This window comes from Gossypium hirsutum, chromosome A02, assembly GCF_007990345.1.
Source record: "Gossypium hirsutum isolate 1008001.06 chromosome A02, Gossypium_hirsutum_v2.1, whole genome shotgun sequence".
Classification (NCBI taxonomy): domain Eukaryota; kingdom Viridiplantae; phylum Streptophyta; class Magnoliopsida; order Malvales; family Malvaceae; genus Gossypium; species Gossypium hirsutum.
Genome location: NC_053425.1, coordinates 75,566,310 through 75,638,398, shown reverse-complemented (window position 1 = coordinate 75,638,398; position 72,089 = coordinate 75,566,310). Strand labels below are relative to the sequence as shown.

At 36.3% G+C, this 72,089-nt stretch overlaps 1 pseudogene; it reads left to right on the top strand.

The window, feature by feature from the left end:
- Positions 1 to 13,013: 13,013 nt before the first annotated feature.
- Positions 13,014 to 70,764, top strand: LOC121211373 (photosystem I P700 chlorophyll a apoprotein A2-like; annotated as a pseudogene).
- The last annotated feature ends 1,325 nt before the right edge of the window (positions 70,765 to 72,089 follow it).

Genomic DNA, 72,089 nt, shown 5'->3' with positions numbered 1-72,089 from the left:
TTACCGGAAATCGAACACGAGGTGTTACCGGCTTACTTAATTTATTTCCCCTATATTTTTTTTTGTTCCAGGCAAGCTGGCTACTGTATCATGCTCGTTTTAAAAATCATATTTTGAGTTCTAAAACTCTAAATACAATTCCGTAAATTTTCCCTGAAACTAGACTCATATATCTATATGGTGGAATTTTTTTAGAATTTTTGGTTGGGCCAATTAGTACATTTTATTTGTTAAAGTTTCCCCTGTTTCAAGGTTCGACTACACTGACCTCTGTACCTTACGATTTAAATATATCCCTGTAAAGGGCTTCAATTCCTATGAAGTTTGTCTCTAATGAAACTAGACTCGATAAAGAATCTTTATATATAAGGAACGACCTCTAATTATCTCGATAAAATTTACGGTGAATTTTCTAAGTCATAACAGGGGATCCAAAAATCGCTCTGACACTGTTTCACAATAATTTAATTATCTCCTAACATAAAGTTCATATGGCCGTTTCGTTTCTTCCATATGAAAATAGACTCATCAAGCTTCGATTACCTAATTTATTCATTATTTAATTCCATTTATACTATTTTTAGTGATTTTTCAATCTCACAACACTGCTGCTGTCATTATCTGTTACTAAAGCAGACTATGCCTATTTCGTGATTTTTCCTTGATCTAACTAATAATTCATCATACATGTCACAATTTATGACCATGACTAGCCATGCCAAAGACTAATCATCACCTAGCATCTCCCCACTACACTATTACCAAATCATGAATTTAACACCGAAAATAAATTAGCCATGACATATGGCGTAATAATCGAGTAGACCTCAACCAATACTCAACCCCAACCGAATTACCAAGACTTGTGACCAAGCATCATAGAACCAAATCCAAACGAACATTTATGCCATTTTCGCATGGCTAAAAGTTTACATACCAAATTTCAAACAAAACATAATAGCCTATACATGCCGAAATGTTCTCCTAGACCAACTAAGAAGAAAGTACCAAAAGTTGCTAGCCGGTGTGATGACTTCGATGACGGTCCCGAGCACGGCAAAAAGACGAGTCCAAGAAACCTAAAATAGGTGACAAGCAAACACCGAATGAGTATATAACTCAGTAAGCCATAAGCATTCCACAACCATCCATTAATAAAATTATCACAACAGGAAACAATGAAATGAGGCTAAGTACTCCATCCATACCGAACTATACCATAGTTCCTTAAACCTTACGGTTCAATCTCATACCAAGTCCTACATTGACCTTTCATACATCATTTTATTTTCGTTACAATCATACAATTAAACGACCTTTCACCTATTCCACGATGAACCTTATGTACGTGACTTCAACTATAATCATCACATAGGTTCAAAACTTACCAAGCTCAACTCCAAATATAAACATAGAGCCTATTAGCCATGAACTCAAGGTACTTACCTTTTCCGCTGTCCAAAATCGACTCGGTAAAGTCGCACCCTTAATGTAAATAATTTATAGAAAATATATAGTGGGTTCGCACACATAGTGCTTAATAATCAACCGCGCACACTTAGTGCCATGTACTTTAAACTCGCACACTTAGTGCCATGCATTTCAAGTTCGCACACCTAGTGCCAATCTCACAACCGTGAACACTTATTGCCTGCACACTTAGTGCTGAAAACCAGCCACTCTATATGCTTCACTTCCTTTTTACATTCGATAATTTGATCTCTACATACATATACACTTGTATACATTTCATCTCATTAAACACAATTGCATAGGTATTACGATCATTTAAATCAATACCAAAGATATGCTTAATGACTTACCTTGTGTTAGGTAAAATAGTTCCAAGTCGGGTACAAGATGACCTTCGATTTTCCCTTGTTGGACGCCACTCCTTTAGGATCTTGAGCTTAAACAAATAAATTAACTCATTTAACCGCTTTGCTACATATATTGGTATCCACATTTTAATGATTTTATGACATACGAAACGACATGGTAAAATTTTCATCTTGCTACCTTATGTTCTTAGCTATTCGGCTAATAACCTTATGCAATTACCATACTATCAATAATCTAATCACACATGCATATGCATACTTGGACATTCGGTAATCACCTTTGCTAAGTTTAAACTCAACATCACATAAGCTCCCAAGTGATGGCCGAATATGTATATCTATACTATCACCTATAATTCATCTAAGTCAAGATAAAATCATCAACATGCCTAACTATAGCCGAATGTGCAACATTAATCTATCATTTCCATTTCATTTAACACTTAACATTTACCACATATCGATTCACCAAACTCTTCATCTATTCATGCTCTCATATTCGGTCACCCATACCTATACTAACCATATAACTAATTAATCCTAGGGTTAAACACAAGTACAATATTTAAGCACCATGGCCGAACCTTCATGAAGTTGCTAAGACCCATCATTTCTACTCCTCACACACTCTCACATCCAATCCTCTTTATTAAACACTCAAGCTCAATCATCTTCATGCCTCATCACCACAACATCAAAACACCAACCAAGAAAGACAACACCCATGGCCGAATATCATCTCCATCAATAGCAAAAATTTAAACCATGGGCTAGGTAGAACTTAAACTAACAACTAAAAACATGCATGAATTTCAAAAAAAATAACGTCAAACATACCTCAACCTAGGTACAAGCATGGCCAAACTTCTTCACCTTTCTTTCCCTCACTCATGGCAATTGTAACAAGGAAAAGGATGAACACTCCTTCTTCCTCCCTTATTTTATTCATCTTTTTCCTTTTTAATTCCTTTCTTTAATTTATTTTATCTCCAATAACCCAATTTCTTATTATAATATCTAATTCAAACAAATATATTGCCCATCATCAATCTATCTTGGCCGGCCACTATAAGGGAATTGGGCAATTTGACATGCAAGTCCACCCTTGTGTTGACATGCACTAATAAGCCCTTCAAAATTAGCCTATCATATTTCACCATGTCTCATGTTGATCCCTATTTAATAATTCCTCATGCAATTGGCAAAATTAGGGAATGAAACTTCCACATATGCATGTACACACATAATAAGCATAGAATATAACAATTAATTATTTTTATGACTCGGTTTTGTGGTCCCGAAACCACTTTCCGACTAGGGTCACATTAGGGCTGTCACATGTACTTGTGAACATTAGGTATTTTTACCTATTATGTCGTTTTACTCGTTTTCACGTTAAATCGCTTAGCAAAAGTTGTTTAACACAATTTAAAGCTTCATATTCTACCATAAAACATCAAAATAAACACATTTCACCTATGGGTATTTTTCCAAATATAAACCCTAGGTTAAATTATTGCTAGAATAAGCTTAATCAAGTTACCGAGACTCAAAAAACGTAAAGAACATTAAAAACGGGGTTAGAATCACTTACTATGGAGCTTGGAAGCTTGAAACAAACCCTAGCTATGGAGAACCCTTGACATTTGGCCTAAGGAAGAAGATGAGCACATTTTTTCCATCTTTTTCCCTTTTTAATTCTTTTATTGGACACTTTACTAAAATGCCCTTCATTAAAATTTTTAGTTATTTCTACCTATGTATATCCATTTTTGTCCATGAAAATATAATGGTCTAATTACCATTTAAGGACCTCTACTTCAATTATGCACTTCAATTTAATCCCTTAGCATTTAGAACTCATATTTATCAACTTTTGCAATTAAGCTCTAATATGCAAATCGGACATGCAATCACTGAAATTTCTTATCGGTATTCTAACACAAGCATCTAATCACTTGATAAATCATAAAATTAATCGCAATAAACTTTTCTATCTCGGATTCGTGGTTTTACAACCATTATTCTATTTAGGCCCTATTTCAGGATGTTACGTTTCTCCCCCCTTTAGGGATTTTCGTCCCAAAAATCTTACCTGTGAAGAGATTTGGGTACTTTTTTTGCATATCCTCTTCGGGCTCCCATGTAGCCTCGTCTACCCCATGTCTATTCCATAATACTTTCACAAGTTCAATACTTTTGTTCCTTAATTGCTTTACCTCTCGAGCTAGACTCTTTACCGGTTCTTCATCGTAAGTCATGTCTGGCTGAATCTCAACCTCTGTCTGAGAAATCACATGTGACGGATCTGAACGATAATGACGTAGCATAGACACATGAAATACATCATGAATCTTCTCTAACTCAATCGGCAAAGATAATCGATATTCTAATGGTCCGACTCTCTCAATCACTTCAAACAGTCCAATAAAATATGGACTTAGTTTGCTTTTCTTGCCAAATCTGAGAACTTTCTTCCACTGGGATACTTTCAAAAATACTTTGTCACCAACTTGATACTCAATCTCTTTTCTCTTTAAATCTGCATACGACTTCTGTTTGTCTGAAGCTGCTTTCAAGCAATCTCTTATGACTTTTACTTTCTCTTCTATTTTTTTAACTAGATCAATCCCGTAAATCTGATTTTCCTTAAGCTCTGTCCAATACAAAGGTGTGCGACATTTACGTCCATACAAAGATTCATAAGGTGCCATCTTCAAACTCGATTGATAACTATTATTGTAGGCAAACTCTACTAATGATAAGTACTTTTCCCAACTGCCTTGAAATTCTAGTACACAGCATCTAAGCATATCTTCAAGTACCTAAATAACTCTCTCTGACTGACCGTCGGTCTGAGCATGGAAAGCTGTACTAAAACTCAACTTTGTGCCTAAAGCTTCCTGCAACTTTTTCCAAAATCGTGAAGTAAATCTCGGATCTCTGTATGAAATGATCGATAATGGTACCCCATGTAGTTTGACTATCTCTGAAATATACAACTCAGCCAACTTGTCAAGTGAATAATCCATACGAACTGGGATAAAATGAGCTGACTTCATTAACTTATCAATCACAACCCATACTGCATCTTTCTTTCTCGGTGTCAACGACAATCCTGTCACAAAATCCATAGTAACTCGATCCCATTTCCACTCAAAGACTAGCACAGGCTGCAATAAACCTCAAGGTACCTGATGTTCGGCCTTTACCTTCTGACAGATTAAGCATCTAGAAACAAACTATGAAATATCCCTTTTTATTCCTACCCACCAGTATATTTTCTTCAAATCTACTTGGATGAATAGACAAAGAACTAACTATGTGCTTCCTGTAAGATCTTTTGAATAAGCTCATCATTCTTCGGTACACATGCCTATCTCTGAACATCAAACCATAATCAGAACTGATTTGAAAGTCTGACTCTATATCTGACTCACACTGAGCTTTTTTGGCTAGCAACTCACTGTCATTTTTCTGAGCTTCACAAATTTCTTCAAGAAACATCGGTTTAGCTCTCAACTTAGCTAAGATAAAACCATCATCTGATAACGCTAGACTAGCGTTCAAAGCTCTTAATGCAAACAAAGATTTCCTACTCAAAGCATCAGCAACAACGTTTGCCTTACCTGGGTGATAATCGATCACTAGCTCATAATCTTTAATCAACTCTAGCCATCTTCTTTGCCTCAAGTTCAGATCTTTTTAAGTCATCAAATATTTTAAACTTTTGTGATCAGTGAATATTCGGCACTTCTCACGTACAAATGATGTCTCCAAATCTGCAGCGCAAAAACAATGGCAGCTAGCTCTAAATCATGTGCCAGATAGTTTTTCTCATGTGGCTTTAGCTGTCTAGAGGCATAAGCAATTACCTTTCCTTCCTGCATAAATACACAAATAAGTCCATTCAAGGACGCATCACTGTAAATCACAAACTCCTTACCTGGTTCTGGTTTTACTAAAACAGGAGCTTCAGTCAACAATGCCTTTAACTTGTCAAAACTCGGTTGACACTTCTCAGTCCATTTGAACTTGACATCCTTTCATAGCAATCTTGTCAGTGGGGTAGTTATCATGGAAAATCCCTCTACAAATCGTCTATGATATTCGACAAGACTAAGAAAACTTCTAACTTCTGATACATTTCTAGGAGGATTCCAATCAACAATGGCTGAAATCTTGCTCGGATCAACCCTGTTACCTTCAACTGAGACAATATGTCCAAGAAAACCAAATTTTCATAACCAGAACTCACTTTTCCTGAACTTGACATACAATTGATTATCTCTCAGAATCTTTAAAACCATTCTCAAATGCTCTGCATGCTCAGTCTTATCATGAGAATAAATCAAGATATCATCAATGAACACAACTACAAACTTATCCAAGTACGGTCTGAAAATTCGGTTCATTAAGTCCATGAAAATGGCAGGAGCATTAGTTAAGCCAAATGGCATCACAAGGAACTCATAATGACCATACCTAGTTCGAAAAGTAGTCTTCGGGACATCTAACTCTTTAACTCGCAACTGATAATATCCAGATCTCAAATCTATCTTGGAGAACATAGTGACTCCCTTCAATTGATAAAAAAATCATCAATTCTAGGCAATGGATACTTGTTCTTTACTGTTACCTTGTTAAGCTACTGATAATCTATGTACAATCTCATCGATCCATCTTTCTTTTTCAAAAATAGCACTGGTACACCCTTTGGTGAACTACTGGGTCTTGCAAAGCCTCTACCTGTTAATTCTTGCAACTGAGCTTTCAATTCTTTCAATTCCAATGGGGCCATTCTATAAGGAGCAATAGAAATGGGTGTGGTACCTGGAATCAACTCAATACCAAACTCAACTTCTCTAATATGAGGCAAACCTAGTAGTTCTTCAAGAAACACATTGGGAAACTCACATACCACAGGCACTAATTCAATTTTCAATTCTTGATCTTTAGTGTTCAACGCAAAAGCAAGATAAGCTTCATACCCTTTTTTGAAACATTTCTGAGCAGACATAATGAAATCATGGCAAATGAACTATCTGACTCTTCTAAATTAACCCGAAGAATTTCATCACTTTCACATTTCAACTCAATGAATTTCTTTCCACAATTCACTATCACATCATGTGTAGTCAACCAATCCATACCAAGAATTACATCAAATTCATCAAACGGCAATAGCATGAGATCGGTCGGGAAACAATGACCTCTAATCATTAAAGGGAAATTTTTACATACTTTATCTACTAATACATGCTTACCTAATGGATTCGATACTTTAATCACAAATTTTTTAGATTCTATAGGCATACTCATACTAGGCATCAATTTCATGCAAACATATGAATGGGTCGAACCCGGATCAATCAAAGCAATAACTCCAACATCATGGATAGAAAATGTACTCGTAATCAAATCGGGGGAGGATGCCTCTTTTCAAGAATGGATAACATAGGTCCTCGCAAGTGCTCTAACATCTAGCCTCACAGCTGAATCTCCAGATGCACCTCTATTACTTGCCCTAGCTCTCGGATTTCTCAGTGGTCTGCCTCTGACAGGAGAGTTGCCTGATCTTACACTCAGTATTGCTTCTCTTTTAATCATCTCGGGACACTCCTGAATAAAATGGTCTGGTACACTGCATCGGAAACAACTTGTCTCAGTTGGTCGACATTGAGCTGGGTGACGTCGACCATGTCGGGGACACTCTGGTCTATTAGGCTGAACACTACCAACACTTGTAACCGAAGTGGTCTGAGCTTTTGGACTCATAAATCTTCTGCCTCTGTTTCGGCTAGAATATCCAGCTAAAAAATTAGATCTAGTGGAGAACTCTCTAGGCCTCTTGGATATAGACTGAAATGACTTGCTCATTGGTCTTTTCTTCGTGTCTTGCGTCTCAATTTCAACATTGCCCTTTCTTTTTAATAGCTCCTCTGCCTTACAGGCTCTCTCAACTAGGACAACAAACTCTTTTATTTCTAGGACACCAATCGACAATCGGATATCATCATTAAGCCCATCCTCAAATTTTTTGCACATAATAGCCTCTGTAGACACACACTCTCGAGCATAATTGCTGAGTCTAACAAACTCCCGCTCATATTCAGTCACTGTCATATTACCCTATTTCAACTCTAGAAACTCTTTTCTTTTCTGGTCAACAAACCTCTAACTGAAGTACTTTTTATGAAATTCCTCTTGAAAGAAATCCCAAGTGACTCTCTCTTTCGGTATAATTGATACAAATGTCTTCCACCAATGGTAGGCTGAATCTCTAAGAAGTGATACAACACATTTCATACATTCCTCAGGTATGCATGATAACTCATCAAAGACTCTGATAGTATTCTCGAGCCAAAATTTTGCCTTTTGCAGCTCGAGACTCTTCGGCTCCTTATTTTCTAATTTTATCAACTGGTGGCTTTTCTCTTATAACCGTACCTATGACTGGGGGAGCTACATGGGTGGTCTGAGGATCATGAGGGGGTAGAGGTCTAACAGTCAGATTCGTACGAACGAACTCAGCAAACCATCCATTCATAGCTTGGAAGAAGGCTTCTCGAGCCCCTCCTCCCTGACTAACTGTAACAGGCCTTTCACTACTATCTGGTGGCATTGTCCCTTCTGCAGAAGCGGGCGTATTACTCTCTACATCATCTGCACCAGCTTGTTCAGGATCTATAACTATAAAAGAAAACATTTTAAAATCGTCAGGAGTCGTCACACTATCAACATATAAGTATGGCATGTATAGCTAACCTCTTACTCATACGAAATATTCTTAGAATCGACTAAACCTTTGCTCTGATACCAATAAATGTAACACCCCTTACTCAAGACCGTCGTCGAAGTCGAGCACGAGGCGTTACGGGACTTAGCTTACTAATTCGAGGCATAAAAATTTGCTGTTAAAATTAATTTAGTTTCATTCATTCAATATATCCCTAAAAAGGGTCCTTGAGACCCTAAAACATGAAATTGAAATGGTTCAAGAATAAACTGAAATCAATAAAAAATTTTCGATCACTTAAACAAATCAAAACAATTTATTTCATCTTTCATAAATAAACTGTCCATCTGTGTCATAGTCACTAAATAAATCATAACTCGAGTTGCGAAACTCAAAATTCAAATCTGTAAATTTCCTGTGAAACTAGACTCATGTATATTCATACTAAAATTGTTTCAGAATTTTTTGTTTAGCCAATTAATACAGTTTATTAGTTAAATTTTCCCCTGTTTTAATCTTCAACTACTCTGACCTCTATTCACTACGAATTAATTTTCTCCCTGTACAGAATTCAAATAATGATTTCATTTATTTATCTTAAAATTCGAGTCAATAAGGAATCTATACATATAAAGTATAACTCATAATTATCTTTTTTACAATTTTTAGTGAATTTAGAAAATAAAAAAAAAGGATTAAGAAATCACTCTAACCCTATCTCACCAAAATTTAAATATCTCATAAAATACAACTCATTTATTTACTATGTTTCTTTCATATGAAAATAGACTCAATACGCTTTAATTCTATATCTCATTCACTATCTAAATAAATTTCTACTATTTTTAGTGAATTTTCAAATTCTCGTCATTACTGCTATCTGAAACTGTTTTAAAGCTAATTTCACCTTTTTCATGATTTCCATGGAATAACCAGCATTTAGGCATACATAACACCAAACATGTCCTTGATTAGTCATTCCAATATCTAATCATTATCAAGCATTTGCATGCCATTCATTAGCCATATCATAAGATCATACACACAAAATGGCTACGATGATATATATGCCATACTCAAAATGAAACGTCTAGCTATATCAAAAAATCCTTATGATAGTATGCCCGGACCTCCAACATACTTTATGATCCTCGGGTTAGCTTGAAAAAACTATAAAAAGAAGGAAAATAAAGGGGGTAAGCATTAATCAAAGTAAGTTTGCATGCAAATAGATAACAACATTCATAAGAATTATCTTACTACTTGGCGTGATACTACGTAATGCAACTTCATTAATTGTCACAGACATATTTTAAACTTCTTCGCTAACTCACTTACTTAAATACTTACTTACTTAATCAAATTTATTAATACATTTTATTTATCTTTTTCCTTATCAAGCATACATGTACATTATATACTTTCCTTTGCTCTTTAGCATGAACTTGTCTTACCTTTTTAGTATAACTCGTCTTACCTTACCTTACCTTGATATTCTCTTTAAATTTTCCTGTTGAATGACTTGGAATACTAAGGATACACGAGTACCTTACCATTGCCATGACTTGTCATGGCCTTACGTGGAATCCTTTTGAAACTTACCATTGCCATGTCTCGACATGGTCTTACATGGGACCTTTGCCTTATAGTAACTTATCAATGTCATGTCCTGACATGGTCTTACATGATATCCTTGCCTTAGAAACCTTACCAATTGCCATGCCTTGGCATGGTCTTACATGGTATCCTTAAACCCTAATGTCATGACATTTGTATCCTACACATTCCTAAGGTCAATTCATGCTTGAGTCTTCTTCGAATAATTTCTTAAAATAAATATACACATGCTGGAATTAACAAAATTGACATAAAATAATAGAATATTGCATTTATTTACCGCAAACTTATCTTGAAAGAAAATACGATCAACTATATTGATTTAGTCCACTACCTTTTTCTTTCCCCGATCTAACTCCGAATTTCGTTCTTCTTGATCTATAATAACAAATTTAGCTTATTTAATAGTCAAATTTATTAAAATAGTCCTTGACTCAAACTTTAGAAAAATTACACTTTTACCCCTAAACTTTTACATATTTACACTTTTCCCCAAGCCTCAGAAATTAAACTTCATCCTATTTTCTTATGTTTTATGAATGCTGATCATTTTTCTCTTCTATGGCAACATTAAATTCTCACTCTAACATGTACTTATGAACATTAGGTATTTTTACCGATTATGTCATTTTACTCGTTTTCACGTAAAATCGCTTAGCAAAAAGTTGTTTAACACAATTTCAAGATTCATATTCTTCCATGAAACATCAAAATAAACACATTTCACCTATGGGTATTTTTCCAAATATAGACCCTAGGTTAAATTATTGCTAAAATAGGCTTAATCAAGTTACCGGGACTCCAAAAACGTAAAGAACATTAAAAACGAGGCTTGGAATCACTTACTATGAGCTTGGAAGGTTGAAACAAACCCTCGCTATGGAGAACCCTTGACATTCGACCTAAGGAAGAAGATGAGCACATTTTTTCCATCTTTTTCCCTTTTTAATTCTTTTATTTGACACTTTACTAAAATGCCCTTCATTAAATTTTTTATTTATTTCTACCTATGTATATCCATTTTTGTCCATGAAAATATAATGGTCTAATTACCATTTAAGGACCTCTACTTCAATTATGCACTTCAATTTAATCCCTTAGCATTTAGAACTCATATTTATCAACTTTTGCAATTAAGCACTAATATGCAAATTAGACATGAAATCACTAAAATTTCTTATCGGTATTCTAACACATGCATCTAATCACTCAATAAATCATAAAATTAATCAAAATAAACTTTTCTATCTCAAATTCGTTGTTTCGCAGCCACTGTTTTGTTTATGCCCTATTTCGAGATGTTACAAAGACCCTGTCTAGGATAGTGGCATCGATGTTTGATTACATGTAAGACCACGTCTGGAACAGTGGATGTATATGTTCTCTAAGCTATCCGCGTATCCTTACATTTTCGAATGGTTCAAAGGGCATTCCGAGAAAATGAATAACTTTGTGAAATAATATCAGATTCAGAATGAAAGGTAAGTATTTGAATATGAGATTTGTGTAAGCATTGGTATACAAAGTATAAATGATTTGATGATACTTATTTGCTTTGAATGATATATTTATTTGTATATAGCTTACTAAGCTTTTAAAAGCTTACTTTGTGTGTGTTTGCATTGTTTTATAGATATCGAAGCTACTGTGAGCTCGGGGATTGTCGAGGATCGTCTCCACACTATCAAACCTTATTTTGGTACTTTTGAACATGTATATATTGAGGTATGGCATGTATAGGTTAGAAGTGTTTAAATTATGTTTTGTGATGTATATATATAGTCATGTGATATGGCTTGGTATGGATATGATAATGATATAGTTTTTGGTATATGAAATGTGAGGCAATATGATATATTTGATGTGTTTATGTATGGATACAATAAATGGTAAATGATGAGAATTTTGGTAAGTTTTAAATATGAGATTGAATAATGTATTGATCATATGCTTAGGTATGATTTTATTTTAATTTTTGTTATGAATTGATTGATGAATTGAGAATTGAAGTGATTGATAATGTATAGCATGAATTATGTATGGTTTGGTATAAATATTGGCTGAAATGGTTTTGCATATATGTTTGGTTTGGTGTTTGTAGGTTGACCCAAATTGGGGTGGCAAATTGGCTATTCAAATGACCTATTTTTGTCCATACAAGTAGAGACACGGGCGTGTGTCTCAGCCATGTGCAACACACGGCTCTGTGGCATGGTCGTGTGTCCTCTGAGGTACCATACAATTTGTAAGTCAGGCTCAAACACGGCCAAGGCACACGGGAGTGTGGATAGCCGTGTGGCCCAAGTCAGTTTCGACCACAGCCAAGGCACATGGGCGTGTCTTGTGGCCGTGTGAGTAAGTCAGTATGTATGCCTATTTTGACACGGCCTAGACACACGAGCGTGCCTAATTTCGTGTAAGACACACATCCTGTACACACGGGCATGTGACCTGTACTTCTCTGAAAATTGTTCAAGTTTTGGGAAAATTTTGTATGTTTTTGGTTTAGTCCCGACTCTTTTCTAACGCATGCTTTAGGTCTTGAAGACCTTTACAAGGGACTCTATATTGATGTTGATCTCTGATGCTTTGATGTTTATGAAATGAAAGTTAAATGTTTTGATTCGCCTGGTAATGCCTTTAACCCTAGCCTGGCGATGGATACGGGTTAGGGTGTTATATTTTATTGGTATCAGAGCTTTGGTTTAGTTGATTCTAGGACTACCATAGCGTATGTGATTCTAGCTATACATGCCATATTTAAGAACTGTGATAGTGTGATGAACCCTGACATTGAAATATGTTTTTATTAGCAAATGGATCCCGATCGAGCTATAGTGGACGATGTCGAAAGCAATGCGCCTACTCCAGCACAAGAGACGGTGCCATCCGATTCTAGACCAGCTACGAGTAGCCTTCTATCAAATGATGAACGATTGGTTTAGCCAATATATTAGAACCAATCTGGCTGTTCAACAATCTCCACCCCCGATCAATTCTCCGCAAGCTACTACTATACCATCAGTGAATCCGGTTTAGTTAAATAAGCCTCCGGTAGATAAGATTAGAAAGTATGGGGCCGAAGAGTTTGGAGCTACAACAAACAATGATGTTGAAAAGGTCGAGTTCTAGTTAGAGAACATGATAAGAGTGTTTGATGAATTGTCTTTGAATCGGGAAGAATGTATTAAATGTGTCGTTTCACTTCTAGAGATACAATGTATCATTGGTGGAAAACTTCGATACCAGTATTTCTGAGTGAGCGAGGCACCTGGGATTTCTTCCAAGCCGAATTTCGAAAGAAATACATCAGTCAAAGATTCATTGACCAAAAACGTAAAGAGTTTCTCGAGCTTAAACAAGGCCGAGTGTTTGTTATAGAATACGAGTGGAAATTTGTAAGGCTGAGTTAGTATGCTCGAGAATGTGTATCTATGGAAGCAATAATGTGCAAAAGATTTGAAGATGGATTAAACGAGGATATCCGTTTGTTAGTAGGGATTCTAGAGATTAAAAAATTTGTTGTGCTTGTTAAACAAGCATGTAAAGCTGAAGATCTCGAGAAAGAGAAAAGACAAGTCCATTATGAAGCTAGAGAATTGTGAAAGAGATCATCTGGCAAATCATTTCAGTCTGTATTAAAGAAATTTAGAGATGATAATAGCTGTTCAAAGGCTAATGTGGGGCATTCGAATAGAGATCGTGCTAGATCGCAGTCAAACTTCAAAGCTCCAGCTACATCCGTTGCCAGTGTCGGAAATGCTAAATTTGATCGCCCTGAGTGCAAGCATTATGGTAAAAGTTATCCCGGTAATTGTAGACTGTATGATCGGGCCTGTTTCAGATGTGGATCGTTAGACCATTTTATCCGTGATTGCCCAAAATCTGTCGAGCAAGAAAGTGTGCAAAATTTGAGTCCTAGTGCCAATGCTTCTCGTGGTAGACCTCCTAGAAATATGGGAAATGTAAGTGGCAGTCAGAGAGGGACAAAAGACACAACTGTTAGATCCGAGGCTCGTGCACCTGCCAGAGCCTATGCCATCAGAGCTCGTGAGGAAGCTTCGTAACTAGATGTGATTACGGGTACATTTACTCTTTATGATACTTCTGTGATTGCTTTGAAAGATCCTAGATCGACACATTCATATATATGCATGAACTTAGTGAAAAGTAAGACTTTGCCTGTAGAGTGTACTGAATTTGTAATTAGAGTTTCGAACCCCTAGGTAGATGTGTTTTTGTTGATAAAGTCTGCAAGAATTATCCGTTAATGTTTCGAGACAATTGTTTTCCGGCTGATCTGATGCTGTTGCCCTTTGATGAATTTGATATAATCCTGGGTATAGATTGGTTAACTTTGCATGATGTTGTTGTGAACTGCCAATGAAAAACTATTGATTTGAGATGCAAAAACAATGAAATAATCAGAATTGAATCTAGTGATTTGAATGGATTGCCTGCTGTGATATCTTCGACGAAAGCTTTGAGTATGGTGAGAAAGGGTTGTGAAGCTTATTTTGCATATGTGATTGATTCGAAAGTGTCAGAAAAGAAAGTTGAATCAGTGCTGGTTGTATGCGAGTTTCTTGATGTGTTTCCTGAAGAACTTTCGGGATTACCTCCAGTTAGAGAAGTAGAATTTGGCATTGAACTGGTACCTGTTACTACTCTGATTTTGATAGCTTCGTATAGAATGGCTCTGATCGAACTAAAAGAATTAAAGTCTTAGTTTCAAGAATTGACTGATAGAGGATTTGCTAGACTAAGTTTCTCACCTTGGGGTGCTCCGGTTCTATTCGTGAAAAAGAAAGACGGAACGATAAGAATGTGTATAGATTATCGTCAGTTGAACAAAGTGACTATCAAGAATAAGTATCCTCTGCCCCATATTGATGATTTGTTTGATCAGTTGAAAGGAGCTGCTGTGTTTTTGAAAATAGATTTGAGATCAGGCTATTATCAGTTGCAATTGAAAGACTCAGACATTACGAAAACTGCTTTCAAAACGAGGTACGGTCACTATGAATTTTTAGTTATGCCTTTCGAATTGACTAACGCACCTTCTATTTTTATGGATTTGATGAATAGAATTTTCAGACCGTATCTAAATCAATTTGTTGTTGTATTCATTGATGACATATTGATTTATTCACGTGATGAATCTGAACATACCGAGGAATTGAGATTAGTGCACAGATTTTACGAGATAAACAGTTATATGCAAAGTTCAGTAAATGTGAATTCTGGTTGTGAGAAGTTGGTTTTTTGGGTCATACTATATCAGCATCTGGTATCTAAGTTGATCCGAGCAAGATTTCAACTACTCTGGATTGGAAACCTCCGAGGAATGTCTTGAAGTCTGTAGTTTTCTGGGACTTGTCGGTTATTATAGAAGGTTCATAAAAGGCTTTTCTATGATTGCGACCCCGTTAACGAAGTTACTTCAGAAAAATGTGAAGTTTGAATGGTCTGAAAAGTGTCAAAGCAGCTTTGATCAGTTGAAAACTTTGTTGACTGAAGCTCCGGTATTGGTACAACCCGATCTATAGTGACGCTTCGTTGATTGGTTTGGGATGTGTTTTGATGCAAGAAGGTAAAGTCATTGCTTATGCTTCGAGAAAATTGAAGCCACATGAAAAGAACTATTCGACACACGATCTTGAGTTAGCTGTGATTGTATTTGCTTTAAAGATTTGGCGCCACTATCTGTTTGGTGAGAAATGTCAAGTGTATTTTGATCATAAGAGTTTGAAATATTTGATGACTCAGAAAGATTTGAATCTGCAACAGAGAAGGTGGTTAGAACTGCTAAAAGACTACGACCTTGTGATTAATTATCATCTGGGTAAGGCAAATGTTGTTGTAGATGCGTTAAGTCGAAAATCTTTATTTGCTCTGTAATGACCCGAATTTTTACAGTTATCAAAAAAGTGCATTTTTGGGTCTCCGTTTCTGAAAAATAGATTTGTAAATATTTATTAAAAATATTTACGAAGTTAAGAGAGTGATTAATTAAAGTTTAATGAAGCAAATTAGCTTTAATAAAGGATAATTAGATAAAAAGATTAAATTGAATGAAGTGTGAAAGTTTAATTATAGGATAAAGAAATTGAAAGGACTAAATAAGTAAATAAGCCAAAGGAGTGCCAAGTGTATGGCAAAAATAAAATACATGTGTAATAAGTATTATACATACATTTGTAATACATGTATGTATTTACTTATTATTTAAGTAAATAATTAATGTATTTATTATTATTAAATTGATATTATATGATGAATAGATTAAATAAAGACAAGTGTATGGTAATGATTTGGTACAAATGTATTAATAAAAAAATACATACATTTATAATATATGTATTTGATATTAAATGGCTATTTATTATTTAGTGAAAGATATTTATGAAATAAATAATTATATTATAATATATTTATATGATAAATAAATATAAAATAACAAGTGTATGGTGGGGATGAAATACAAATGTAATAATATATGTGTGCCCAAGTGTAAAATAAATATTTGATATTAAGTAGATATTTAATAAAGTCATTATTATTATTATTATTATATATATATAAAGTAAAACAAAAAGAAAGGGAAAGAAGAAAGGAAGCAAACAATGAGACGAAACAGGGGAAAGAAAGGAATGAAAGAAAAATAAAAGGAAAATTGGGGTTTTTGAAGCCTTAAGTTTTACTAGGTAAATCAATTTGATGTTTATGAAATTCTAGAGAAGAGTACTACATGAATTATATCAAAAGTTAGGGAGTTAATGAATTTTTATGTGTTGATTAAGTTGAACAAAAAGATGAATAAAGGGCTAAATTGATAGAAATTCAAGTTAGAAATGAAATAAGGATTGAATTGTAAAGTGATTCATAAGTTTTATGCTTTAAGGACTAAATTGAAAGAATTTCGAAATTATGGTTTTATGATGAAAAATAGATAATTATGTCTAAATTTGGTTAAAAATTGAGTAGAAATAAAGTATGAATTAAGATAGAAAAGTAAGTGAATTTAGTTAGGATTAAATTGAAATTAAAGTAGAAAATCAACATTTTGCATTAAGACTGTTTGGGACAGCAGCAGTAGTTTAAGTTTAAAAAATCACCAAAAATTGTATAAATTTAATTATAGGATTAATAAAACATGGAATTAAATCTTATTGAGTCTAATTTCATATAGAAGAAACGGTTTAAGCAATTGAATTGTAAATTATAAGATATAATGAGTTTTGTGAGACAATGTCAGAATGAATTCCGGTTCCCCTGTTCTGACTTTGAAAAATCACCAAAAATTGAATAAAAATAATTAGAGGCTTAAAGTTATATTTTTAGAATTCATAATGAGTATATTTTAAGTAGAAATCAACGGGAATATTATCCGAGCTCTGTATTGTGAGATAATTAATTTTTAGTGAAGAAGGGTCGAAACTGTCAGACAGCAGAATAGGGGTGAATTTAAAGAATAAACTGTACCTAATGGATAAACTAAAAATTCTTAAAATTTTATGGTAATAATATATATGAGTCTAGTTTCAGGGAAAATTAACGGATCTTAATTTGGAGTTCCTTAGCTCGAGTTATAAATAATTTAGTCACTATGACACAGATGGACAGCTTGAATATTCATAAAAGTAAATAATAAAAATTATAGATAATGTTACTTACAAGTGTGTTATATACACTAAGGATGTGGAATGGAGAGGAGGAGGAGGAAAAATATGTATGAATATTCATCTAGCATGGCTAATTTGCATGTTTTAGGCTCAGGGACTAAATTGAATAAAAGTAAAACTTTATGGGTAATTTTGTAAAAATGTCAAAATGACCAAATTGCATGAAATGGATTATTTTATTATTTAAATTACAAAATTGAATGAAATTATTAATTTAGTTCAAGATCGAGGGAAAACATGTTTTAGGGATTAAATTGAAAAGTGTTGAAATTATGGAAAATTCTGATATTTTTTATAGAATTCATGGATTGTTATCAATATGTATGAGAATAATATCTAGAAATAAGGATTAAATTGCAAGAATTTTATTTTTCTGACCCTAAGGATGAAATCGTCATTAATTAAAAGTTTAAGGGCAAAATGGTAATTTTTCCTAGAGCATTAATTAAATGCATTAGAATATGAAATGAATGAAAATGATGATCAAATTTATTTATAAAGATCCAGACGACTCAAAAATGAGACTTGATCGTGAAAAATAAAAGATATCAGATTAATAAAATTATAAACACAAATAAGCAATGAGGTAAGTTTGTGTAACTTGAATTGTATTTTAAATACTTGAAATATTTGGTTATGTGATGAAAATATGATTTGAATGTTCAATTCATGATAATTGATGAAATATTGCTAATACTCGATATAAATTGAAAATAAAGCCCGGTTGAATGAAAGGAAAATTCGATGGATCTCTGAAAAGGAATTGACGGTAAAAAGGATCTAGCCCGGACGGGTGATCCTATTCTAATACAGCCCTCCCGAAGAATACGTGTAAAATGGATTTAGCCCCGACGGGTAATCCGAATTAGGGTCTGAATTTAGCCTGGACTAGTAATTCTAATCCAAGCTCATTAGAGTAATTGTCATTGCAGGGGATTTAGCCTGGACTGGTAATCCCACTGTAAGGATGAGATTTGCGGGAGTGTGCTCTCTGATATGAAATGTGTAAGACCATGGTTGAAAGATACCATGGCAACCTGATATGAAATGTGTAAGACCATGGTTGAAAGATACCATGGCAACCTGATATGAAATGTGTAAGACCATGGTTGAAAAATACCATGGCAACGTGATATGAAATGAATAAGACCATGGTTGAAAGATACCATGGCAACGTGACATGAAAAGAATAAGACCATGGTTGAAAGATACCATGGCAACATGAAAGAAAATGAATGAGTAAGACCATAGTTGAAAGACACTATGGCATTATGTCAAAGATAAATAAGACCGTGGATGGGAGACGCTATGACATCTATTGAAGAATTGGTATTCAGGTAATACTTATCAGATGACGAATGGTTATATGAAATGGTTGTGTGAAATGTTTACAAGAACTGGTCATATGGAAATATATGTACAAAATAGTTGTATGAAATAATTATAAAGATAAATAAATGAAATAAGTATAAGTACATGGAATATAATTTATGTCAAGTTTGATATAAACTATTACCGGAATAAATATACATAAAATATATGGAAATGATAGAGCATGAAATATTGATATAATGAAATGAATGATATATGCTTATGAAGAAACGGTAAGAGCATGATATGTTTCATGACATGTACATATATGATTATCTTTGATATGTTGATACAAGAAAATTATGTAAGTTGAGACTATTATTAAACTCAAGTGCGATATGTAGAGAAAATAAGTATATCAATGTTGAATGTAGATGAAATGTGTGCAAGTATACTAACAATGATGTTGTTTGACGCTTAGACAAGTGCCAAACTATTGATTGAATGGTAACATGTTTAATTATAAGGAGCATTGAAATAGTAAGTACTTAGATGAAAATAAAATTTAAGATTTTTCAAATTTTTTTATAATCCCGATTTAATTCCGGTTGGTTTCTAATGTGTGTTTAGGGCTTCGAGGGCCCAATAGAGAGGCGTTATGTTTATTTCTAAAATATGAATAATAAATGACTTAGAATTATCTGAAAATGTTCAGTAAACTCTGGTAATGCCTCGTACCCTATTCCGGTAATGGATACGGGTAGGGGGTGTTACATGCTCTGAGTACGATGAATGCTCATTTGGTTCTATCCGATGATGGTTCAGTTTTATCTTAATTGAAAGCAAGACCTTTGTTCTTATAGCAGATTATCGAAGCTTAGAAGATTGATAATGAAATTTTAGCTAAATGAACTCAGTGTGATGTAGAGTCTGATTTAGAATTCAGACTTGATAAAGATGATTGTTTGAGATTTCGAGATAGAATTTGTGTCCCGAGAAATCTAGAGATAATTCAGATGATTTTGAGTGAAGCTCATAACAGTCGGTTATCTGTGCATCTGGGTAGTACGAAAATGTAGAATGATCTGAAACCGTATTACTGGTGGTCTGAAATGAAAAGAGATATTTTTGACTTTGTTTCAAAATGTTTGATTTGTCAGCAAGTTAAAGCTGAACATTAGGTGTCATCTGGTTTGTTACAACCGATTATGGTTTCGAAATGGAAATGGGATAAAGTGATAATGGATTTTGTTTTGGGTTTACCCTATCTCTGAGAAAGAAAGATGCTATCTGGGTTGTAGTTGATCGATTGACGAAATCAGCTCATTTCTTCTGGTTCGATTCGATTACTCGCTTGATACATTAGCTGAGTTATACATTTCTAATATCGTGAGATTGCATTGTGTGCCTTTGTCTATAGTGTCAGACAGAGACTCGAGATTCACATCACGATTCTGGAAGAAATTACAAGATGCTTTGGGTACTAAATTGCACTTCAGTACTATTTTTCACCCGCAAACGGATGGTCAATCTGAGCGGATTATTCAGATACTCGAGGATATGTTGAGATGTTACATTCTTGAGTTTGAAGGTACGTGGGAACAATATTTGCCCTTGATTGAATTCACTTATAATAATAGTTTTCAGTCGAGCATTAAAATGACACCGTACAAAGCTTTATATGGTCCCAAATGTCGTACACCTTTGTATTGGACGGAACTCAGTGAAAATAAGATTCACGGGGTTGATTTGATAAAAGAAACTGAGTAGAAAGTGAAAGTCCAGAAATCTGTTTCATGTAGCTTGGCAGGGAAATTTTGAGGCATGGGTACAGGATCCTTTACATTTAAGGCCGATTGCTCATGCAATTTGGGATCCTCATTTTGGTCAACCGGGGGTGGAAGCTTTTACTAGAGGGGGCACTCCTGGTCCAATGAATATCGCTTACTCTGGTTTATCAGTAGTGGTATACAATCGGGTTACGTACTAATGAAGATCTTTATACTGGAGCCCTTTTTCTATTACTTCTTTCTACTCTATCCTTAATAGCGGGTTGGTTACACCTACAACCAAAATGGAAACCGAGCATTTCGTGGTTTAAAAATGTCGAATCTCATCTCAATCATCATTTGTCAGGACTATTTGGAGTAAGTTCCTTGGCTTGGACAAGGCACTTAGTCCATGTCACTATTCCTGGATCCGGGGGGGAATATGTTCGATGGAATAATTTCTTAGATGTATTACCCCATCCCTAAGGGTTAGGCCCATTTTTTTTAGGTCAGTGGAATCTTTATGCTCAAAACCCCGATTCAAGTAGTCATTTATTTGGTACCTTCCAAGGATCAGGAACTGCTATTCTAACCCTTTTCGGGGGATTCCATCCACAAATGCAAAGTTTATGGTTGACTGATATTGCACACCATCATTTAGCTATTGCAATTCTTTTCCTAATAGCGGGCCACATGTATAGAACTAACTTCGGAATTGGTCACAGTATAAAAGATCTTTTAGAAGCACATATTCCTCCAGGAGGACGATTGGGGAGGAGGCATAAGGGTCTTTATGACACAATCAATAATTCGATTCATTTTCAATTAGGCCTTGCTCTAGCTTCTTTAGGGGTTATTACGTCCTTGGTAGCTCAACACATGTACTCTTTACCTGCTTATGCATTCATAGCACAAGACTTTACTACTCAAGCTGCGTTATATACCTATCACCAATACATCGCAGGATTCATCATGACAAGAGCTTTTGCCCACAGAGCTATATTTTTTATTAGAGATTGCAATCTGGAACAGAATGAGGATAATGTATTGGCAAGAATGTTAGACCATAAAGAAGCTATCATATCCCATTTAAGTTGGGCCAGCCTCTTTCTGGGATTCCATACTTTGGGACTTTATGTCCATAATGATGTCATGCTTGCTTTTGGGACTCCGGAGAAACAAATCTTGATCAAACCCATATTTTCCCAATGGATCCAATCTGCTCATGGTAAAACTTCATACGGGTTCGATGTGCTTTTATCTTCAACAAATGGCCCAGCATTCAATGCGGGTCGAAGCATATGGTTGCCTGGCTGGTTAAATGCTGTTAATGAAAATAGTAATTCACTATTCTTAACAATAGGTCCTGGAGACTTCTTGGTTCATCATGCTGATCATCAGAAATCTTATGTGGATTTGAGAAGAAAAGATATTGAATTTGAAATAGGTGACAAAGTTTTTTTGAAAGTATCCCCATGGAAGAATGTTCTTCCCTTCAGTAGAAAAGGCAAATTGAGTCCAAGACTCATTGGGCCGTATGAGCTTATCGAGCGTATTGAGCTAGTAGCATATAGATTATTTTTGCCACCAGAGTTAGAAAAGATTCATGATGTGTTTCACATATCGATGCTTCGACAATACAGATTTGATCCTTCACATGTGATTCCTCCATCTGAGATTGAAATTCAGTCTGATATGACTTACAAAGAAAAGCCGATCCATATCTTAGCCTGCGAGGTTAAAGAACTGCGAAATAAGAAGATTCCGTTAGTAAAAGTGATATGGCATCGACACTGTATTGAAGAGGCCACTAAGAGCCTGAAGATGCTATGAGACGACAATATCTGAATCTGTTTAACGGTAAGATTTTCGGGGATGAAAATCCCTAAAGGGGAGAATTGTAATAGTCTAATTTTGACCCTATTCAGAACAGTGGTTTCGGGACCACATATCCGAGTAAAAAAATAGTTAAATATTATTTTTCATGCTTATGATGTGTGAATTAGCATATGTGAAAGTTTCATCTGAAAATTCGATTGTTTGTGTGCTTAATTTGATAAAAGGACCTAATTGCGTAAAATGTAACAGTTGCCTGCTACTTGTTAAAAGTGCTTATTTGATTTGGCTTTATAAATGAGAGGTCATTATTATGTTATTTGACCATTAAAAGCATGAGTGGACATATATGGCCATATTATATTGGTTTATTTATGTTTTAATGAAAGGGCAAAATGGTAAAACAATTATTAAATGAATTATAACTAAAATAAAGTTATGAAATTATGGTCATTTTGTTCATCCATGACCTGAAAACACAAACGAAAGAAAAGAAAAAGGCTTGCTAGGGATTGACAATATTAAGCTTTGATTTAGGTACGTTTTTGTTTCGATTTTTGATAATTTCTACGTTTTTGTAATCGTTGCTTCGTATACTATCAAACCCATGCCTCAATTTCTAATTTTGATCATGATTTTGAAATGTGCCATTGATGAAATTATGAGTTTTGTGAAGTTAGATGTTGATAAATGAAAGTTTGATGTTGGGTTTACATGTTTTATCTTTGGATTTTTGATGAAATTTAGTAATCTGGGCTAAATTGTAAAAATATTATTTTGAGGGACTAAAATTTGAAATAAATGAAATGTCTGGACTTGTATGAGTGCTATGAGAATTCGGCTAAGCTTGTGTATAAGCAAATTATGTGTATTTTGTGATTTTGTGAATTAGGGACTAAAGTGTCAAAATGTGAAAATATGAGGGCTAGTTTACAAAAATGCATTAATTGTGTGTATATCGATTATTTTGAATGATTGTGTTATTGAATAAGTTAAATTTGAATTGATTTAGATCGAGAACTAAAGAATATGGAATTAGATCAGGGAAAGTCAAAAGTCGTCGAGTAACCGATTCAGTTTATCCGAATTCGTACGAGGTAAGTCGATATACAAATAAGCTTGTTTAAATTGAATTATTATTATTCATGTGATATTGAATTGTGATGAATGAATGTCCGAGCTAAATATATGCTATCTGAGAAATATCGACAAAGTTCTGACTTCTGAAGAGCCCTATAAAAACCTCAGGAATAGTTAGGATACATATGTCATGACATAGGATTTCGTTATGGAATTTTGTGTAAGACCACGTCTGGGACGTTGGTATCGACTTTTGTTTACATGTAAGACCATGTCTGGGACATCAGCTCGTATCTGATTTCGTGTAAGACCTTGTCTGGGAAAGAGGCATCGATGTTTGATTACATGTAAGACCACATCTGGGATGTTGGCATTGTATATGTTCTCTGAGCTATCCTCGTATCCTTACGTTTCCGAATGGTTCAAACGGGCATTCCGAGAAAATGAATAACTTTGTGAAATCATATCAGATTCAGGTATATTTACTTTGTATAGCCTATTTGAGAAAGAAATGTAAGTATTTGAATATGAGATTTGTGTAAGCATTTGTATACAAAGTATAAATGATTTGATGATACATATTTGCTTTGAATGATATTTTATTTGTATATAGCTTACTAAGCTTTTAAAAGCTAACTTTGTATGTGTTTGCATTGTTTTATAGATATCGAAGCTACTGTGAGCTTGGGGATTGTCGAGGATTGTCGAGGATTGTCTCCACACTATCGAACCTTATTTTGGTACTTTTGAACATGTATATATTGAGGTATGGCATGTATAGGTTAGAAGTGTTTAAATTATGTTTTGAGATGTATATATATAGTCGTGTGATGTGGCTTGGTATGGATATGATTATGATATGGTTTTTGGTATATGAAATGTGAGGCAATATGATATATTTGGTATGTCTATGTATGGATACAAGAAATGGTAAATGATGAGAATTTTGGTAAGTTTTAAATATGAGATTGAATAATGTATTGATCATATGTTTAGGTATGATTTTAGTTTAAGTTTTGTTATGAATTGATTGATGAATTGAGAATTGAAATGACTGATAATGTATACCATGAATTATGTATGGTTTGGTATAGATATTGGCTAAAATGGTTGTGCATATATGTTTGGTTTGGTGTTTGTAGGTTGACCCAAATTGGAGTGGCAAATTGGCTATTCAAATGGCCTATTTTGTCTACATGGCTAGAGACACGGGCGTGTGTCTTAGCCGTGTATGAAACATTGCTATGTGGCATGGTTGTGTGTCCTCTGGGGACTTACAATTTGTAAGTCAGGCTGGGCAAGGCCAAGGCACACGGGCATATGGCTAGCCGTGTGGCCCAAGTTAGTTTCGACCACGGCCACGGCACACGAGCGTGTCTTGTAGCCGTGTGAGCATTTCTTGTAGCTGTGTGAGTAAGTCAATATGTATGCCCTATTTTGACACGGCCTAGACAAACGGGCGTGTCTGATGCCGTGTAAGGCACACGGCCTGTACACACGGGCGTGTGACCTGTACTTCTTTGAAAAAATTTTAAGATTTGAGAAAATTTTGTATGTATTCAATTTAGTCTAGACTCTTTTCTGTCGCATGTTTTAGGTTTTGAAGACCTTTATAAGGGACTCTATATTGATATTGATCTCTGATGCTTTGATGTTTATGAAATGGAAGTTAAATGTTCCGATTAGTCCGGAATTACCTTTAACCCTAGTTCGACGATAGATACGGGATAGGGGGTTACATAAAATGTGAAATAAATGAAATGTATGGACTTGTATGAGCATAAGGAAGATTCAGCCTAAGCATAGTGTATTCAAATTTTGCATGTTTTGTGTTTTGTGCAATTTGGACTAAATTGTAAGAAGTGTAAAATATGAAAGGTAAAATAGTAATTTTCCTATTTATGTGTTTTTGGACAAAATTGAGTGAAATTATGTTTGAATGAGTTTAATTTTAATATGTTTAGATCAAGAACCAAAGAAATCGGATTTGGATCGGGGGAAAACCAAAGTTGTCGATTAGTCGTCCCATTCTGATTATTGTTGTCCGAGGTAAGTTTATAGGCAAATAGATGTTATGTTATTTCATTAAATACGAACTATATATGTTGAAATGAATAATGTGATATTATATATGTGGAAGCTGAATAAGTATAATCTTAAAAGCTATGTGTACGAGTTCGATTCGATCGAGTTACGACGTCCGAAAGCCCCGTACGAACCTTAGGAATAGCTAGGATACATATGTCATGACATAGGATTTTCGATATGTGTTTTCGTGTAAGACCACGTCTGGGACATTGGCATCAATATGTGATTATGTGTAAGACCATGTTGGGGACATTGGCATCGTATTTGATTCGTGTAAGACCCTATCTGGGATAGCGGCATCAATATGTGATTGCATGTAAGACCACGTATGGGACGTTGGCATTGTACGATATGCGTGATTATCCGAGTATCCTATTCAATTCCAAATGGTTCAACGGCAATAATTAGTTAAGACCGAATGAAAAATTGAGTTAAAAGGTTCAGATACGTATTCATACTAAGTTATGAAATTATGGTAAGTTATGAATTGATGACATAAATGGTACTTGTTAATGTGAACTACATGTATGCATATGTGAAAGTATACATTCGGTTTAATGGTGTATTCATGATGCAAATGAAAGTATATGTGTATATGAAAATTATAATTGGTCAAATGCTTAATATATTTGACCTTGTAAATGTGATTTATTTGTATTCATCTATGAATGAGTATATTCGGACAAGGGTATATATGTGATTTTAGAAGTTAAAAATAATTATGATATTAACTACATGTGTATTTGATCCATTTAGATTTGAAGTATAGTTATATGATTGATAAATGCATTTTTGTACGTTTGAAAATGTATATGAATATGATACAATGATTCGATTTTGTTATAATGAATTATAAATGTTACTGAGTTATTTATTTGCTTATGACTTACTAAGCTATGATAGCTTACTGTGGGTGTATGTTTGACTCTGATTTATAGATTTTGGATTCAAGTTACGAGCTCGAGGATCGTCAGCAAAGTCTATCATACTATCGACTGTTTTTGGTATTTTATAAGTTTGAACTTGAACCTATGGCATGTTTAGGCTATATTATATTTGGTTAAGTTTGAAGTTGTGTATATATTAAGCCATACAAAAATGGCTAATATGTTATGTGAGTATATGAAACTTTAGTCAAGTTTATATGTGTTATATGCATTGAAAATGGTTGGTGATTTTGGTTGTGTGTTTGGTTGATTCGATTATGGTTTATGCATAGATAAAAGTATAGATGAACTTGGTTGATATGTTTTGTTAGGGTGTTATTATGTGAGTTGGTATTAAAGAATATTTGGTTATATCCAAACATGATTGGAGTTTATTTTGATATGCATATTATATGGTATGTTTTGTCTTTATGAATGGTTTATTGATTTGGTTTAGTAATGGAGAAAAATGATAATGATTTATATATATATTTGAATGTGTATTAGTTATTTTGATTCAGTTTGTAATGGCAATGTATGTGCATATATTGTGCTTGAGTGGTTGGCTAATTAAGCACGATTCATAAAGACAAATAATGAGTACGTTATATGACTGTTTTGATTAATATGCTTGGTTTGAGGTACGGTAATAAAAGACTAAAATGGTAGGTTTTATATTGAGTTGAAAATGTGCCATATTTGAGGTTCGGCAAGTGTGCTTAAATCATGTCATTATGTGTGTATATTTATGTTAATATTATAATTGTAGTATTGAATATTAGTGGATTAAGTTAGACTATGAAAATTTGATTAATGAATGTGGTTTTTGTGTCGGTGTCAAATGGCATATTACTTGAATGTTTTGGTCAGTTTATTTGAGTAGTTTAATTGGTTAAGTTGATGATATATTCAGCATATGCTAAGTAGAATATTATATATATGTATCTATGTTATGCAATTGTTGTAGTTAGGTAAACAAATGTTATAATTGTACGTTATTTTTTGATAGATGAAATAGACATAATGGTACATGTTATTTATATGCAATGAAATGATGTATGTTTGCATGTTTTAAAGTATGTACATTTAGTTTATAAGTTTATAAGTTATTTTATATTTAAATTATTTGAATGCCATAAATGTTAAGTATACATATATGATTGGTATATGAAATGAAATATACTTGGTTATGAGTTAAGCATTCGATTTCCATGCTTCCTTTGTTGTATTGATTGAATATAAATTTGGAAATTGTATGAATTATAGAATCGAAGCATGTTAGATTGGTTTAAAATTTTACTAGATGATTAACATTGAAATGAAAGTCTGGTCTGAGTTGTATTATGATCAGTAATGCCTCGTAACCCCATTCAGGTGATGGATACGGGTTAAGGGTGTTACATTTGATTGGAATCAAAGCTACGATTTAGTTGATTCTAGGACTAACGTAGCGCGCGTGAGTCTAGCTATACATGCCATATTATATACTGTGATAGTGTGATGAATTCTAACATTTAAAAATGTGTTTTCGTATAGTAAATGAATCCCGATAGAACCGTAGCTAATGATGTCGAGAGTATAACGCCTACTCTGTGCAAGGGACAGTGCCGGTTGATTCTTGACCCGAGTAACCAAGAGGGAGAGGCTAAACAAGCCTTTTACCAAATGATGAATAACTGGTTTACTCAATATATCCAGACAAATCCGGCTGCACAACAACCTCTACCCCCGACTAATCCTTCTCCGATACCTGCTATACCTTAAGTGATTGATCCGTTGAGATTACATAAGCCCCCCATTGATAAAATCAAAAAACACAGGACTGAAGAATTTAGAGCTACTGATGATGATGATGCCGAGCGAGCTAAATTCTGGCTTGATAATACTATCCGCGTATTTGATGAGTTATCTTGTACCCCGGATGAGTGTCTAAAATGTGCCATATCTTTGCTATGAGACACCACATATCACTGGTGGAATACACTAGTATCGGTGGTTCTGAAAGAACGGGTGACCTGGGAGTTCTTTCAGATTGAGTTTAATAAGAAATACATCAGCTAGAGATTTATTGACCAGAAGCGCAAACAATTTCTCAAGTTAAAGTAGGGTTGCATGACTGTGATAGAATATGAACGAAAATTCATGAGACTCAGTCGATATGCCCAAGAGTGTGTTTCGACCGAAGCCATAATGTGTAAAAGATTCGAAGACGGGTTGAACGAAGACATTAAACTACTAGTTGGCATACTTGAAATAAAAGAGTTTGTAGTACTGGTTGAGTGGGCATGCAAAGCCGAAGAGCTCGGGAAAGAGAAAAGAAAAGCTAACTTTGAAACTAGAGATCCATGTAAAAGATTGTCAGGTAAGACATTTTAGTCAGCATCAAAGAGATTCCGAGATGATTCTAGCCATTCAAAGGCTACTGCGGGTTATTTTAGACGGGATCGAGATAGACCACCTGTGAGCTCGAGAGCTACCTAGTAATTGGTGTTGGTAATGTTAGATCAAATCAACCTGAGTGCAAACATTGCAGTAAACGACATCACAGCAGTTGTAGATTGCATGATCGGGCCTGTTTTAAATGTGGATTGATGGATCATTTCGTTCGTGAATGCCCTAAGTTAGCTGAACAAAACACAGTACAGAATGTGAGACAGAGTAACATGTCAGCTCAAGGTAGACCACTTAGAAATAAGGGTAATGTGAGTAGCAGTCAAAGAGGAACTAAAGACACAATAGTTCGATCTGAGGCTCGCGCACCTGCCAGAGCTTATGCTATTCGCGCACGCGAGGAGGCTTTATCCTTAGATGTTATTACTGGTACATTCACTCTCTATGATACTAGTGTAATTGCATTGATTGCCAGGTTTGACTCATTCTTATGTGTGTGAGACCTTAGTATTCAGTAAGACTTTGCCTGTTGAGTCTATTAAGTTTGTGATTAGAGTATCAAACCCCTTGGGGTGGTTTGTGTTCTAGTTGAAAAAGTGTGTAAGAATTGTCCTTTGATGATTCAAGATTTGTGTTTTCTGCCTGATTTGAAGTTGTGTCCATTTGACGAGTTCGATATAATTTTGGGTATGGACTGGTTGACTTTGCATGATGCTGTCGTAAATTGCAAAAAAAAAGACTATTGATTTACAGTGCCAGAATGATGAGATTATTCATATTGAATCTAATGATCTGAATGGTTTACCGGTAGTGATATCTTTGATGTTAGCACAGAAGTATGTGAGAAAGGGTTGTGAAGCTTACTTTGCGTATGTGCTTTGATAGTAAAGTGGCTAAAAGAAAGATTGAATCAGTACCAGTTGTGTGCGAGTATCTAGATGTGTTTCCTGAAGATTTGTCGGGTTTGCCACCTATTTGAGAAGTAGAGTTTGGTATTGAGTTTGTGCCGGGGATAACTTTGATATCGATAGCTCCGTACAAAATGGCACTTACTTAATTAAAAGAATTGAAAGCTCAGTTGCAAGAATTGATAGATAGAGGTTTTACGCGATCGAGTTTCTCTCTCTGGGGTGCACCAATTTTATTTGTGAAAAAGAAAGACGGAACTATGAGAATGTGTATCGATTATAGATAGCTTAATAAGGTGACTATAAAGAAGAAATATTCATTTCCACGGATTGACGACCTGTTCGATCAGCTGAAAGGGACTACAGTGTTTTGAAAGATAGGTTTGAGATCAGGTTACTATCAGTTGCGAGTTAAAGATTCTGATGTGCCAAAGACTACCTTCCGAACGAGGTACGAACATTATGAGTTTCTAGTTATGCCTTTTGGACTTACTAATGCACCTGTTGTTTTCATGGATTTGATGAACCGGATTTTCAGACAGTATTTGGATTAGTTTGTGGTTGTGTTCATAGATGACATATTAACCTATTCACGTGATAAAATAGAGCATGCCAAACATTTGAGACTTGTGTTACAGACTTTGTGTGATAAACAGTTGTATGCAAAGTTCAGTAAATGTGAGTTTTGGTTACATGAAGTCAATTTTTTGGGACATGTTGTATAAGTATCGGGTATTTGAATTGATCCGAGTAAAATTTCAGCTATACTTGATTGGAAACCTCCGAGAAATGTTTCTGAAGTCTGAAGTTTTCTAGGACTTGCTAGTTACTATAGATGGTTTGTGAAAGGTTTCTCTATGATTGCAACCCCAATGATGAAGCTATTACAAAAAGATGTTAAGTTCAAGTGGTCAGAAAAGTGTCAGAAAAGGTTTGATCAATTGAAAGCCCTTTTAACCGAAGCTCCAATACTAGTTTAACCAGAATCGGGTAAAGAATTTGTTATCTATAGTGATGCATCTTTAAATGGTTTGGGTTGTGTTTTAATGTAGGAAGTCAAAGTCATAGCTTATGCCTCAAGACAGTTAAAACCGCATGAAAAGAACTATCCAACACACGACCTAGAATTGGTAGCTATTGTGTTTGCATTGAATATATGGCGTCACTATCTGTTTGGTGAGAAATGTCATGTTTATTCTAATAAAAAAAGTATGAAATATTTGATGACTCAAAAAGATTTGAATTTGAGACAGAGTCGACGGTTAGAGTTGTTAAAAGACTACGAGCTTGTGATTGATTACCATCCAGGAAAGGCTAATGTTGTTGCTGATGCTCTAAGCCGAAAATTACTGTTTGCTTTACGTACAATAAATACGCATATGGCTTTATCTGATGATGGTTTGATAATAGCTGAATTAAAATCAAGTCAGTATGCTCTACACGACCTCACACACGAGCGTGTGACTTGGCCGTTTGGCATAAGTCAGTATACCCTACAGGTTTGGCACGGCCTAGCACACGGCCTGGCACACGGGTGTGTATGACCATTTTTAGGGCACATGGGCTAGCCACATGGGCGTGTGTGTTGGCTGTGTGACCCAAGTCAGAGAGTTACACGGGGTCAGACACGAGTTGGGACACGACCATGTGATCCCATTTCAAATGTCCACACGGCCTGTGACACGGACGTGTCTTTGGCCGTGTGAGACACAAGGCCGTGTGTCCCTTGTTTATGAGAAAATTTCTTAAGTGTTCAAAAAGTTTTCAAAGTTATCAATTTAGTCCTGAACCATTTCCAATGTATGTTTTGGGCCTCGTAGGCACGTATTAGGGACATATCGTTTGAAATTGAATGATAATTGTATGATATGTGAAAATGTATGCTTAGTGAATGTTAAATTGTTTAATAAGTCCGGTAATACTCTGTAACCCTATTTCGGCATTGAATATGGGTGAGGGGTGTTACAGGGAGTAACATAGTCTGTCTGGCAAAGTGTAATCCACCCAAATTTCTATTATGGCGTATACGTATGGGCGCATAATACCCTCCACATACGTAAGTAGAGATTTCATTTCATGGTACTCTACTATATTAAGGAGAAATTTGTGTTAAGTGATAAAGGACAAGTATGGCGTGGGTTAACGCCAAAGGTATTATACACCTTGGTTATCTGGAATACTGTGCTAGATAGATTATAAGTAATATGTTTAGAAATCAACTAGACAGCCTAGCCTAATAATTGTGAAGCTAAGGTACTTATTTATATTTCTCTTGAAAATTGTAGACCATAAAGGAAGCAAATTTTGAAATGTGTGACACTTGTAAAGATCCACTAAGTAGGTGGGGTAATATATATGAGTATGATGGGTTCTGAAAGAGGTTTTTCTTCTTCCTCTTATTTATCTTTAAGTGGTATTCATTGATTCCTTCCTTAAATCTAAATGCATCTCTTCCTCGATAATCTTAAAGCTATGGTTCTTTAACAGTGAGTAGTTATTCCATCTCAGGTGGTTGCTACTGGTTCAAGAGGGATATTTGAGTCTAGAGCTTAGAACTGCAATAGGTGAGAATCAAGTGAGTCTCTACCCTTACTCTCTTTTGTAATTCTCCAATTAAAAGTATTTATATATAAAGGTTAATGATATCTATAGAAATTGGTAAATGTATAATCACAATAAAGTCAAAGTAAGAGTATGATGATATGAGTAAAGTTCTATTGAGAAGAATACTGATTGGAAAGAATGGAGGTATAGTTGCAATATGAAAAGAATGTTAGTCTAGAATATGATCACATCTGAGTAAGTAAGAAATGAGAAATGCTCCATTGTGAAGCCTCTGGTAAGGCAGTTATATTGCTAACCAGACTTAGATATCATACATCAAAAATGGGCATAAGAACTTGAGGTATAGACCCCTGGTAGCTTGGTATTAATTGGAACCATTCATGGCGTAGCCTCTAGTAAGTTGAGACTAGAAAGGAAGATCACGATACATGAATGCATGTGCAAGACCATGTGGTTAAGACCCATGGCATGAATGAAATGTTTGTCTGAAATTTCATGGTGTAGCCATCAATAATGTGTAAATCGAAATGGAAGCTCACAATACATAAAACTCTGTATAAGACCATGAGGTATAGACCTATGAAATCTTTTGTGAAGTCCATCAAGATAGTAAACACGAGATTCTGTATGATACCTTTATGGTGTGCTCTGTTTGGACTTTGTAGCATGATCTATCAAGTATGTTCTATATGTTAGATTATGCCCAAAGATCAACCATGAGGTCTTATTTTACCTGGTTTATTAATATAAGGCATTGCCATCATTATTTTTGTTTCTTTTCTGTGTATATAAATAAATTGTTTTATAATAATGTCCTAAGAATAATATGATTATTCTTAAAAGGTCCTTAGTCGAGTATTATTATGGGTTTAGACAACAATAATGCATTAAGCCTAACATGTAGTTGATTGATGACAAAGTGTTGTCATTGACATAGGGATGTCAAAATCAATACATGAGTATATGTTAGAGAACGACATATTAGATTGACCCACTATGAGTATGTTTCTTATATTATTATGTAATAGTCACAACATTACTCATACTGATAACTATGTATACTATCATTAGACTTGAGATCATTATTGTCCCAACATAGTGAGTCGTATATTTTGATTCAGTCAAACGTCTACTATAACAGGCTGTACTATAAAGACTGGTGTTGGGTTGCCACAATCTATGTAGTGGGATATGATTGATCAAGATAGGATTTGTCTCTCCTACATAATGGAAACAATATCTTAGCCAACTTGATGAAGTGAAACTAGAAATGCATGGCCCTGCTCAAATAAGTTAATATGAGATATTACACTTATTTGTTTATTGTAGTCTACTTCAGGTATCAAGAAAATGAGATTGGACTTCGCAAGTGTGACTATTCCTTGACTTGTGTACAATCAAGATATAAAGGACAAAATGATATAATATATGAAAATTTATCATAGAAATGTTATGTTGAACCACAACTTCTTGTAACTTGGGTAGCGATGATGCCTTGCTAAATGCATGTAACACTCCTAACCCGTATCCATCGCTGGATTAAGGTTAGATAGCACGAAAAATTTTAAACTTTAAAATCATTCAATAACTTAACCACTATTTATGTAACACCCCGAACCCGAGACCGTCGCCGGAGTCGAACACGAGGTGTTAACAGACTTCAAACCACTTATTAAAATTTTTCCAGACAAGCTGTCAATCTGCGTACTAGTCGCTTTAAAATCATATCTTGAGCTATGGAACTCGAAATCCAGTTCCATGAATTTTCCCTGAAACTAGACTCATATTCCCATCTACATATTTTTTTCTAGAATTTTTGGTCGGGCCAATTAGTACAGTTTATTAGTCAAAGTCTCCCATGTTACTGGGGTCGACTACGCTGACCTTTGCGCATTACGACCTGGATATCTCCCTGTACAGAGCTTCAATACTGATGCCGTTTGTTTCTATAGAAACTAGACTCAGAGAGGAATCTATACATATATGGTATGACTCCTAATTATCTCTGGTTAATTTATAATGAATTTCCAAAGTCGGAGCAGGGAATCCAGAAACCGTTCTGGCCCTGTCCCACGAGAACCTGATTATCTCTTAACATACTGTCCATATGATCTTTTCGTTACTTCTATATGAAAATAGACTCATCGAACTTCGATTACATAATTTATTCATCAATTAATTCCACTCCTACTATTTTTAGTGATTTTTCAATCTCATGTCACTGCTGCTGCCAGCATCTGTTACGAAAGCAACATGCCCACTTCGTGTTTACTCCTTGATCTAACTAATAATTCATCATGCATATCACAAATTATGACCATGACTAACCATGCCAAAGGCTAATCATTGTCAAACTTCCCCCTACTACACTATTGCCATATCATGAATTTTAACACCAAAATAATCAACCATGACGTATGGCATAAAAAGGTCGAATTATCAAGATTTGCGACCTAACGTATGAATCCAAACCCAACCGAACATTTATGCCATTTTCGAATGGCTAAAAGATTACATACCAAAGTTCAAACACAACATAATAGCCTATACATGCCGAAATGTTCTCCTAAGCCAACTAAGAAGAAAGTACCAAAACTTGCTATCCGGTGTGATGACTTCGATGACGGCCCGACCACGCAAAAAGAGACGAGTCCAAGAAACCTAGTATGGGTGACAAGGAAACACCGAGTGAGTTTATAACTCAGTAAGTCATAAGCAATACACTACCATCCATTAATAACATTATCACAAGAGGAAACAAAATGGAACGAGGCTAGTTACTCCATCCATACCGAACCATACCATAGTTCCTCCGACCTATCGGTTCAATCTCATACCAAATCATGCATTCACATTCCATATACTCATCAATAGAATATTCGAGGCATTTTCATAAATCATTTTATTTTCGTTACAATCATACAACTAAACGGCCTTTCACCCATTCCAAGATAAATCTTATGTACGTGACTTCAAGTATATTCGTCACATGGGTTCAAACTTACCAAGCTCAACTCCAAATATAGACATAGCACCTATTAGCCATGAGCTCAAGATACTTACCCGATCCGCTGTCCGTGATCGACTCAATAGTGTCGCACACTTAGTGTCCATAATGATTCAAGAACATATTAAGTCCGCACACTCAGTGCTATATAATCAGCTCGCACACCTAGTGCTACATAATCAAACTCGCACACTTAGTGCTACATAGTCAAACTCGCACACTTAGTGCTACATAATCAAACTCGCACACATAATCAAACTCGCACACTTAGTGCTACATAGTCAAACTCGCACACTTAGTGCTACATAATCAAACTCGCACACTTAGTGCTACATAGTCAATTCGCACACTTAGTGCTGCACAATTTAAACCCGCACTCTTAGTGCCAATCTCATGGTCATACTTGTTTATACCCGCACATTTAGTGCCGAGATCAACAACTCAATACATCTCACCTCTTTTCTTTTCATTCAACACTTTCATCATCACATACGTACATGCATATATATATTTATTCATTCCATTCAGCATCATTACATAGACGTTATGACCATTTGAATTAATACCAACTATATGCTTAATGACTTACTTTATGTTGGGTAAAATAATTCCGAGTCGGCTACTCGATGACCTTCGATTTCCCCTTGTTGGACGCCTCTCCTTTAGGTTCTTGAGCTTAAATAATACAAATAAGAGTATTCAATATTTAACCCAATAACATGAATTTATTTATCACATTCGGCAATCACATATCATTAAATTTTCAAACCAAAATGTCATTATATGACCACATATACACATATCCATATACTTAAGCTCAATAATTATAATGTAATATCATGTACCCACTTTAAGTATATTGCCGAATATACTTAATCATACATACACCTAACCAAAACAATTTCCTAAAATCTTTATATCATTTATACACTAAGCCGAATACTCTCACCAAGTTCACCTATATTCTTCAACAATTCCTTCATTGATCAAACACATATTCGGCTAAAGAAATGGCAATTTTAGCAACCTTCGATTTAGTACTTAACTTTTACCACATATCAAATAACTCATTTCCTTACTCATGTGACCACGTATATTCGGTCATGCATACACACATAAAATCAATTTGGAGACTCTATCAATCCAACATACATTCGGCACCTTCATCCACCATTCTACCAAGCATGTAATATTCAAACACAACCAAACTCACATTCGGCCCTAGCTCATAACAAGGTAGCCGATTCTTTTTATAGTTCAAACACTCCTCTATCATCATTCACCTAACTTTAACATGAAACAACAAAACTCACCATTTCTCATCCAAATAACATGAACAACAACCATTTCTTGAACACTTTCTCATGACCGATTGCTCATGTTACCAACAAGATTCAAGATTTGAACATGGGCTATTTAGAACTCAAGTCAATTACTAAAACATGCATGCATCTCAAGGACAACATCAAACATACCTTAGTCTAGCAAACCACCCTAGCCGATTTTCTCAAGCTTTTCCCCTTCCTTTCTTTCCTCTATTCGGCCAAAGATGTTCAAGAATGAACACTTTTTTTTTGTTTTCTTTCTTCAATTCACGGCAACAAGGGGGTATGGATGAGACCATATTTTTTTTTTCATCACCCTTCCTTTCATTATTTAATCACCATGCTCATTATTTTATTTTTCTTAACATACATCACTAGCATAACATGTTGGAGACATGTTTCCACCCATAGCATGGCCGGCCACTATGCTTTAGTTTGGCTAATTTGACATGCAAGGACAACACTTTCCCACTTTAATACTATTTGGTCCTTACTTATTTACCTATCATAATTTTCCAAGTCTTTCAACTAGATCCTTTCAAGCAAAATTCACATTCCTAATATAAAATTAAAACATCAAATTTTTGTACAAGTACTATCACACATATAAGATATGCAAATAAAATTTTACTAAATTTTATGACTCGGTTTTTGTGGTCCCGAAACCACATTCCGACTAGGGTCGAATTAGGGCTGTCACAATTTAAGCCATTCACATACATGTATACAATCCATAAATCGAGCCTTCGGGGACCTAAAAATAACTTAGAAACAAATTGGGATCCATTTGAAAGCTTTTAGAAAATTTAGGGTAAAGATGCTAAATTTGCAAAATAAGGGTCACACGGCTGTGTGCCTTACACGACTGAGACACACGCTCGTGTCTCAAGCCATGTAACCTTCAAACTAGGGACACACGGTCGTGTCCTAGCCAATGTCCTCACCTATGTAACTCTCTGAGTAGGGTAACTTGGCCGTGTCACAAGCCCGTGTGTTAGGCTGTGTAACTATTGAGTTGCCCCACACGCTTGTGTGTCAGGTAGTGTGTTAGGTCATGTAACTCACTGACTTGCATCCTAAGAAATCAATAGATGACACACGGCCATGTCACCAAATCGTGTGTCTCACAGGCTGAGTCACATGCCCTTGACTCAGGTCGTGTAGACCCAATTTTACCTAAAATCAGGCCGTTTTCAAGTCGTCATCATGCATGACCTTTTAACATATTTAAGCATCTCAATATTACCAAAACATACACTGAAATTCCCTTTTAAGGTCCTAATACAACTAACCAATATGTCATTCAAAGGCACCTCAAACACATAGAAACAACACCTACCTAAACATGTTAACAATACCACAATCCATGCATAAAGACCCCATTTTATATTAAGCCTAAAACACATCATAATTGACCATTTCAAGCAAACATTTAGTGCCAAAATGCTATATACATGTATTATCAAGAGTGTCCCAAAAAGACTTACCTAAACAAGCATTATAAGTCTATTTATCATTCATTAACATCAAAACATAAACATACCAAACTTTACCATTTACATATTCACCAAAACATCATTATACTAAAGACTTCTCCTATTACATGCCACTTTAACCAACTTCAAACAAGAACAAAATGACTACCAAGATGAAGATGATAGTGTGTAAGCTTCTAAGCCAATCCAATCAAAGCAACGATTCCAAGAGTCTTACAAGATCAAATCAAATGAATAAGCACGATGACGCTTAGTAAGTTCGATAAGTAAACTCATTTACTATCAAATACCAAAATTTTAAAGGATTTTAACATTTATTACACCAGCAATAAGCCTGCAAGGCACTAAGCCTAAATAACATCGACACTAAGCCTGCTAGGCACAAAGCTTGAATAACACTGTCACTAATCTTGAATAACACTGACACTAAGCCTGTTAGGCACAAAGCTTGAATAACACTGGAACTAAGCTTGCTAAGCACAAAGCCTGCTAGGCACAAAGCCTGAATAACATTATGATTCAACATTTAAACATCATTACATGACAGAACTTAAAGATTAAATCACTAACAAGGAGTTTAATTCAACTATACTTAAACATAAAACGAACTTACAAGACTAGTTTGCAGTATTTGCAAAGCACAGGAACTACTTCAAAATCTTTTCTTTTCCAAGATCATCAACACATTTTTGATCTAAAACAATAGTTTTATTCAATTAAGTACCTCTAAACTTCAATTTAATCCAAAATTCATTTTTATGTAAAATTATGAAAATTACCCTTAACATTTATAATTTTTACAATTTAATCCTTAAGCTCATAACTTAAAATATAACCATTTTAATCTAAATCCATGTTAATCAAACATGCAAGGGTCTTTGAAACAACTTATTTTTACCATCATTCCACTATAAAACCTTATAATTAATACCTTTAACAAATTAGTCCCTAATTCCAAAATTTATCAAAAATCACTTAACCAAACTTATTTATTTTTCAACAAGGATTCATAATCTATCAACTAACATCAAAACTCATTCAAAACATTCATGGCAAGTCCCTCTACTTTTAACAATTTTACAAATTAACCCCTAGGCTAGGTAGACTAAGCTAAAATGATTTTAAAAACATAAAAATCACTAAAAATGGGACACAAATTTGTACCATGCAAGGAAGAATTCAAAATTAAGCTCTCTCCACTTCAGTAATGGAAGTTTTGGCCAAGAAGAAAGTGTAACACCCTAATTATTTGGGGTTAGAAGTTTCAGATTCTAAGTAAAGGTTAGTGACTAGGTCGTGCATTTAGGATAATGCTCGCGCTTTAGTGTCAAAATGGGCTTACTGACCTGGTGGTTGGTTGAGTGTTAGTATACCTTTGGGTTCTAGGTTTGATTCCTCATGTGTGCAATTTGGAGAGGTATTTTTTTTATTTGTAACTATTAGATTTGTTTAAGTAAAAAAATAATTATTTATTTTTCTTAATATTTATTTCATTTTTCACGTTCTCCATCACTTTTTTTCCATCTTAGCTTTCTTCTTTCTGTCTTTTATTCTTTTTGGCTTTTCTTACGTCTTTTGAAAAGAAAAAGTAGAGAACGGTTTTGTTTTAAAGTAGAGAACGATTTTATTTTTGGTTTCGAAAAGCTTCAAGTTCATATTGAGGTCGTCAACGTGTGTCAATTGATTTCTAAGCGTCTTTATTGCGAATCAGGTGTGGGATTCAAAACTTTTCACTTTCTTTTATGTTTTTTTAATTCAATTCAGTGTAATTTGGTACAATTTTGCTGTGAAAAGTTGTCAATCTCGTTAGGTGTGTCTGGTTAATTGAGCTTTTGAGGTTTGTGCTGTTTGCAATTATCTGAAAGTTGGTGGGTTATGGATGGGTTCTAAAATACTTTTATTAGATATCATTTTAGTGATCAGAAAATGAGACTTTTAGTCAATTTTAGTGTGGTTTCGTGGCCACACAGGTAGCCACACGGGCGTTTCCCCTGCACGGGTGGTTCATGCGGCCGTGTTTAATTGGGATTTAGGGTTTCCAGGCTAATTTGGGTGCGACACGGCCATGTGGCTGATTTCGGGATTTTTGTCAACTTCCATACGGTCGTGTCCCTTCCTCACACGGGTGTGTCTGTTTGATAGTTAGAGTTATGTTATTTGATGCCACAAGGCCTGGCCACACGGCTATATGGCCAAATTAGGGATTTAGGGATCCCACATGGGCGTGTGTTTTGGACACACAGTTGTGTCTAGTGTGCACACGGGCATGTGAGACCCTTTCTCGGTCATGTCTGCCCTGTACCCTATTTTAGCACAATCAGACAAAGAGTAACATGGTCGAATCAATCAGCCATGTCTCTAGGTCACATAGGCGTTTTGACCCCCCATGGCCTAGGCACTTCCACACAGTCGGAGCACACAGCCATGTGGCCCTGTTTCGTAAATTTTTATTCTGTAGTATAACTTATCGATTTTGTTTCTTATGTCTTCCAACAGTTGTTGAGGCCTCTGTATAAGTATAAAGGACTCAGATATGACTTAGGGTCATGTGATTAACTGTAAGCGTGGTGCTAAATTTTCGATTTCATAGTTCATGTTTGTAATGTGTTCCGTGAAATGAAACCGTGTCCAATAACTGTGAAGAAGTTTGACATTGAGTTTGTGTGTGTGAGGGCATTTTGATTCTGTACTCTGATTTTGCGTGTCTAATTCAAAGAGTGTGTATTTTTACAATCAAACAAAATTCTGTATCTGACTGACTATTTATGACCTTTTGTGTCTGTGTGACTGTTCGTGTTTGGTGTGCATTATTGCATTGCATCATGATTTTGGGTTTGGTTGTGAAGAGAAGAAAGACTAAATTGATCTGATCTAACAATTTAAACTACAACATATCGGTACAACGATTTACTGCACTATACTGCATATACCTCAACTTTGCTGTGTATTTTAATCTGAATGGCTTAAACCACATACATGTTGTGTAGGGTTGGATGGGCCTTTCGAGGTCCTATAAGGTGTGTTTTTCTGGATGAGCTTAAACATTTCTTTTGGGGTGTGATTAAGGGACGGAGAGGTGTTTTGGTTGGATAAGTGGGTTTTTAGTACTTGATTGCGTTCATACGCATCAATATGTGAGCTACTTGTCTATAATATGTTCGTTATAATAGTTTTTACTGATTCTGCATGCATTGAGGTGTTAGCGTAGTGACATTTTGGATTGTGGCGATAAGTATTTTTGTATCGACCCATTGACGGGCTTGTCTATTAAGTATTTTGTGTGTGTGGTTTTCGTGTGCTTTGACTGTTACGATTGTTTGAGACGTCAGTTTGAGGTTTGCTATATGTTTTGTATATCTCTTTAAGTACGTCTCGTTATCGAACTACTATTTGGTTTCTTGATCTGTGACTTTGTTGTTAGATACGTTTTGAACTCACACTGAGCTCATGTAGCTCACCCCTTTAATGTTTCCCCTTTCAGGTACATTTATGAATTTTGATGTTGGACTTGGCACGCCGTGTAACACCCCGAACCCGAGACCGACACCGGAGTCGGACACGAGATGTTAACAAACTTTGAAAAATTTTTCCAGACACTGCCCAGTCTGAGTACTAGTCGCTTCAAAAATCATATCTTGAGTTTCACAACTCGAAAATCAGTTTTGTGATTTTTCCCTGAAACTAGACTCATGTCCCCACCTATGTATTTTTTTCTAGAATTTTTGGTCGGGGCCAATTAGTACAGTTTATTAGTAAAAGTCTCCCATGTTACAGGGGTCGACTACACTGACCTTTTCCCATTACGACTTGGATATCTCTCTGCACAGAGCTTCAATACTGATGCCGTTTGTTTCTATGGAAACTAGACTCAGAGAGGAATCCATACATATATGGTATGACCCCTAATTATCTCTGGTCAATTTATAGTGAATTTCCAAAGTCGGAACAGGGAATCCAGAAACTGTTCTGGCCCTGTTCCACAAGAACCTGAATATCTCTTACTGTACTGTTCATATGATTGTTTCGTTACTTTCATATGAAAGTAGATTCATCAAGGTTCGATTACATAATTTATTCACTATTTAATTCCACTCCTACGAATTCTTGTGATTTTTCCAATCCACACCACTGCTGCTGTCAGCCTCTGTTATCAAAGTAAACCTTACCTATTTTCGGGGTTTCATGGACCAACTAGGGCCTTGTCATACATATGCCCACATATGATCATACTTAGCCATTCCAATGGCTGATCAGTTGCTCAACACTTCCATTCCAACTATAGTTACATCATGAAACCATCTATACATTCATAAACACGAATGGTCTAATGCCATACTCCACTTCTACAAGCCATTTTCGCATGGCTGTACACTTATACATTTCATAAAGTACTCGAAAACAACAATGGGTAGTCCTATACATGCCATATCAAAATTCAACCAAAATAGTACCCAAAAGAGCCTTTGATAGTGTGGGCGACTTCGACTTCAAGATCCCGAGTCCGATAGCTGGAGAACCAAAAATCTATAAAACAGAGGAGCAGTGTAACGAGTAAGCAATTTATGCTTAGAAAGTTTTGAGCAAGGAATTCCAGCATAAACAAAGAATAACACACAATTAGCTAAACGAAATATTTCACAATACGCAATTTACCGATATCAAACTTGCTTCACAACATTAATAACCCTTATGTACATACACAATAGACTAACTTAGCCGAAGGCCGGTAGCTCGTTTATCAACTGAGCGAACATTTATTTGTAAGGGCTCGATTAAATTCAACACATAAGTAACATATCCCCATATTGGGATGTTTTTCGAGTATTCGCTGGAATTTTACAACAAGCTCATTCATTACCAAATCACGTACCTTCGGGATTTAACCGGATATAGCTCCTCGTTCAAATGCCTTCGGGACATAGCCCGGTTTTAGTAACTCACACAATGCCTTCGGGACATAACCCGGATTTAATAACTCGCACGAATGCCTTCGGGACTTAACCCGGATTTAGTATCTCGCACAAAGGCCTTCGGGGCTTAACCCGGAATTTGTATCTTCGCACAAATGCCTTCGGATCTTAGTCCGGATATATTCACTTAGCACAAAGCCTTCGGGACTTAGCCGGAACAGCATTCAATTAATCATGCACATCTAACAATAATTCATGGCACGTTCATATTTCATTTTCATTTGCGAAACTCAAACACAAGGCACATATCGTCCTTGCACATTCGGCTCAATAGCCTCACATAGAGCATGATTTAATCACATCGTAATTTAAGCTCTCTTACTCAAGAACTTACCTCGGGTGTTGTCGAACGATTCCGCTAGCTATTCATCCACTTTTTCCTTCCCTTTATCGGATTTTTTCCCCTTTGCTCTTGAGCTTAATTAAACAAATAAATTGATTTCATCATTTAGGCATCAAAAAGATGAACACAAGGCACTTAGCCCATATTTATACATTAGACATTAAAGTCTCATACATGCAAAGATCATGCATCAACACAACATATTAGCTAATTTCTTTCCCCTTGGCCGAATATGCATGTCTATTTTTGGGGTCGATTTCAACACTTAATACACACATATACACACTAGTAAAGCATCCTCCCCCTTTTCATCAATTTAACACATGCATTGCTCATTAACATGCAAAGTTACATTCGGCCTTAGCACACATCTTGCTAGCCGATTCTTCTCCATTTAGCAACCAATGCACATATGTGCTCACACAAAAATGCTAAAAAGGAGGTTCAAGAATCATCAAGCCATCATCACATGCATCATTAACAAGCTTCATATTTTGCATGCAATGGCATTAACACAACCTCCACCTAGGCCGAATCTTAACTCATCCTCATGCCTCATCACCACAACATCAAACACCAACCAAGAATGATGCATCCATGGTCAAGTGCCATTTCCATCACATAGCAAGATTTAGACCATGGGCTAGGTAGAACTCAAGCTAACAACTAAAACATGCATGAATCTCATGGAACATCATCAAACATACCTTAGCCTAGCTACATGCATGGCCGAATCTCTTCACCTTTCTTCTTCTTTCCTCCTTAAAATTTTTGGCCAATGATGAACCAAAGGATGAGAAATTTTTTCTTTGTTTTTCTTTCTAATTTAGGCTAAATGAAGGTGAGAAAAGGATGAACAAAGATCTTCTCCTCTCTTTCTTTAGCTCACGGCAATGGGGGGGAAAAGAATCAACTACACACTTTTTTTTTGTGTATTCATCATACTCCTTTTCATTATTTAATTTCCATGCCTATTATTTTATTTTTTCCACCCATGATGCACCAACAAAACATGTCTATGACATGTCTTGGCCATCAAACTTGGTCTACCATGCTTGTCATGGCCGGCCACTACTAGTAGGGGGGGAATTTGACATGCAAGTCCCCCCTTTGTCCACATGCACTAATAGGTCCTCACACATTGACCTATCACATTTTAGAATTTTCTCACATAAGTCCTATTGACTAAATTCACATGAAATCAACCAAATTGAAGCTTGAAATTTTCACACATTCATAATTACATATTCTAGACAATAAGTATCACATTCAAACATTTCGGTGACTCGGTTTAGCGGTCCCAAAACCACTTCTCGACTAGGGTCAACTTTGGGCTGTCACAACTCTCCCCCACTTAAGAAATTTTCGTCCCCGAAAATCTTACCGGTAAATAGGTTTGGGTATCGTTCTTTCATCGAGCTCTCGATCTCCCAAGTAGCTTCCTCGATCCCGTGTTTGAGCCATAACACCTTTACTAGCGGAACTCTTTTGTTTCGCAACTCCTTCACTTCACGAGCTAGGATACGCATCGGTTCTTCTTCATAGCTCATGTCGACTTGAATTTCAACCTCTGATGGGCTAATTATATGCGATGGATCAGATCGATAGCGTCGAAGCATCGAAACATGAAAGACGTCATGAATCTTTTCAAGCTCCGGGGGCAAAATCAATCTATACGCAACCGTACCAACTCGTTCGGAGATTTCGTACGGCCCAATGAATCTTGGGCTCAACTTGCCCTTACGGCCGAACCTGAGTATCTTTTTCCAAGGTGAAACCTTAAGGAACACTTTGTCTCCCACCTGATACTCGATGTCTTTTCGTTTCAAATCTGCGTACGACTTCTGACGATCCGTGGCTACCTTCAGACTTTCACGGATTACCTTTACTTTCTGTTCAGCATCTTTAATCAAATCAACTCCGAAAATTTTACTTTCACCGAGCTCGGTCCAAAACAATGGTGTACGGCATTTACGACCGTACAAAGCCTCGTAAGGTGCCATCTTAATACTTGATTGAAAACTATTGTTGTAAGCGAATTCAATCAAAGGTAAATACCGTTCCCATGAACTACTGAACTCGAGGATGCAACATCTCAACATATCCTCAAGTATCTGAATTATCCGCTCGGATTGACCATCGGTTTGGGGGTGAAAAGCAGTGCTAAAATGCAGCTTGGTACCCAGAGCTTCTTGCAATTTCTTCCAAAATCGTGAGGTGAATCTCGGATCTCTATCCGACACGATAGAAACAGGTACCCCGTGTAATCTCACAATTTGATAAACGTACAATTCAGCTAGTTTATCCAATGAAAAATCCGTACGTACGGGGATGAAATGAGCCGACTTAGTCAGTCTATCAACAACAACCCATATAGCATCCTTCTTACTTGCTGACAAGGGCAGTCCGGACACAAAGTCCATTGTGACTCGATCCCATTTCCACTCGGGTATCATGATCGGCTGGAGTAATCCTGAAGGCACTTGATGTTCCGCTTTCACTTGTTGACATATTAAACATCTCGAAACAAAGTCGGAGATGTCCCGTTTCATACCATGCCACCAAAATTGACGTTTCAAATCGTTGTACATTTTCGTACTCCCCGGGTGAATTGACATTCGGCTACAATGGGCTTCGTTCAGAATCATCGAAATGAGTTCCGAATTCCTTGGAACACACAAACGATTTCTGAACCTCACATAATCATCATCATCAATTTGAAACTCCGATTCCTCGTTCGGAAAACACTTAGCCCGTTTTGCAACCAATTCATCATTGACTTTCTGAGCTTCACGAATTTGGTGAGTCAATAATGGTTTAGCTTTTAATTCAGCTACTAACACATTGTCTGGTAGAACAGACAAATGCACGTTCATCGCTCGTAAAGCAAACAATGACTTCCGGCTTAAGGCGTCCGCAACCACGTTAGCCTTTCCCGGGTGGTAATCAATGACAAGCTCGTAATCTTTCAACAACTCAAGCCAACGTCTTTGTCGCAGATTCAAGTCTCGTTGAGTCATCAAATATTTGAGACTTTTGTGATCCGAAAATACATGGCACTTCTCACCAAACAGATAATGTCGCCATATTTTTAAAGCAAACACGATGGCAGCTAGTTCGAGATCATGGGTCGGATAATTCCTCTCGTGTGGCTTCAATTGTCTCGACGCATAGGCCACGACTCGACCTTCTTGCATCAATACGCAACCCAACCCAAGTAGGGATGCGTCACTATAAATGACAAACTCTTTACCTGATTCGGGTTGCACCAAAATTGGAGCTTCAGTCAAATGAGTTTTCAGTTGGTCGAAACTTTTCTGACATTTCTCCGTCCACTCGAACTTAACATCCTTTTGAAGTAGCTTCGTCATTGGTGTGGCTATCATCGAGAAACCTTTCACAAATCGTCGGTAATAACCGGCGAGCCCCAAAAAGCTCCGAACTTCAGTAATATTTCTCGGAGGTTTCCAGTCAAGTATGGCTGAAATTTTGTTCGGGTCAACTCGAATACCCGACGCGGATACCACATGACCCAAGAAGCTAACCTCTCTTAACCAGAACTCACACTTACTGAACTTAGCATATAACTACTTATCCCGCAAAATTTGCAGCACTAGCCTCAGATGCTCAGCATGTTCGGTCTCATCTCTTGATTAGACCAAAATGTCATCAATGAACACAACTACGAACCGATCCAAATACGGTCTGAAGATCCGATTCATCAAATCCATAAATACTGCAGGGGCATTAGTGAGCCCAAACGGCATCACTAAGAATTGTAGTGACCATATCTCGTTCTGAAGGCAGTTTTAGGAATATCTGAATCTCGAATTCGCAACTGATAATAGCCCGATCTCAAATCTATTTTTGAGAACACTGAGGCTCCCTTCAGTTGGTCGAACAAATCATCGATGCGCGGCAACGGATATTTGTTCTTTATCGTCACTTTATTCAGCTGACGATAGTCAATGCACAACCTCATGGTTCCGTCCTTCTTTTTCACGAACAATACTGGTGCACCCCAAGGTGAGAAACTTGGTCGAGCGAAACCTCTATCCGTCAGTTCTTGCAACTGAGCTTTCAACTCCTTTAACTCGGTTGGTGCCATACGATACGGAGCTATCGAAATCGGCGTTGTCCCAGGTACAAGCTCAATACCAAACTCTACGTCCCGAACAGGTGGTAAACCCGGTAATTCTTCCGGAAAAACATCCGGGTATTCACAAACCACCGGCACAGATTCGGGTTTCTTTTCTAATTCTTTGTCATCAAGTACATACGCAAGGTATGCTTCGCACCCTTTTCTTACATATTTCTGTGCCAACATTGCTGATATTACAGCTGGCATCCCCTCCAAGTCCACAGACTCAATTTGGATTACTTCGTTATTTGCGCACCTCAAATCAATAGTCTTGCTCTTGCACTTCACAACCGCATCATGCGCGGTCAACCAATCCAAAACAAGGATAACATCAAATTCATCAAACGGCAAAAGCATCAAGTCCGCCGGAAAACAGGAACCTCGGATTTCCAGGGGACATTTCTTACACACTTTGTCGACAAGCACATAACGACCCAAGGGATTTGACACCCGAATTACGAACTCAGTAGACTCAATAGGTAAAGTCTTACTGGATGCTAAGGTTTCACATATGTAAGAATGAGTAGAACCGGGGTCAATCAAAGCAATTACATTAGTATCAAAGAGAGTGAATGTACCGGTAATAACATCAGGCGAAGAAGCATCCTCGCGGGCACGTATAGCATAAGCTCTAGCAGGTGCACGAGCTTCGGATCTGGTTATATCATCTCTAGATCCTCTCTGACCACCACTAGCATTGCCCGTATTTCCAGATGGTCTACCTCGAGCAGTGGTAGCACCCGGTTTCCCACTCTGATTTTCATTCTGTTCAAACAACCTCGGGCAATCTTTAATGAAGTGGTCAACTGATCCGCACTTGTAACAGGAGCGGTCAGGGAATCTACAACTCCCCGAATGCCATTTACCGCAATATCGACATTTCGTTCTATCTCGACGTTCATTCCCAACACTGGCGACCGAAGTGCCTCGTGTACCCACAGGGGGTCGATCACGATCTCGTCTAAAAAGGCCCGAAGTGCCTCTAAACTGGCCCGCATCATCTCGAAATCTCTTCGATGTCTGTTGAAGAGACCTTCCCGAGGATCTTTTACGAAACTCTCCAGTTCCCTCATCAACTCTTTGCTTTTCTTTTCTAAGCTCTTCGGCTTTACAAGCTCGTTCAACAAGTACCACGAACTCTCGTATTTCAAGAACGCCAACGAACATTTTTATATCTTCATTCAGCCCATCCTCGAAGCGTTTACACATAATAGCTTCGGACGAAACACATTCCCGAGCGTATTTGCTAAGTCTAACAAATTTTCGCTCGTAATCAGTAACCGACATGGAGCCTTGCTTAAGCTCAAGAAATTCCTTCCGTTTTTGATCAACAAATCTCTGACTGATATACTTTTTCCGAAACTCAGTTTGGAAAAACTCCCAAGTTACTTGCTCTCGGGGCACAACAGAAGTCAGAGTACTCCACCAATAGTAGGCAGAATCACGTAGCAAGGAGATAGCACACTTTAGGCATTCATCGGGTGTACAAGATAGCTCATCGAGTACCCGGATAGTGTTGTCCAGCCAAAATTCAGCTTGCTCGGCATCATCGCTATCCATAGCCTTAAATTCAGTAGCCCCATGTTTTCGGATTCTGTCAACTGGGGGCTTATTTGACCTTATTTGGTCTGTTACCGGTGGTATTGTAGGTGCGGGGGTAGTATTTGTCGGGAATGGAGGTTGTGGAACAGCCATATTAGTTCGAATGTATTGGTTGAACCAATCATTCATCACGCTATAGAATGCTTGTCTAGCTTCATCATTCGGATTACTAGCATTAGGTTGAGAGTCTGCTGGCACTGTCCCTTGTGCGGGAGCAGGCGCTACACTCTCAAGATCATCAGCTACCTGTCGGTCACGATCGGGATCCATTACTATAAACACATTTACAATTGTCAGAAATCACCACACTATCAAGTAATCACATAAAATGGCATGTATAGCTAGACCCAACACATTACGGTAGTCCTAGAATCGACTAAACCGTAGCTCTGATACCAATTTAATGTAACACCCCGAACCCGAGACCGACACCGGAGTCGGACACGAGATGTTAACAAACTTTGAAAAATTTTTCCAGACACTGCCCAGTCTGAGTACTAGTCGCTTCAAAAATCATATCTTGAGTTTCACAACTCGAAAATCAGTTTTGTGATTTTTCCCTGAAACTAGACTCATGTCCCCACCTATGTATTTTTTCCTAGAATTTTTGGTCAGGCCAATTAGTACAGTTTATTAGTCAAAGTCTCCCATGTTACAGGGTCGACTACACTGACCTTTTCCCATTACGACTTGGATATCTCTCTGCACAGAGCTTCAATACTGATGCCGTTTGTTTCTATGGAAACTAGACTCAGAGAGGAATCCATACATATATGGTATGACCCCTAATTATCTCTGGTCAATTTATAGTGAATTTCCAAAGTCGGAACAGGGAATCCAGAAACTGTTCTGGCCCTGTTCCACAAGAACCTGAATATCTCTTACTGTACTGTTCATATGATTGTTTCGTTACTTTCATATGAAAGTAGATTCATCAAGGTTCGATTACATAATTTATTTACTATTTAATTCCACTCCTACGAATTCTTGTGATTTTTCCAATCCACACCACTGCTGCTGTCAGCCTCTGTTATCAAAGTAAACCTTACCTATTTTCGGGGTTTCATGGACCAACTAGGGCCTTGTCATACATATGCCCACATATGATCATACTTAGCCATTCCAATGGCTGATCATTTGCTCAACACTTCCATTCCAACTATAGTTACATCATGAAACCATCTATACATTCATAAACACGAATGGTCTAATGCCATACTCCACTTCTACAAGCCATTTTCGCATGGCTGTACACTTATACATTTCATAAAGTACTCGAAAACAACAATGGGTAGTCCTATACATGCCATATCAAAATTCAACCAAAATAGTACCCAAAAGAGCCTTTGATAGTGTGGGCGACTTCAACTTCAAGATCCCGAGTCCGATAGCTGGAGAACCAAAAATCTATAAAACAGAGGAGCAGTGTAACGAGTAAGCAATTTATGCTTAGTAAGTTTTGAGCAAGGAATTCCAGCATAAACAAAGAATAACACACAATTAGCTAAACGGAATATTTCACAATACGCAATTTACTGATATCAAACTTGCTTCACAACATTAATAACCCTTATGTACATACACAATAGACTAACTTAGCCGAAGGCCGGTAGCTCGTTTATCAACTGAGCGAACATTTATTTGTAAGGGCTCGATTAAATTCAACACATACGTAACATATCCCCGTATTGGGATGTTTTTCGAGTATTCGCTGGAATTTTACAGCAAGCTCATTCATTACCAAATCACGTACCTTCAGGATTTAACCGGATATAGCTCCTCGTTCAAATGCCTTCGGGACATAGCCCGGTTTTAGTAACTCACACAATGCCTTCGGACATAACCCGGATTTAATAACTCGCATGAATGCCTTCGGGACTTAACCCGGATTTAGTATCTCGCACAAAGGCCTTCGGGGCTTAACCCGGAATTTGTATCTTCGCACAAATGCCTTCGGATCTTAGTCCGGATATATTCACTTAGCACAAAGCCTTCGGGACTTAGCCCGGACAGCATTCAATTAATCATGCACATCTAACAATAATTCATGGCACGTTCATATTTCATTTTCATTTGCGAAACTCAAACACAAGGCACATATCGTCCTTGCACATTCGGCTCAATAGCCTCACATAGAGCATGATTTAATCACATCGTAATTTAAGCTCTCTTACTCAAGAACTTACCTCGGGTGTTGTCGAACGATTCCGCTAGCTATTCATCCACTTTTTCCTTCCCTTTATCGGATTTATTTCCCCTTTGCTCTTGAGCTTAATTAAACAAATAAATTGATTTCATCATTTAGGCATCAAAAAGATGAACACAAGGCACTTAGCCCATATTTATACATTAGACATTAAAGTCTCATACATGCAAAGATCATGCATCAACACAACATATTAGCTAATTTCTTTCCCCTTGGCCGAATATGCATGTCTATTTTTGGGGTCGATTTCAACACTTAATACACACATATACACACTAGTAAAGCATCCTCCCCCTTTTCATCAATTTAACACATGCATTGCTCATTAACATGCAAAGTTACATTCGGCCTTAGCACACATCTTGCTAGCCGATTCTTCTCCATTTAGCAACCAATGCACATATGTGCTCACACAAAAATGCTAAAAAGGAGGTTCAAGAATCATCAAGCCATCATCACATGCATCATTAACAAGCTTCATATTTTGCATGCAATGGCATTAACACAACCTCCACCTAGGCCGAATCTTAACTCATCCTCATGCCTCATCACCACAACATCAAACACCAACCAAGAATGATGCATCCATGGTCAAGTGCCATTTCCATCACATAGCAAGATTTAGACCATGGGCTAGGTAGAACTCAAGCTAACAACTAAAACATGCATGCATCTCATGGAACATCATCAAACATACCTTAGCCTAGCTACATGCATGGCCGAATCTCTTCACCTTTCTTCTTCTTTCCTCCTTAAAATTTTTGGCCAAGGATGAACCGAAGGATGAGAAATTTTTTTCTTTGTTTTTCTTTCTAATTTAGGCTAAATGAAGGTGAGAAAAGGATGAACAAAGATCTTCTCCTCTCTTTTCTTTAGCTCACGGCAATGGGGGGGAAAAGAATCAACTACACACTTTTTTTTTTGTGTATTCATCATACTCCTTTTCATTATTTAATTTCCATGCCTATTATTTTATTTTTTTCCACCCATGATGCACCAACAAAACATGTCTATGACATGTCTTGGCCATCAAACTTGGTCTACCATGCTTGTCATGGCCGGCAACTACTAGTAGGGGGGAATTTGACATGCAAGTCCCCCCTTTGTCCACATGCACTAATAGGTCCTCACACATTGACCTATCACATTTTAGAATTTTCTCACATAAGTCCTATTGACTAAATTCACATGAAATCAACCAAATTGAAGCTTGAAATTTTCACACATTCATAATTACATATTCTAGACAATAAGTATCACATTCAAACATTTCGGTGACTCGGTTTAGCGGTCCCGAAACCACTTCCCGACTAGGGTCAACTTTGGGCTGTCACACGCCGAAGGTCTCAGAGTTATGTATTTTAAATAATTAGTTTAAGTACTATTTTGAAAACTATGGTGTGAATTTTTGTATTAAATACATGTAAGCGTTATTTGGACTGAGGTTTTTGTAATACAGGGATTTTATATCTGAACGTTTTTACGAAACTTAAATACTATAAATTTTTTCGGTTGGTTAAACTAAAATTTACCATGATCACTTCGGTGATCAATGTGACCATTGAAATTCGGCCTAAACTTCTAGGCCGATTTTGGGGCATTACAAAAAGAAAATAGGAAGATGACAACCTTTGTTTCTATTTTTCTTTACTGAATTTCATTTTAATTACCTATTTACCATTTCAACCTTAAAATTTTATCTAAATTTCACTTAAACCAAATCCATAAACATCCACTAACCAAATCAAAATCCATAAATTTCCATTCAAGTCCATTAGTTTAAAATTTCATGGCCATTTGACCCTTTTAACTAATAGAACTTGGCTTTTAACCTTTTTACAATTTAGTCCTTTTTACTTAATTAACTAATTAAACATCAAAATTTCTTAACAAAATTTTAATACTACCTGAATAAGATCATGTAAACATTAACATAATAATAATACAATAATTTACTCGTCAAAATTGTGGTCTTAAAACCATTGTTTCAATATCAGTAAAAACGATCTGTTACAATGCCACTCATTGCTTGTAACGTTAGAAGTGTTCTAGTATTACTACCAATGTTACAAGAGCCTAGAAGATCACCCCCTATGGTTGAAGTGAACAGAAACTAAACATAGATAGTATTAAATTTAACTGTCACAAGAATTATTTTAATTATTGAGTTAATTTAATTTGACAGTTAAATAATAAACACAATATATGTACAGATTCATTGTACAAGAATAGAGAACATAATTAAATAAACGTATGAATTTGATTCATATAAAATATTAATTATGATCTATTTACCGAAATTATTAAAATAAAGTATTAGAATAATTTAATTTTGGTCAAACATAATATATATATGGAAATTAATATCCTTTTGGAAAGGATATTACAATGTGATATTTTCATGTATATATATTCTAGCACCAAAAATGGGATTCCATTTTTGTTTTTCTAGGGAATATTAAATAAAAGGAAAGGAATCATAAAATAAAACCCTAGGGTGCAAAAAAGTGTTTACAACATTAACCACAAAAGAAAAAGAACCTAGCTCTAGCAGCCACATTTCTTTTTAGAAAAACTCTTTGAAACATTCAATGAGAGTTTTTGCTCGTTCATTTGCAACAGGGTGGACTACATAGAGACTGAGACCATTTGTTGCAGCTTTAGATTGGCAGTGTGCGAAAGGGATTAAAACAGCAATGGTTCCTTTCTATTTCCAAAGTATGAAAGGTATATTTTTCAAAACTTTTGTTCCTAATTCATTCCTCGTGCATGGATTCCTGGTTTGGATCACCGAAATAATTTTTTGTTGCACCACGGGGTAGCTCGGTGACCCAACATTATAAGATATGAATATCTGTCAATACCATAAGACATGGAATAATTCAGTTAGATCTATAATAAGTAAAACTGAGATAAGGTGTTGATATGCTCAAGATTAAGAGTTGAACAAGACTTGTGATGTAATCGAATAAGTTATTGAAAAGAATTGTGCGAAACACTCCTAACCTATATCCGTTGCCGAAATAGAGTTACGAGGCATTACAGATCAATACATATCATTCACATACATAACATATGCATTATTGTATTCATATATAAAACCTATTCAACAAAATCACATTGTCCCTTTTATGGCTCTATGAGGCCTTAAAACATGCTTAAAAGAGGTTCGAGACTAAACCGATAACATTTGAAAACTTTGGGGAACTTAGAAAAATTTTATACATACAGGGGTCACACGCCCGTGTGAATAGGCCGTATACCTCACACGGCCACCAGACACGCTCGTGTCACAGGCTGTGTGAAAACATGACATACATACTGACTTGTACCATACGGTCGGAGACACGTATGTGTGCCTTGGCCATGGGAAATCTGGAGGGGTTACTGACTTGGGTCACACGGCCGTCCACACGCCCATGTGCCAGCCCGTGTGTCTCACACGACCAGTAGACATGCCCGTGTGTCTACGCTGTGCCAAACCTATAGGGTATACTGACTTAAATCGAAGGGCTACCCCAGGGGACACACGGCCGTGTACCAAGGCCATGTGACACACAAAGTCAAGCCACACACCCGTGTGCTCGGCCGTGTGGAGTGAAAGTAGGCTTGGTTGAAGCCACATTTCTCACCCTTCTCAAGTATGCCTAAAATACAACATTTCATGCCATTTCAATACATTAATAAGCAGCCAAACCATGCTATTTCATGCACCAAACTTATAATACCAATTCTATCCATTTCATCAGCTCAAGTCAATACTATTTGTACATTCAAACACATACCAAACTAGCATGATTCATTCCTCATTACTCACCTATACAATCATATACTAAAATACATATCATACTCATCAATACAACTTATTTCAATATGTACTTTTACCACCATCAATCACATACAAAGTTTGACTCATAAATCATCTATTAGCCATTCACTTATCAAGTCTAAAATCATGCTTTTTATAAGTAAATACTCATCATATACCAAATGACCAAATGATCAACTTCAACCATCACCAACCATACCAAATTATGCCACTACACAAGGCAAATTACACATCAAACATAGGTCATTAATAAGCCATATAAAATAGCCAAATACATCATCAAAAATCTTTATCAAAAAGACTCAAGCCTATACATGCCATATAACCAAAATCACAAAGCTCATAAGTACCAAACCATAGCTAGATAGTGTAATGAAATCTCCAACGACTTCCAATCCGAGCAAGCCTCCGAAACTCTATAAACATAGAATAGAAAAAACAAGTAAGCTATAAAGATTAGTAAGATCATATGGTAATAAACTCATATTATTAAAAACTGCATTTAAAACAATTATTCAAAACATGATATAATTTATATGATTTCATCATTCTATCTTGAATTCTTGCACATAGTTAATCAAGATTTTCATGAGTTTATTCATTCAAAAACATGTATGGTTTGAATACTTTTTATCAATTCATTCACATCTTCATATGCATAACCAATTATATATATAAGCTTTATTCAATTCAATATTCATCATTTTTTTTAGCCAAGTGATGTATGAGAAATATCATCAAATAACGGTATTTCGCACACTAAGTGCCATATAAATGTTTAGTTAAAAACAACTATAACTCATATCTCACATATCATTCAATTTATACCTCATTATAGCCAAATAAACATATTCTGGCATGAAACATACTTTTACATAAATTTTTCTCATTTCATGTAATGCCCCAAAATATAGGTACGTATTTTCTATATGTTACGTAGCTCAAATGTATGCTTGTCTCAATTGTTAAGTGTCCTAGGAAGCGCCTGAGAGGTTTGGGTTCAAGCTCGGGCTTCCACAAAAACTTTGTTTTTAGGAAGTTAACCCTTGTTTTTAGTTAGTAGACTTTTAAATTAATGTGAGTAGAGCATGACAGAAAGGGCCTACTACCCAAGGGGTAAGTGGCGTGTCATTACAGCTAGAGGTATTGAGTTCAAGTCCTGTGTTGCACAAGGAGTGTTTAATTTTGTTGTTGTTCCGTGTCGGAAGTTGAATGCTAGTAGAACTCTGAGCTAATGGGCAGTTGGAGTGTTTGAGGAGTAGGGGAGTGTGTGGCAAATTTCAGGAGGAGTTTGAAAGGAATTTGAATTGGTCAAATGAGATATTTGGGGAGAGATTTGAGGAGTGGATGAAGGAGTAGGGGATTGGTAGTTGTTTGTCGAAAGTGGGGTTCTCTTTGTGCCAAAATCGGTCATAGGCACTTAGTGCTGAATTTGTTTAGTTTTTGCTCTCTTTATCAGTAGCTATTTTATTTTACTTCCTTTCTCTCTTTTGTTTGTGCTTGTGTGGTAGCTGAATTCTACTTGTAACCATTTGGGTATATTTCATGTTAACTTACTTTGGTTTTGTCCTATAGTAGGGTACTTTGATTGATCAACTTTCCTATCTCCGTCACTCTCTTCCTCCTAGTGTTCTTTGCCTTAGCCCTCTCTTCTCCCTTTCTCTCAACCAATTCCCCCCTAATCAACTGCACCTTCTTTTCCCTTTTTTCCATTTGAATACCTGGGATGGCTTCTGCTTGCTCTCTCTCTGGTTGTGTCAATTCTTACAGTACTTTGAAGCAATCGATTGTGGTCTTTAGGCCGATTACATTGACACTTCTCCTCTCCTTTTCTTTTGTTTCTCTGCTCTCTCTCTCAACTCCTTCCCTATTCGCTGGTGGGTGGCCGAATACTGATTGGTAAGTCTCTATTTGTCTCTGCTCTTCCAGCTTTTCTTCTTTTTTCTCTGAATGTCGATTCTCATTTTGTTTTCTCTCTTGGTCATGGTGTTCTTTCGGGTTTTAGTTCTACTCATGGAGTGAAGGAGTTCGCTAGTATTTCAAAAATGATCAGAATCTTCCCCTTGTCTTTCTATCGAAGGTAACACTATTCGTTGGTATTATTTTGAACTGAGGCATTTTGGCTTGGGATTCTTTAGTCTTGGCTGAATGGTTCTTTCCATTTTTTGTGGGTATGCGTTGTTCAAACCTTGTGTATAAGCAACATGAATAATAGATTCACTTATCATGTAGATAATCATCAAGGAGTCTGTTATCAACTTTCACCAGTGATCTAACTGGGCTAAAACCACGCTCGTTCAAGTTAGGCGATAATAAGTAATCTTTTGAACAAGTTTCGATTATGGTTTCTTTCAACTCGTGGGTTAGGTACTTAACTGAAACTTCGGTTGTAATAGGTTGGAGTGCACGTGGGCTAATTCGCTCAATTTCGCAAACAGGTGTGTAATCACACTGCTACAATCATAAATCGGCAAAACCTGAAAAACTTGACTAGTGTCGCTACACGAGCGTGCGCTCGTTCGTGTGGTGAATCGAAAGTACAAAGCATGGACATTCGATCGTAAAGGCCACCATGAGTGATTTCATGGGTTTAGGCCATTTTGGGCCACGTTGGGTTGAAATGGGCTATGTGGGCCCTACATGGATGTGTGGAGATTATTGGGCCATGCTGTGTGATTTACACGGCCATGCCTATTTTTGGGCCGTGTGGGCCCACATGAGCTTTAGGCCCATTTTTCATTGACTGACTGTTAAGGTTACACGAGTCGCCCGAGACGACTTTGGACCTACTATTGGGACGGTAAGTATACTTAGATCCCATACTGATGAAATGACTATTATACCCCTATAAGGTAAAATAACTGATATGCCCCTATGACTTGTATGACTGTACTCGAGCATGACATTTTTTCATACACATATGATATTAGGACATGACATGTTGCATGGGGGTGGGTTTGATATACTTGGAGGAAGTGTATTGTACTGGCAGCTCTACTGCATATACTATTAGTGTCGCAACCGGTGCTATATTTTGGAGTGTAGGGATGTGTAACACCCTGAATTTGGGCGTAGAAGTTTTGGGCCTTGAGCATGTGAGCGGTTGAAGGCAGCTTATAATATTTTGTTGTACGTGTAAATTTCATTAATGAAGGCTTGTTTTAGTGGTTAAGTGTGTTGAGAAGTGTTGGAGAAGTCCTGGGTTCAAACCTGGACTCTAGCAAAAATTTTGGTTTAAGGTAAATCAAACCCTGGGTGTAGTAGGTAGGCCTTAAGAATATTTTTGGAGAAATTGTGCCACAAAAAAAGTCTTGTGGTCTAATGGAAAAGTAGCGCTACATAAGAGGCAGGAAGGTGGCGTTATAGAGTTGGCAATGAGGTCCTGGGTTCGAATCCTTTGGTAATTAAAGAGCATTTATTTTGCTAACAGAGGGCGGCAAGAGTTGGTGTTGAATTTAAACTCTGATGATGGAGGGATCCCATATCGGGAAGCTAACATAAGAGTAGATGGAGAGCTGGCTTTAAATAGAGAGAACCATGAGGAAAGTAAAGGTACCTTTCTTGGCTGATCCCATTCGCTTTATGGCATGCTCGTTTGGGTTGGGCGTCGGCTAAGAGTGCTCAGAGCGTGGATTAACTCCAGTCGCCAATCAGGTGTGTATTTCTCACTACTCTAGCTATAGGATGGCTACTTCAGGCCGCGATGGGCTGAAAGGGGTCATGTGGGCCCAATGGGCCTACGGGCCCAATTGGATAAGTTGTTTGATTGTGTAGTAAATATTGGACTAGGCTAGGTGAATCTCATATTTGTGGCTAGATTTGGGCTAAAAGGGCCACACGAGCGTGTGGGCCCATTTGGGCCGAGAATAGGCTTTAGGCCCATTCGTATTGTTATCCCTGTTTAGAATACTTTAGTTTACCAAATTACTGAAATGCCCTCAAATTGTAAATGTGACACCCCTAATTTGACCCTAGTCGAAAAGTGGTTTCGGGACCACAAAACCGAGTCATAAAAATAATTAGCTGTCATATTTGATGCTTATTATATGTACATATGCATGTGTGAAAATTTCATGTTTGAATTTTGTTAATTGTAAGTGAATTTTATTAAATAGGACTTATGTGGGAAAATTTAGAAATGTGCTAGGCAAATGTAAGTGGCCTATTTATGCATGTTGCAAAATAATTGTATTTGCATGTCAAATTAACCAAAGAACAAGAAGGTGGCCGGCCATGCTATAAGTTAAAGCCTATTAAAAACATTTGGTGTTAGTGTTTTATGGGAGAAAGAATAAAATAAAAGGTTAGTAATAAAGAAATGAAAAGGGAGGGGTGATGAAAACAAAGTTGTCTCATCCATGTTCCCCCCCCCTCCATTGCCGTGAGTTGACGAAAGATAACAAAAGAAAAAAAAAATTTGCATGCTCATCTTTCTTCTTGGTTGTCGAATTTGGGAAAGGGAAGATTGAAGAGGAAAAACCAAGGTATTCGGCCATGGCTATCCTAGTTTAAGGTATGCATTGTGATTTTCTTTTTAATTGGCTATGAGATTAGATTGATAAGTGCATAGCTTATTTAACCCATGGTTTAATTTCATGCATCAATAGACAAATGTTCATTCGGTCAAATGGGAGAAGAATAAGATGAATTTAAATGTTGTGGTTTATTATTTTAGTTGTTAAATGATTGGGTATGAGGTATTTGATTACCTAATTGAAAGTAAGTTAAGTTGTTATTTGATAGTAAATGCAAATTCTATATATGATAATAATGTAAATGTAGGTGGATTCATGAAGTATTTTCAGTTATATGCTATGTATAAGTATGAGTTTTTAAAGTTGGATTTATGAGTATATGTATATTAGTCTATGAACATTCGGTTATATGGTGTTAATATGCCTTTGAAATCGAATGATATTTTGAGTATATATATATATGTACATTCGGTTAAGATAAGGTTTATTATAAAAGCTAAGTTGTGTGGTTAGGGCCGAATGGGATATATAAGATATCAAAACATGTTATAATTATATATTGGTGTACATGGTTGTAATTAATCCTCTACTTGAATTCGATTAGATATGGTCATGGTATGAGTTTAGTAGGGTTAATACCTTAAAATTGAATGGAGTTTTAGTTAATCTTATGTGTCATGTTCGTTAAAATAGTTGATGATTTGGGTGTTATTATACGCATTTAGGCTAAAGATTTTTCAGCTATGTTTTATATCTATGAAATAATTATAATGGATAATATGTAGGAGTAATTTCGGCTTGTTAAAAATGTGGTACGTGTATGGCAAATGGTATATACATAATGCATTGAAGTTACCCTATAAGGTTGAAATGAGTAATTAAATTATTGGTGTGTATGCATTTTTTTATTTGCAACTTGGCATGTGAATTGGGTGTATGATAGTTAATATATGTGCTTGAGGTGATGTGATAAAATAATTAGCTATATGGTTTGGTTCATTATTGAGTATAAGGGTTAAGTGCTTTAAAAGAGCTTTTAATGTTCGAAATGATTAAACAAATTCATTCGTTTAAATTAAGCCCAAGAGCAAAGAGGATCAAAGTCGGATAGGGGAAAAGAGAAAGTAAACGAATAGCCGTGGATATCTAGTCGTCGATCGCTTCCGAGGTAAGTTTTAGGTGATTAAACGTTGAGTAAATTCAATCATAATAGGACATAATGAGTTGATTTAATAAGATATGATGTGGCCATGATATGTCTTAAACTCAAATGGTAAGTTCATAAGTGTTTGGACTTGAAAATTTATGAGCAAATTGTAATAAATTGCTTTGGACAGCAGCAGTAACGTGATTTTAGAAAATCACTATAAATTTTTGGTGTGGAATTATAGGCTGAATAAAATATGTAATCAAAGCTTAGTTAGTCTAATTTCTTATAAAAGAGACCGTGTCAGCAAAGAAATTCTCTATAAAGAGATATTTAAAGTTGTGTGGGGCAGTGTCAGAATGACTCCGAAATCCCCTGTTCTGTTTTTAGAAAATCATTATAATTTGTACAAAAATGGTTATAAGATAAAATTTATATGCTTAGACTCCTTAATGAGTATAGTTTTAAATGAAATCAAATAGAACACATTTTTAATTCTGTGCAATGAAAAATTTGATTCGTAGTGAAGAGTGGTCAGATTAGTCAAACAGTGAAACAGGGGAAACTTTAAGAAAAATCTGGTATTGATTGGCCAAACCTAAAATTCTGGAAATTTTATGGATGGAAGATATACGAGTCTATATTCAGGGAAAATTAACGGAAAGTTATTTGGAGTTTTGTAGCTCCAGTTATAAATAATTTAGTGACTACTGCTCAGGAAAACAGCTCGTAGTGAATATGTGATTTTGTTGTAAACATGGATAAAACTTGTTTTAGTTACTCATAAGCTATTGATTAAACCCATACGTGAATTCTAAATCGTGATATTGTAAAACGATATATGAGTGTTAGATGGATCTTTGATATTAAAATTTGTGAATTTGTAAGTTTATGAGTATTCGAATATGAAATGATAGTATGGCGTGAAATTGAATTATTCATTGGAAAATGATTAATGTAGATTCGGCCAAGACAAAGTGTATACATGATAGTATATGTGATATGTGAAGTATATTTGGATAATTGTGATGTGAATGTGCATATATGTGATAAGGCCGAATGGCCAATGTGATGAATGTGAACATGCATATATGTGATAAGGCCAAATGGCCAATGTGATGAATGTGAGCATGCATATGTGTGATAAGGCCGAATGGCCAATGTGATGAATATGAACATGCATATATGTGGTAAAGCCGAATGGCTAATGTGAAATATATGTATGAGATATGTATATGTGGTAAAGCCGAATGGATAGTGTGAAATATGTAGGCGATGTGCGTATATTGTGGCCGAACGACCAAATGTGAAAGGTGTGTATTATTAGATCTTTGATGAGGCAAATGATTTACAAATATGACAGTCGATGTGAATGTTGTAACATGTGATTAAATGTACATGAAACTTGGAAATATATTCCGGGTAAGACCCGATGACTACGTGTGGAGATTATGTCCGGGTAAGACCCAATGACTACGTGTGAAGATTATGTCTGGGTAAGACCCGATGACTACGTGTGGAGATTTTGTCCGGGTAAGACCCGATAACTTCGTGTGGAGATTTTGTCTGAGCTAAAGGTCTCACCGATAATCCGAGTAGAGGTTAAAGCTATAAGATTTCCTGATAAGAATTGCTTATAAATATATTCAATGCGAAAGGTTAAACAGGTATGTACTCCAAGTTTATATGTGAGCTTGATTTGAACTAAATCATAAGGTAGTTATGTGATGCATACGAGAGCAATCTATGAGACGATTCCTATGATTATGTGACATCGGATCAGTGTGAGAGGTTATGTGAAATCATACAATATATCTATGTCACATGAGCTCACTTTTATGTGAAAGTTTATCTGCCTATTGTATATGATGAGATGTGCATATTCGGTAAAGGGATGGTATGCCCGAAGGAAGAGTGAAATAAAAATACGAACAACTATGTTCTAATTTGATTGTTATCTGTTGACACTGCTTAAAACTTACTAAGCATTGTAATGCTTACTCCGTTTACTTTGTTTTCTCTGTTTTATAGATCTCATTGCGAAGCTACAAGCTCGGGGATCGTCAGCAACTAGTCACACTATCACTATCCACTGCTTGTTACTGTTATGTTTAGAACTATTTTATGGCATGTATAGAATAGACTAGTGGCGGAAGAATATTTTTGGTTAATGTATATAAGCCATGCGAAAATGGCATCTTTTGAATGTTTACTTAGTGAAGTTTAAATTTTACCTCTGGCTGTGCTTAGTACTTATTTAAATGAATGATCTTTATTTCAAGAAAAAGTGTAAAATTTTACTGTCCTGACGTGAGTTACAAGTCCGGTAATGCCCCTTACCTATTCTGGCGACGGTTACGGGATAGGGATGTTACAGTAAAGTTACCAAAGTACCCTCGATTTATAGAATTACCATTTTACCCTCGATTTACAAAATTACCGTTTTACTCTCGATTTACAAAATTACTATTTTACCCTCGATTTATAGAATTACCATTTTACCCTCGATTTAGAAAATTACCATTTTACCCTTGATTTATAGAATTATTGTTTTACCCTCGATTTACAAAATTTTCGTTTTACCCTCGATTTACAGAATTGCCGTTTTATCCTCGATTTACAGAATTACCGTTTTACCATCGATTCAAAATTACTAAAATACCATTGGTTTACAAAATTACCAAAATACCCTCGATCAGTAAAATTACCAAAATACCCTTGGTTTACAAAATTACCAAAATACCCCTGGTTTGTAAAATTACCAAAATACCCCTGTAGGGTAGAATTACTAAAATACCCTTGTAGGGTAGAGTTACCGAAATACCCTTGTAGGGTAGAGTTACCGAAATACCCTTGTAGGGTAGAAATACCAAAATACCCCTGTAGTGTAGAATTACCAAAATACCCTTGTAGGGTAGAAATACCGAAATACCCTTGTAGGGTAGAATTACCGAGATACCCTTGTGGGGTAAAATTACCATTTTTCCCCTAGGGTGTTAAATGACTATTTTGCCCTTGTGGGCAAGTGACTGTCTTGGACTATGTGGTTGACGGATTTGATTGTGAATATATGTTGGTGATATGAATGACTTGACTATGATTGTTTGATTCAAATATGGGGATGACATTCTGCATACATGACATGTTGCATGGGTTGGGTTTTATAAATGGAGGAAGTGCTAAAAGGGCTATGCCCCAGTTTACCGAAAAGGGCTTTGCCCCAGTTTATCAAAAATGGCTTTGCCCCAGTTATTAAAAGAGGCTAGGCCTCCAGTTATATGATAAAGCAGCTATGCTGCCAGTGGAAAGTTTGGTTGGGTGGGTTGAGTTATTCCCCACATGGAGAGCTTGGTTGGTACGGGTGGAGAGTAGCGGATGGTGGGTTGAGTAGTCTCCCCAAATGGGCTTGCATACATCCATTGGTAATACATGTGATATTGAAATGGGCCTATGAGCCATACCATTTACAATAAAGGCTTCGGCCCAATGATATGATTTATGAAAAGGCTTCAGCCCAGAACCGTTAAACGAAAGGCTTCGGCCCTGTATATGTCGAGACTGAATAGGGCTTTGGCCCAGATTGTACTGATACTGTGTTATTCACTGTTTGTTTGTTATTGGGATTACACACTGAGTTTTCGTAAACTCACCCCGTTTCTAACTGTGCAGGTAATCCCTAAGCTTAGATGGTTTAAAGCTGCGAGCGACTCGGAGATGGCCACACACTATTTCTGTTTCTTGTAATTGCAATTAGATTTCGTTTTGGGTTTTTTATGTAATAAGGCCGTTGGTGGGTTTTAAGTTTTAATTTGGATTGTGATTTCTTATACTAATCTGCCAGTCTAGGACAACTCGAGATTTCAAAATGGCATGATTTTTCTAAGGAATACGAGCTTCCAACAACAAAGTTTTCAAAATGCTTCCACGATTTTAAATGAGGTAATAGACCAAAGGCAAACAAATTGGTAAACGTTGTGATGAGAACTTTAGTTTAATAATAATAAAGGAATTTAGATTCAGTAATGGATTTTCACCGGAACGATCAAATTTGAAAAATGGTTTGATGTGACACGCCAAATTCGGCCATAACGTCTAGGTCGGGTTTGGGGTGTTACATTTAATGGTATCAGAGTCAGGTTGCAACAACTCGGCTGTGGATTGGGTTTTTAAAGGTTGAATTTTAGAAAATTATTTTCAGCTACGTGGTCTGTTTGAAGTATTTCTTTTAAAAAGTGTGGCACACCGAGTCTCCGGGGCCGAATCCGTAAGTCTTCTGAATACTTTTGTCTATTTAGAAATTGAAATACTGTGGATTCCTTAGATATTGGTCTGAATTTAAATTTGGTATTTATTTTATGTGGATGTGATGTTTGGATATAGAAATTGTATATATGTGTGATAGATATGTGTCTGCTTCAGTGAATAAGTGATTGGTTTTCTTTAGTTTACCTTATTTATTATTTATTTTTGGGTTGTAATAAGGCCATTTTAACTTTATTTCCTTTTCTGGGATTATTTTATTTTTAATAACTTTAATCTGGTTGATAATAATTCAAATGGGCTAGACTTAGGACACGTTTTCAAAACAATACTTGTTTTCAAAATAACACAACGTCACGATTATTCGATTTATCAAAGATATGTACTCAAAGAAATTTCAACTCGTTATAACCTAGTATGGCAATGGTTGTGGGCATGTCTAGGATTGGATCCAATTGAAGAGCTAGGTACTTAAGCAGCCTTTATGGCTCACCTCCTCTGTTAAGGATTCCTACTTGGTGCCCAGCTTCCATTCACTTGGTTAAGCTTAACAAAATTTGGTTTTAAAGCGCTAAAACGAAACGTGGATTTTTAACTTCTATGTGGCACGTTGAATTCGGCTATAACGTCTGGGCCGGGTTTGGGGTGTTACAGGATGGGTGGGTTGATTTTATCCCCACATGGAGTGTAGGGCTGGACGAAATGGAGTGTAGAGGATGGATGGGTAGAACTCCTGATTGCATTTTTGTTACTGTTATTGTAATGGGCTAAAGCCCACACTGCTACTGATATTGTATTGGGCTAGGGCCCTAACTGTTACTGGACTGTTACTGATACTGTAACAGTCCGATTTTGACCAAAGTTAGAATAGTAGTTTCAGGACCACATATCCTAGTCAGAAAAATAGTTAAATATTGTTTTTCATGCTTATGATGTGTGAAATAGCATATGTGAAAGTTTTGTATGAATATTTGATTGTTTATGTGCTCAATTTAATAAAATGACCTAATTGCATAAAATGTAAAAGTTATTGCTACTTGTTTAATGTGCTTATTTGATTTGGCTTTATAAATGAGAGGTCCTTATTATGTTATTTGACCATTGGAAGTTTGAATGGACATTAATGACCATCCAATATATGTTTATTTTATGTTTATAATAAGGTTAATAAGGTAAAATGTTTATTAATGTTAATTAAAATAAAAAAAATCATGAAAATGGCCATCAATATCCATTTGTGCCGAAAATACAAGAAAAAGAAAAAGAAAAAGAACATTAAGGTTCAGCCATTGATTTTCTTTGATTAAGGTATGTTTTTGCTTCGGTTTTTGATAATTTTTACATTTTTGTAATCGTTACTTCGTATACTATCAAGCCCATGTCTCAATTTCTGATTTTGATGATGAATTTGAAAAGTGCCATGGATAAAATCATGAGCTTTATGTTGTTACATGATGAAATTTGAAAATTTGATGTTGGGTTTATATGTTGTCTTTGGATTTTTGATGATTTTGAGTAGAATGGGCTAAACTGTGAAATTTGTAAATTTAGGGACTAAAATGTGAAATAAATAAAATATGTGGACTTGTATGAGTGTTATGAATACTCGGCCAAGCATGAGTATATGCAAATTATGTGTATTTTGTGATTTTGTGAATTAGGGATTAAAGTGTCAAAATGTGAAAATGTGAGGGCTAGTTTGCAAATTGCCCTAAATATGTGTTTATGGATTGTTTTGAATGAATTTAGGATTAAATAAGTTAAACTTGAATTTATATAGATCAAGAATTAAAGAAAATAGAATTTGATCGGGGAAAATCGAATGTTGTTGAGTAACCAATTCCATCCACCCGAATCTGTACGAAGTAAGTCGATATACAAATAAGCTTGTTCAAATTGAATTATTATTATTCATTTGATATTGAATTATGATGAATGAATGTCTAAGCTAAATATATGCTATCCGAGAAAGTATCGACAAAGTTCCGACATCTAAAAAGCCTTGTACGAACCCAAGGAATAGTTAGGATACATATGTCATGACATATGATTTTGTTATGTGATTTCGTGTAAGACCACGTCTGGGACGTTGGCACCGACTTCTGTTTTACATGTAAAACCATGTCTAGGACATCGACATGACATTTGATTTCGTGTAGGACCCTATTTGGGACAGTGGCATCGATGTTTGATTGCATGTAAGACCACGTCTGGGATGTTGGCATTGTATATGTTCTCTGAGCTATTCGCGTATCCTTACGTTTCTAAACGGTTCAAACGGGAATTTCGAAAAAATGAATAATTTGGTTAAATCATATTAGATTCAGGTATGTTTACTTTGTATAGCCTATTTGGGAATGAAAGGTAAGTATTTGAATATGAGATTTGTGTTAGCATTGGTATACAAAGTATAAATGATTTGATGATACTTATTTGCTTTGAATGATATGTTTATTTGTATATGGCTTACTAAGCTTTTGAAAGCTTACTATGTGTGTTTGCATTGATTTATAGATATTGAAGGTATTGTGAGCTTGGGGATCATCGAGGATCGTCACCACACTATCAAACCTTGTTTTGGTACTTTGAAAATGTATATATTTAAGTATGGCCTGTATAGGCTAGAAGTTGTGGAATTATGTTTTGTGATGTACATATTTAGCCATTTGATATGGCTAGTTTGTGTTTGAAATTATTGTTTGATAATGGTATATGATATATGATGCTAATGTGAAATTGTGGTATGTTTTGGCTGGCCAAAAGAAATGGTCAATGTTGAGAAGTTTTGGTAAGTTTTGAGCATTTGATTGATAATGATATAGCTTGAATTATGTATGATTTGGTATAGATATTGGCTGAAATGGTTGTGCATATATGTTTGGTTTGGTGATTGTAGGTTGACCCAAATTGGGGTGGCAAATTGGCTATTCAAATGGCCTATTTTTGTCTACACGAGCGTGTGTCTCAGCCATGTGAGACACACGGCTACGTGGCACGGTCGTGTGTCCCCTGGGGTACCCTACAATTATATGTCAGGTTCGAGCACAGCCAAGGCACACGGGCGTGTGGCTAGCCGTGTGGCCCAAGTCAGACTCGACCACAGCCAAGGCACACGGGCGCGTCTTGTAGTCGTGTGAGCAAATCAATATGTTGCCCTTTTTTGACACGGCCTAGACACACGGGTGTGTCCAATGCCGTGTAAGGCACACAGCCTCATTATACGGGCATGTGTCCTGTACTTGTTTAAAAAATGTCTAAGTTTTGGGAAAATTTTGTATGTCTTTGGTTTACTCTCGACTCTTTTCTCACGCATGTTTTAGGTCTTGAAGACCTATATAAGAGACTCTATATTGATGTTGATCTCTGATGGTTTGATGTTTATGAAATGAAAGTTAAATGTTCTGATTCGTCTGGTAATACCTTTAACCCTAGTCCAGCGATGAATACAGGTTAGGGGTGTTACTTTGGATTGGTATCAGAGCTACGGTTTAGTCGGTTCTAGAACTAACGTAGCGTATGTAAGTCTAGCTATACATGCCATATTTATGAACTGTGATAGTGTGATGAATCCTGACATTGAAATGTGCTTTTATATAGCAATTGGATCCCGAAAGAGCCGTAGCGGACGATGTCAAAAGCAATGTGCCTGCTCCCGCGCAAGGGATGGCACCATCTAATTCTTGACCGGCTACAAGTAGCCATGATGGTGAGGCTAGACAAGCTTTCTATCAGATGATGAACTATTGATTTAGCCAATATATTAGAACCAATCCGGCTGTTCAACAACCTCCACCCCCGGTTAATTCGCCACAAGCTTCTGTTATGCCACCAGTGAATCTGGTTCAGTTAAGTAGACCACCAGTCGATAAGATTAGAAAATATGGGGCTGAAGAGTTCCGAGCTACAACGAGCGATGATGCTGAAAAAGTTGAGATTAGGCTAGAGAACACGATAAGAGTGTTTAACGAATTATCATTAAATACTGAAGAATGCATAAGATGTTCTATTTCCCTTCTGAGAGATACAACGTACCATTAGTGGAAGACTTTGACATCTGTGGTTTTGAGTGAACAGGTTACTTGGGATTTCTTCCAAGCTGAATTTTGAAAGAAATATATCAGTCAGAGATCCATCGATCAGAAACGTAAAGAATTTCTTTAGCTTAAACAAGGTCATATGTCTATCACAGAATACGAGTGGAAATTTATAAGGCTAAGTCAGTATGCTCGTAAATGTGTATCTACAGAAGTAATAATGTGCAAAATATTTGAAGATGGTTTGAACAAAGATATTCGTCTATTAGTTGGGATTCTGGAAATCAAAGAATTTGTTGTGCTTGTTGAACGAGCATGTAAAGCTGAAGATCTCGGAAAAGAGAAAAGAAAAGCTTATTTTGAAGCTAGAGAAGTACGAAAGATATCATCGGGCAAATCATTTCAGTCTGCATCAAAGAAATTCAGAGATGATAATAGCCATTTAAAGACTAATGTGGGGCATTCAAATCGAGACCGTGCTAGATCGCAGTCGAACTTCAAAGCTCCAGCTACATCCATTGCCAGTGTCAGAAGTGCTAAATCTGATCGCCCTGAGTGCAAGCATTGTGGTAAAAGGCATCCTAGTAATTGTAAACTATATGATCGGGCTTGTTTCAGATGTGGATCATTAGATCATTTTATCCGCAATTACCCTGAATCTGTCGAGCAAGAAAGTCAGCAAAATTTGAGACCGAGTGGCAATGCTTCTTGTGGTAGATCTCCCAGAAATACGGTAAATGTAAGTGGCAGTCAGAGAGGGACAAAATATACAGCTGTTAGATCTAAGGCTCGTGCACCTACCAGAGCCTATGCTATCCGAGCTTGTAAGGAAGCTTCATCGCCAGATGTGATTAAGGGTACATTTACTCTATATGATACTTCTGTGATTGCTTTGATAGATCCTAGATCGACACATTCGTATATATGCATGAACTTAGTGAACAGTAGGACTTTGCCTATAGAGTCTACTGAATTTGTAATTAGAGTTTCAAACCCCCAAGGCAAATCTGTTTTGGTTGATAAAGTCTGCAAGAATTATCCGTTAATGTTTCGAGACAATTGTTTTTCGGCTGATCTGATGCTGTTACTTTGTGATGAATTTGATATAATCTTGGGTATGGATTGGTTAACTTTGCATGATGCTGTTATGAACAGCAAACAGAAAACTATTGATTTGAGATGCAAAAATGATGAAATAGTCAAAATTGAATCTAGTGATTTGAATGGATTGCATGCTGTGATATCTTCAATGAAAGATTTGAGTATTGTGAGAAAGGGTTGTAAAGCCTACTTTGCTTATGTAATTGATTCAAAAGTGTCAGAAAAGAAAGTTGAATGGATTGCATGTCTGTTGTATGTGAGTTTCCTGATGTGTTTCCTAAAGAACTTTCAGGTTTACCTTCGGTTAGATAAGTAGAATTTGGCATTGAATTGGTACGTGGTACTACTCCAATTTCGATAGCTCCATATAGAATGGCCCCGATTAAATTAAAAGAATTAAAGTCTCAGTTGCAGGAATTGACCGGTAGATGATTTGCTAGACCGAGTTTCTCACCTTGGGGTGCTTCGGTTCTATTTGTGAAAAAGAAAGATAGTACAATGAGAATGTGTATAGATTATCATCAGTTAAACAAAGTTACTATCAAGAATAAGTGTAACGCCCTGATTTTCGAGATTTTTCGGGTTTCTATGATTTTTGGTAAATTTTGAAATTTTGGTGTTCTGAATATTGGAATTGTGTTTAAGTGTGTTAGTGGACCTTTAGAAGGCCCAACCCTAAGTAAACACGGTAAAATAACGAGGTTGGATTTTAAGTGAATAGGAGACTTGGTTAAGTGGGCTTTTAAGAAGAATTTCGTAAATTATGACACAAATAAGGCCTTGGTAAAGTGGCAAGGTGGCGCCTCTAAGTTCCTAAAAAAAATGGCGTCTAGGAAGGAATTAAAGGTCCAGGGTTCAAGTTGCAAGGTAGGCATATGGTTACTTTTTAATTTTAGGTATGTACCGGGCATGTGATCACTTAAGTGAATTTCGGCAAGGGCCTTAGGGAGGTTGGGCCGATTGTTTTAGTTGATATTAGGGTTAGGTTCTTTTTTTCTGTCTTGGAGAATTAGGGTTAGCCACCTAAAAGCTTTCACTGTCATTCATCCTTTCTGAGTTCTCACAAAAGCCGAAAACGCAAATTCCTTCTCCTTGGTGCCGATTTCTTCTTCCTCTCTTCTTCCTCCATTTTATTTCTTCCTTTTTGCTTTTTCTTCTGGCTAAAACCTTCTGATCACCTTACTCACCTCCTCTGTCAATCCCATCCTCCACAAAACCTCCATAGCCGATTGTCATAAAAGCCGAAATCTTGAAAACTCACTTCTTGTGCCAATTACTCCAAGCCAAAATCCTTCAGTTATTTTTGTTCTTTTTGATCAAATTTCATCTTCTCTAAACCCTTAGTATCTGTCAGCAACATTACTTCAAAGTTATAGCCTCAAATCGTTATCTTCTTC